Consider the following 71845-nt stretch of genomic DNA (forward strand, 5'->3'; position numbering starts at 1 on the left):
TACAACAAAGGATGGAAAATAGTCACAACTCAGAACATATGTATATTTGGAATAGTTCATTCTTTCTGTTTTTTTTTTTTTGTTTTTCTACTTTGAAAAAATGTGCTTTGATCTTCACTGAACCACATGCAGGTCCTTTGAATGCAGCACCTAATGGAGAAGATAAATAAGCCCCGGCTGCTGTAACCGAAGCTGTGTGTCCTGAAAGCCGCTGGTCTTCCTGGCCGTCTGTCAGCCTGCCTGCCCACGTGTGTGAGGGTCTCCACTGTGAATGCCAGTGTTTTGTGGAAGTGCCTTAGAGGTTTTGTTTTCATATCTAAACACTTGCTTCTCAGTGTGCTTGCCAACTGCTGTAGAATTCTTTCATCACTTAGTGAGGGCAATTTTTTTTTTTGTTCCTTTTTCAGCTTTTCCTGCTAAAGCTCTTAAACAGTTAAGGAAGACCTCCCACAGACCAGAAAGGATGATTTTTGTCTCGTGATTGATTTAGTTAAAAATTCCCCCAATTTCCCGTTGATTTGGGTAAACACTGGAGGTGTAGTGGATGCTACAGCGTGGGGCCCAGGTCCCTATTTGAGGCCGGGCACTGCTGCTCCAGGCTTCCAGGAGTGTTGGCTGATGGGAGCTCAGCTGAGGCCCTCCTGGAGAACTGCCCTCAGCTGCTGAAGCCGCCTGACACAGGCACGCCTTCTCCAGGACCCGCTGTAAGTGGGAATTTGGGGCTGTTCTGATGGGCCATCCCCACTCTGGGACTCCCCGCGGTCCCCCTTCTCCCTCTGCCTCATTCCTTTGGGTACTGCTGCTGTGAGCACTCCCCAGACACCCTCACCCATGTGCTCAAACACCCAGCGGCTTTCCAGGAAATCCAACCTGAGACATAGGAATTTGACGATGAATAAATCCAGGGGAAAGACTGGTGTGTAAGTCAGGGCTCTTCAGAGAAACAGAACCAACAAGATCAATAGGACGGATATGTATGAAATAAGGACTGGCTCCCACAATGATGGAGGCTGAGAAGTTTCATAGTCTGCAGTCGGCAAGCTGGAGACCCTGGGGGGCCGGTGTGTAGTTCCAGGCGGGGTCTGAAGGCCCAAAAACCAGGACAGCCAATGGTGTAAGTTCCAGTCTGATCCCTAGTCCAAGTGCAGGAGAAAATCAGTGTTTGGGTAGAGTCACGCGGAGACAGCAAATTTCCCCTTACTCTGCCTTTTGTTTCAAGCAGGTCTCCAACACACTGGATAAAGCTCACGTAGGGAGGGCAGTTTGCTTTACTCAGTTTATTGATACAAATGTTGTTTCATCCAGAAACAGCCTCACAGATATACCCAGAATAATGTCTAATCAAATATCTGAGCACCTGCTGGAGCAGTCAAATTGACCCGTAATTCCAACCATTACAACTGGTCTTTTCAATAAACAGTACCAGAACACGTGGACATCTGAAGAACTTGGACCTGCTGTTACACCATCCATAAAAATAAAACACAAACGAATCATAATCCTCAACATACGGGCCAGGAGTATAAAACTCATCAAAGAAGACAGGAGTTTTTGACTTTGAGTGAGAAGATATTTTCTTAAAAATGACACCAAAAGCATAAGCAAGAGAAGAAAAAAGAGTTAAACTGGATTTCATTAAAATTAAAACATTTGTTCATCAAAGGGTACCGCCAGTAAAGGGAGAAAGACAACTCACAGAGCGGGAGAAGATATTTGCAAATCATATTTCTGACAAGGGATTTAAATCTAGAATATCTAGAAAACACAACTTGGTAATAAAAAGACAACCTACTGAAAAAGGATTTCAATAAGCATTTCTTCAGAGAAGATAGACAAATGGTCAATAAGCACTTGTAAAGATGCTCAACATTGAGGCTGGGCGCGGTGGCTCACGCCTGTAATCACAGCACTTTGGGAGGCCGAGATGGGCAGATCACGAGGTCAGGAGATCGAGACCATCCTGGCTAACATGGTGAAACCCTGTCTCTACTAAAAATACAAAAAATTAGCTGGGTGTGGTGGCGGGCGCCTGTAGTCCCAGCTACTGGGGAAGCTGAGGCAGGAGAATGGTGTGAACCCGGGAGGCAGAGCTTGCAGTGAGCCGAGATTGCGCCACTGCACTCCAGCCTGGGCGATAGAGTGAGACTCTGTCTCAAAAAAAAAAAAAAAAGATGCCCAGCATTATTAGTCTTTAGGGAAATGCAAATCAAACTTCAGTGAGATTCCACTTCACACCCACTAAGATGGCTGTCATCAAAAGACTGTAATAACAAGTGTTGGTGAGCACGTGGAGAAACAGCAATCCTCACACAGTCATTGCTGGTGGGATCTGAAAGTGGGTGCAGACAATTTGGAAAGCAGCTTCACAGTTATTCAAAATACTAGATATAGAGTTACCCTATGACCAGCAATTTCACTTTTAGGTATAAACCTAAGGGAAATAAAAAACACATGACCACACATGCGCACACACAAAAAACCAAAAAAGTTGTCCCTGAATGCTCACAGCAGCATTGTTCATAATCGCCAAAAAGTGGAAAAACCCCAAATGCCCAAATGCTCATCAGCTGATCAATGGATAAACAAGCTGTGGTATGTCCATGGAATGGAATGTTATTCAGCCATGCAAAGCAATGGAGTCCTGTCACATGTGACAGCATAGATGAGCCTTGAAAACATTTTGCTAACTAAGAGAAGCTAGAAAGCAAAGGCCACATATTGTATAATTCTGTTTACACTCATGTGGTGCATAATGACCAGTCAACGATGGACTGCATATAGATAATGGTCTCATAAGATTATAATGGAACAGCTGGGTGTGGTGGCTCATGCCTATAATCCCAGCACTTTGGGAGGCCAAGGCGAGTGAATAGCTTGAGGTCAGGAGTTTGAGACCAGCATGGACAACATGGTGAAATCCTGTCTCTACTAAAAATACAAAAATTAGCTGGGTGTGGTGGCATGCACCTGTAGTGCCAGCTACTTGGGAGGCTGAGGCAGGAGAATCACTTGAACCTGGGAGGCGGAGGTTGAAGTGAGCTGAGTTCGTGCCACTGCACTCCAGCCTGGGTGACAGAGCCAGATTCAGTTTCAAAAAAAAAAAAAAAAAGATTATAATGGAACGGAAAATTCCTATTGCCCAGTAATGTCGGAGCCGTGATAATGTCATAGCACAACACAGTACTCACAAGTTTGTGGTAAAGCTGGGATAAACAAGCCTAGTGTGCTGGCAGTCATTTAAAAGTCTAGCACAATCAATTATATATAGTATATAATACTTGCTAATAATAAGAAATGACTATGTTACGGTTTATGTATATAATACACTATACTTTTATTGTTACTTTAGAGTATACTCCACTTATTATAAAAATTTAACTGTAAGACAGTCTCAGGCAGGTCCCTTGGAAGAAGGTATTGCTATCACAGGAGATGACAGCTCCGTGTGTGTTATTGCCCTGAAGACCTTCTAGTGGGACAAGGTGTGGTGGTGGAAGATGGTGATATTGAGGATCCTGACCCTGTGTAGGCATAGGCTAATGTCTGTGTTTGTGTCTTATTTTTTAACAAAAATGTTTAAAAAGTAAAAAGAAAAAAATTGAAAACAAAGAAAGGTTTGTATAATAAGGATATAAAGAAAGAATATTTTTGTGTAGCTGTACAATGTGTTTGTGTTTTAAGCTGACTGTTATTATAAAGGAGTCCAAAAGTTGGCAAAAATTGAGACGGTTATAAAGTAAAAAGGTTACAGTAAGTTAAGGTTAATTTATTATTTCAGAAAGAAAAACTTTTTCTATAGAGAGTAGCCTAGGTGTACAGTGTTCATGAAGTCTACAGTGGTGCAGAGTCATGCCTTAGGCCTTCCCATTCACTCTCCACCCACTCACTGCCTCACCCAAAGCAACTTCTAGTCCTGCAAGCTTTATTCATGGTAAGTGTCCTACACAGGTGTACTATTTTTTATCTTTTATACCATTTTCTTATCATACCTTTTCTATATTTGATAAGTTTAGATACACAAATACTTACCACTGTGTTACAGTTTCTTACAGTGTTGAGTAGAGTTGCGTGCTGTACAGGTTTGTAGCCGAGGAGCAATAGGTTCTGTCATACAGCCTAGGTGTGCAGTAGGTTGTCCCATTTAGGTTTGTGTAAGGACACTCTTTGATGTGTACACATGAAGAAAATTGCCTAATGACACATTTCTCCGAATGTGTGTCTGTCATTAAGCAACAGATGACTGATGTGAAATGTCAGAATAGGCCAATCCATAGAGAGATTGTCTGGGGATGGAGTAGGAGACGGGTAAGCAGGAATCAGGAAGACTGCTGTAGCACGGGGTTTCTTCCCCACTTCCCACCACTTTTTTCAATAGAGACAGGGTCTTGCTCTGTTGCCCAGGCTGAAGTGTAGTGGCATGATCATGGCTCACTGCAGCCTCTAACTCCTGGGATCCTCCCACCTCAGCCTCCCAGGTGAGTGCCACCACACCCAGCTAATCAACAAAATTTTTCTAGAGGCAGGATCTCACTATGTTGCCCAGGCCTGCAGAGCGTTTCTTTGGGGAACATTGAAAGTGTTCTAAAATTAGATTGTGGTGATGTAATTCAGTGTATCTTTGAAAGAGTTTAAGTGTCATGTCAAGTACAATTGTCTTATTCAGCTTAGATTTTTGGAATGTTTGAAGACAAACATTGCCTTGGAGATCATCTGGTAGCTTTCTGAGCAGGAGACTGTGGACTGAGGGGAGCCATCCACTCTGCCGAGAGCTTGAGAAGATGAAGACTGAAAACAGAGCACTGGAGATCGTTCACATGCAAAAATGCTTTCCCCTCGGAATTGTCTCCAGCTCCTTCACGTCTTGGTTGTAGGTACAGAGAGCAGAGACAAGAAGAGCCTTGAAGAGGCAGCCACACATCGTGGTGAGCAGCACACAGCCTCTTGCTAGGATAGGAATATGCTATCTATGCTTTGGTTCCCAATATCCTTGCCAATAAAACCTTTGTCTCTGGTCCTCTTAGCTGTAACAGCATGCTGGACTAATAGGTTCAGGGAGTAGTCTGCTGTGACAAATACTTGTTGTGCACCTACTATGTGCCAGGGTGTATTCTAGATGTTGTGGATTTGTGATCTGGTTTGATAATAAATTTTATTTTAATGAATTGTATTTTTAGAATTGTATATATCTGAGGTGTACATGATATTTTGATATACTTATCTTACTACACATAGACATAGTGAAGTGATTACTACAGTTAAGCAAATTACCATCATATCATCTCATAGAGTTACTTTAGATAAATACATTTTAGATTCAACATTGACTCATCCAGAAAAGCATGTTTTGAGCATCCAGTTATTTTCATGAATTGTGCTAGGTTCCAACTGCTGATGAAAACTCATCAATACAATTTCAAACACAGAGGAATCATGTTTTAATAAATTGTGGAGTCAAATAAACGTGGGTGAGTGCACCTTTTACTAGCTGTGTGACTGTGGGAAAAATTATTTAGAAGGCAGTTTTCTCAACTGTAGACAGAGTAGAGGGAGTGGGGGAACTTCCTATGTGTCATTAAATATTGTAAAAATTGATTGCAGTAACCCATCTCATTGAACACCCAGCTCAATGCCATGAATACATACTACAGTTCCCTTCTAATTTCCAGCTCACTCCCATGGATATAGATTATGATTTTTGTAGAAAGCCATCCTAGTAACCTTGTAAACTGACTTCCTCATTTGAAGGTGAGAAAACTTGGGCTCTGGAAATGTTAGTGTCTTCCCCGAGGTTGTATAACTAGGTAATGGTGATGTCAGCCCTGAAAGCTGGGGATCCCCATTCTCAGTTCAATGCTTATCTACCACATCATGGTAACTTATGAGATTAGTTTGTCTTCTGTCTCTGTAATTTGCATTCCCTCAAAGTGTTTAGCATAATCTTTAAACCTGGAACGTTCACTGTAGGCGCTCAGAATATTTTTTAAAATGCCTTCCTGGGCTGGGTGTGGTGGCTCACGCCTGTAATCCCAGTACTTTGGGAGGCTGAGTGGGCGGATTACAAGGTCAAGAGATCGAGACCATCCTGGCCAACATGGTGAAACCCCGTCTCTACTAATAATACAAAAATTAGCTGGGCGTGGTGGCAGGCACCTGTAGTCCCAGCTACTCAGGAGGCTGAGGCAGGAGAATCACTTGAACCCGGGAGGCGGAGGTTGCAGTGAGCTGAGATGGCGCCATTGCACTCCAGCTTGGTGATGACACAGCGAGATTCTGTTTCAAAAAAAAAAAAAAAAAAAGCCTTCCCAACCTTAGGCCACTTTAGTCTCAGGAAATCCCTGCCTTTACCACTTCTCTATCCCAAGAATCATTCATTTATTCTTTGTTTTCTGTCTTAAGTCAGTTCTCCATCCCCGACAGATTATTTATCTAACTTTCAAAGTAACTCAGTTGTTCTAGTGAAGGGCTGGTGGTTAGAATGTTTACTCAAGGGGGCAGGGCCACTTCCCAATGGAAGACCTCCTCAGCCAAACTGGACGGTCACCAGGAGCAGGGGAGGCTGTGCTTGCCTCCTGCAGGGCACCGGGCACCCTGGAGGCTGCGCTCTGCCTGAGCTGCCCTCCGCGGAGCCCCACGCAAGGCTGCTCTTGGCCAAGGGCTCTGGTTCCACAGTTCTCACACTCTGCCCATTCCCTGCCCACTAGCATACCAGGGCAAGCTCCTGGCAATGAGCACTGAAGAGGCTTCCTGCTTGAATGGGGGGTGGGGGGAAGAAAAGGGTAAAATAGAGGATGAAAAATGCACTTAATTTAGTATCTCAAGATATTATACAGCCACTCATACATAACAGTTTTAGGTATGTAATAAAACCCAAGGCCTAGGGCTGGGTAACTACTGCAACACAAGAAGCCCTGTTGAATTTGTGTCTTCCTTTCAAAAAACTAGAAGAGAGTGAGTTTCTCTCACTGCTGCAGAGGTCAGGCCCCAGAGAAGAGTGGCGCAGAGGGATAAAATAGAGCACCATCGTACCCAGCTGTGGACAGAGTGGGGGGTCCTTAGCATAACTGTGGCCAACATTTGGGGAAGGCCCTGAAAGAATGAAAATCTCCTTACAGATGAACATCAAATGGACCCACGGCTCTGCGGAGGACCCAAGACAACTTGCTTGAATTGTTAAGACCTTGTAAGAATGTGAACGACTCCTCATGGCCGAGTTGCAGGCACAGCAGGCTGGGGCCGGGTGGAAACTGAGGGCCAGCAGGGCCGGAGCAGCGCATCTCCGCGGATGGCTCCCCACAGGCCCGGCCAGCGGGGAGCCAGGAGGGTGGCGTCCAGGGGCAGTGGACGCGCACGACAGGAGGAAGCTTGGGCTCTCCTCTCTGACCTCACGCCTGCCATCCCCGCAGATGGGAATGTCCTTGTCCCGCATGAGCGGCGGAGCCGGAGGGGACCCCGGCCTCTGACTCCTGCCCGCAGCCCCCTTTCAGCTGCCAGGGTTTCTCTGCCTTAGCTGCACATTAGAACCCCCTGGGGCCTTTGAAAAACTACGAATGCCCTGGCACCAACCCAACCCCGTTAAACCAGCATCTCTGAGGGAGGGGCCTGAGTACGAACGTACATTGTTTAAAGTTCCCAGGTGACCTAGTGCGCAGCCAGCACTGCAGACTCCGGGGCCGCCCCAGCCGCCGCCCTGCCGCGGGCCCCCCCACCCCGGGCTGCCCTCTGGCTCGGTGCCTCTGCCTGATTCTGAAGGGCTGCATCCTCGCTTCTCCTCACCGCCTATCGCGAGCAGTGACTGTCTCTGGAGGTGTCATTTGGCGGGCTGTAGTGGGTTGAGTGGTGGCTCTCCAAAAGACATGTCCATGTCCCGGAACCTAATTTGTAAAGACGGTTTTTGAGGATTAAATTAAGTAAAGGTTTTTGAGAGGAGATCATCCCGGAGTTAGGCTGAGCCCTAGATCCAATGACAAGTATCTTTATAAGAGGCACGGGGGGTCGAGGGGGCGAAGTAGGGGAAGGCCATGTGGAGAGGCAGGCAGAGATTGGAATCACAAACCAAGTAATGCCCAGAGCTACCCACAGCTGGGAGAGGCAAGGAAAGATTCTCCTCTAGAGCCTTGGTGGGGAGCATGGCCCTGCCCACACCTTAATCTTGGACTTCCAGCCTCTAGAGCTCTGAGAGGGCCCATTTCTGTTGTTTAGTCCACCTGGTCTGTGGTCTTTGGTGATCTGTGGTCATTGGTTGGCAGCCCTGAGAAGCTGGTAGAGGCGCCCTCTCAAGCTGCTGTTTTCTGCTTGGTTGTATCTAAGGCTGAAAGCCATCCAGTTCAACACGCTTCCTTTGGACTCACTTAACCAACTCACCAAAGCTGGCCTTTTCTTATTATATTTAGAGCGTTTGGGGCTGTCCCCAAACAGCAAAGCCTCCCTCTTTTCCACTCCCTTCCAGCCTTCTCTTCTCTATCCGGACTGAATAGCATCCACCAGAAACCACCTCAGAAGGCTCGCATCCTAGAGCTGAAAAATGACTTTGCAGGTTTTAATTTTTTCGTATCATTTTTAAAAGTGAGCAAAATTTATGCCTTGTATGATGACTTGTAGACAATTGAAACAATCTAGAAGAATAAGCTTTGCCTTCACCCCCTGCCCCCTTCTTCCATCACACCACCTATGCCCATGGTAACCAATGATAACCAAGAACACTCTGGTGAAGACCCTTCCAGTCCTTTCTCTAGGAAGACACTTTCCAAGTGACAATGGACTCAAATATATAGGAAATGTAAGCTTTGACACAGGTAGAAACAGAACCAGGCTTGTTGAAGCAGCCGTGGTGGGATGCTTGGAATCCACTGACTATTCCTCCTACAATCTCTCTGAGGAACCCACAGACTACAAGGCACAAAGACAAATTGAAAACCACTGTCTTAGCCCTCCTGGGGATCCGGCCTTGGAAACCAAGATCAATGCTATGGTTTGAATGTTCATGTCGTCTCCAAAATTCATGTTGAAACAATCCCCAAAACAACAGTATTAAGAGGTGAGGCCTTTAGGAGGTGGTCAGGCCATGAGGGCTATCTTCAGGGATGGGATTAGTGCCTTGTAAGAGGGCTGGAGGGAGCTACCTAGGTCTTTTGTGCTTCTGCCTCTTGTTGTATGAGGACCCAGCAAAAAGGCACCATCTTGGAAGCAGGAGCTGCCCTCACCAGACACCTGCTCTGCCAGTGCCTTGATCTTGGACTTCCAGACTCCAGAACCATGAGCAATACATTTCTGTTCTTTATAAATCACGGAGTCTGTGGCATTTTTGTTATAGTAGCCCAAATGGACTAAGGCAGCCAGGACGAGGGCAAGGCATGTGTGTGAAAAGATAGGGAGGTGCTCATTCGCAGAGCTTAGGAGCTCTTCAGGTTGGATGGTGAAGACCCAGACATGGGCAGAGGAGGGGTCATGGCTCTCTCTCTTTGAGGCTTCTGGGTATTTCAGAAGGAGGAAGAAGCTGTAGTGATTATTTCCAGCTACATACACCAGGAACTCTGCTCCAAAGCCTAAAATATCTCCCCATGTCTCCTACAGTGAAAGCCAAAGTCCTTGCTGGCCACACAGGATCTGCTCCTTCACACCACCCCCGAGACTCTTCCTCCCCAATCACATCCCCTGTCACTATTCCCTCTGCCTGCCCTACTCCAGTCCCTGGCCTCCCTCCTGTCCCTCAGACACACCAAGCTCGGCACCTGTGCATTTGCTCTTCCCTTTACCTGGAGTGCTCTTCCCCAGGTATCCGGGCTCCTCCCTTACTTCCTGCAGACCTCTGCTCACATGCTCCTGATCTGAGCTTCCCCAGCCATCCTACGCAAGTGGCACCTGCCCCACCCACCACATGCTCTCCCCTGCTTCCTTCACTTCTCCAGCACTGAGTGTCACCTGACTTTCCAGCCATAGGGAGACAGACCGACTGTACCACAGCTTTTGTGAGAAATAATACAAAAATAAGTCAGCTGCTTTCTCCCACTGACTGCACTGCAGAGATGTCACTGAGTACCTGGTCTGCTCTTCCCCAGGCTTCCTTCTCCTCTCTGGCTTCCAGAAACTTGGGGGCCAAATTTGGGGGTGAACTCTAAGAACTCTGTAGGACTTTAATGTCTTTCTCTTTGGCTGTGATTTTTCAGACTTATTCACATTTCCCCACCCTCATTTCTTGTGCCTGTTGTGTTATGTTATGCTGTGGAGTTTGCTCTTTTCATAACCGAAGGAAGAGGCGGGAGAGAAGTAAGCCACTTGTTGAGGTCCCAGATGAATACACACACTTGAAGAAAGTGACACTCCTTGATTGCCTGTACTTCTGGGGCGAGCTGCTGGGACTTTTGGCCCAGCAGGCACAGTTGGAAATTTAATACTGCCTGGGACAGATTTTAAAAAGATGGCTGGTACAAGTAGTTCAGTCAAATACTGAGATCAAGTTTTTGCTCACGTAGTCTTATGTAAAAGATAGTATGGATAAGAACATGTATCCATAGGTTTACAGAATGTTTGAGCTAGAAGAAATTGTTGGTACATCCAAATACTTCCTTACAGAAATGAGGAAAACTGATGACCAAGCAAATTGCCTAAGGACCAGAACTACTTATTGGCAGAGACAATGGGATGAAAATCTTTTACTCTCTCCTCCTAGCTTTTTCCATGATACCACCCACAACGTTGCAGTTCTTCCCATTTTGTGTATTGAGCTTTTTCGTTTGAGATCCTTGGAAAGTGTGTTAAGAGGTTATGCCTGCATATGTGTAATTCTTTTTCCCCCACAGACTTTCCATATTCAATACGCTGATGGAAGCAAAGTCCCCCTCATCGCTTTCCTCAGAGCTCACCCTGGATTTAATGCTAGGGATTAGGAGCGCGCCTGTGCCAGCCTGCTCCCTGCTCGGCCTGCCTGCGCTGGAGGGCTGCTGGCGGGAGGTGGATGTCAAAACACAGAAGGCGCTTGTTGGAAACAATAGGACTTGGGAAGTGTGGGGCCAGGGATTGGCGCGTGGGGAATACCAGGTGGCAAGGTGGGATCATCAGACTGGGGGTTTTCAGGGAAAGCTGCCTGCTGGGTCCAGGAAAATAAAAACACGGGATTCCAGATGTTCTTGAAACATGTCTGGTTTTAGTCAATATTGTAGGAATCCTTAGCATAGGTTCTCAAAAATCCGTAACATCTTAGGAGGAGCACAGACTGGAACCAAAGGGAAGACCCTGCTGTATGCAAATCTCAGAAGTCTCCAAGGTGTGTTAAACACAACATAGCGCAACACAACACAACCACACAACACATCACACGTGCAGCACAACACAACCACACATCACACAGCGCAACACAACACAACCACACAACACAGCATCATACAGCACAACATAACCACACAACACATCACACAGTGAAACACAACACAACCACACAACACAACATCACACCGTGCAACACAACACAACCACACAGCAAATCACACAGTGCAACACAACACAACCACACATCACACAGCGAAACACAACACAACCACACATCACACAGCGAAACACAACACAACCACACAACACAACAACACACAGCGCGACATAACAAACTACACTACACCACACAGCACAGCACAACACAACATGACACCACACAGCGTAACACAACCCAGACTTCTCTGGTGAGTAGTTAGGGTTAGGGCCTACCTTTAGGAGGAAAGTCATTCTGATGAATGGGTATATTTCTAGTTATGGCTGAGTGGTTTTCAATGGCAACTTCAGCCTGGAGTGCTGTGGAGCTGAGCTGTAGTTCCTGCATTAGTCCCAGTCAGCCAAGCCCAGAGTCCCATGGGGGAAGGGCTCCTCGAAGTTTGGAGTTCAGGAGCTGTCATCCAGAGAGAAAGCTCAGCAAAGTTGACTGACAGAAATGCAAGGAAATGTTGGGTCTGTGCGTCCCGTGCTCTTGCATTTTGCAGGTATATTACCCCGGAAAACCGGAGCCTGTTCAGTAGGAGCTCACTTGTGCCGGACATGAGTGCTCAGGAATTGAATGCCCACATCAGGACTGGGCTTAGTTTTCTATATTGCAAAATGATGGCCTTTGGCACATGACATATCACCAACAATGATTCCAATGATGGGCATGCAACTGCTCTTTCAAAAGCTAAGGAAAGTGATCAAATGGAGTTGAGAAAATGTGCAAAGGTCAATTTTCCCATGAGACACACAGCTCTGACCTTAGAGACACCATAATGCAATTTCCAGCTTCACCCTCACTTTGTTTCAGAGTTGATTTAAACCCTTGCTGGGTTGCGAGATGTTCCTAACATCTTGCTGCTCTTTGTATCTCTGTCTTCTACCAACAAGAGCCTTGCCTGGATCAAAGAGCTTGAGCTGATCAGGCCAAGGCAGTAAATTCAGAATCAGGGTAAACTTTTTGGCTGTCCCTTAAAACTTTTTCCAGCCATGAGGTTGTCAGTCATCATTTCTGCAAGGACCCACCTCCATCTGAAGCTCTCAAGTTCATTGTTAAAGGGTAGCTTCCTGGGCCCATTGTATCCTGAGCACGAGTCCAAGAACTGGTATTTTCAACATGTGATTCTTATGCATATTTAGTTTATTAAAAACAGCTATTTACCAGAAAACGAACATGCATGTAGCTATGACCCTTGTCAAGAAACAGAACTTTATCAATGGCAGAGATCCCTTCGTGTCCAGCCTCCCCAAGGGTAACTATTACCTTGAGTTTACACAGTTGCTTCAATGCCTTTCCTGAGAGGGGATGCATTAAAATTTAGGGATTCATTTAAACACGTATCTCTCAACATCATAGTAGGGTTTTGTCTGTTTTTTTGAGTTCTATATAAATTGAGTTATGCAGCATGTAGCTTGGCATTGGGTTTTTTGTTGTTGTGGTTGCTTCCTTACCATTAGGTTTGTGAAATTCATTCATGTTTCTGCCTGTAGTTGTAGTTGTATTACACTGCATGACTAAGCCACAGTTTATTGATCTATTCCATTGGTGGACATTGGGTTCTTCTTTCCAGTATGGGACTGTACTGAATAATGCTGCTCTGAACACTCTTGCACAACACATTTCTCTTGGTCATACCTAAGAGTGAGATTGCTGGGTGAGCTTCTCTTCAACATTTGTAGAGAATGCAAACTGTTTTACAAACAGTAAAACTGTAAAATTTACAAACTGTAAAATTGTACTATAAGTGCAATTTTAAGAACCTTTGTCTATATCTTTGCAGACTGGTAGGTGGAAACAACCTACCAGCTGTATATGTAATTCATTGTCATCCCTCATTCCCCCAATTTTGGAAGGTACTGGCCAGATTTGTTTTCAATTGGAATGCTGTTGGCCAATTTAATCCCCTTTTTGTTGGTTATTGCTAAATCCTCCTGAATTAATATCCTAAGTGACTTTTTTTTTTGAGACAGGGTCTTGCTCTGTCACCCAGACTGGAGTGCAGTGATCATAGCTCACTGCAGCCTCAAACTCCAAGGCTCAAGTGATCTTCCTGCCTCAGCCTCCTGAGTAGATGGGACTACAGGCGTGTGCCATCATGGCTGGCTAATTTTTAATTTTTTTTGTCAAGATGGGGTCTCCCTATGTTGTCCAGGCTGCTAAGTGGGCAACGCTTTTTCTTGATCTGTCCGGAAAATAAAATGTATATGCACAGGAACCCACTATATGCCAGGCCCAGCGCAAGGTGCTGGGAACACAATAGTTAATGAGACAGGGAAGAGCTTGGCCTGTGTGAAGCTCTCAGTCTGGTGGGAGACAGGCATATAAACAAGACCACGTATATAATTATAAATGGTGAGACGTTCTGTGTAGGAAATGAATAAGGTGCTGGAGAGGATAAGGGGCTGTGGGGAGAGATGGCACTGTTTAGACCCAAAGATGTGGGCAGGAGTGAGAGAATGCCTGGTTTGAAAAGTGACAGGTAAGCTCAGACCTGAGTGCCTCCTGTGAGGAGTAGGGCGAAGGATGTTCTCTTGTTCGGCCTCCGAGGGACAGAGGACCTGGGCACATGGATAAGCTGGGAGGAGCGTGGGGGAGGAGGATGGCATGATGTGAGGCTGGCAAGGCGGGTGGGACCTGGCCTGGAGTCTGGTTGGCCGTGGGGAGGCCACGGAATGGTAGCTGTGGTTTGCTGCACAGGGCTGAAGGATAGTTCTGGTTACTGCAAGCAGGAAGAGTTGTATGAGGCCAAGTGAGGACACGGGAGGCTGGTGAGAAGCCTCTGCAGCCATCCAGGCAGGAGACAATGTTCAGCGGGACTAGAATGCTGCCCATAGACTTGGAAAGACAGGGATGCGTTTGGGGAACATGTTGGAGCTGGAACAGACAAACCTGGCTATTGATCAGATATCAGGCGTGAGGGAGGGACAGGTGTGAAGAGCACTCCTAGGCTTCTGGCTTGAGTAACTGGGTGAAGGGAGTTGTCATTGACAAAGATGGGAAACCTCTTCTATGGACATCAAATCCCTTTTATAGCACTTAAAGCCTACTCTACCTCATTCTCCAGTGGTCCCAAAATCTCCCTACGGTCAACCTCTAAGTAAAAGTCACTTCCTGGTTTTTGTTAACAAACTTTCTTCACCCTCTTCCACTGTTATTACTTATTCACTGAGTGACCATCTGTATGCTTGCTGTGTCCAGAGCAACTGGCTCATCGTTTTAATGTGTAAGTTAGTGAAAGAGTTCTTTTTACTCTATAAACCTATAGACCCAGGTAGAGGATCTAGATGTGGCTCTCAGAACAAATGCAATTGCTTTAAAATGATCTTTCTAGGAGAACAGTCATGAAACATTGAAATATTAAGTTAAAACCTAATAAGAATTCTGAATTCAGAAAGGTAAAAGAAGTGACAGGAAATAAACACCGACTTCAGCCATTTTTTTTCACTAATGAACTGGACTACATAATATTTTCCTTTCGAATTTCTTTTTCTTAAAAGAATTTCAACTATTCTTTTTTTTTTTTTTTTGAGACAGTGTCTCACTCTTTTGCCCAAGCTGGAGTGCAGTGACGTGAACACAGCCTAGCTCACTGCAGCCTCGACTTCCTGGGCTCAGGCGATCCTCCCACCTCAGCCTCTCGAGTCCCTGGGGCTACAGGCATGCACCACCATGCCTGGCTAATTTTTTTATTATTGTTATTTTTTGTTGCCCTGGCTGGTCTTCAACTCCTGGCCTCCAGTGATTCTCCCAAGTCAGCCTCCTAAATTGCTGGGGTTACAGATGTGAACCGCTGTGCCTAGACAATTTAAACTGTTTTGATGCCATTTGGAGTGGACTTACTGTATAAAATCATAAGATGTGATCAGTTTCTTCAAAATATACTCCTTGGAACATAAAGATATGAGAAGTATTTTCAGCATGGAGTTTGTGAGGACATTCCTACCCTTTCAGATTGCTCAATGTAATGCATTAAAACATTAGGTTTAGTTCTCTTAGTTGACCCACTAGAGTCATTTTTCAGGGCCCTGGAGTCTCATCTGGGAGCACTGGAGAAGAAAGCTGTGAGCTGGTGGTGTGGCTGTCCTGATGCCACTCTGTCTCCTGGAAATCATAAAAGGGCAGGCTTTCTTAATTGCAGACGACAGAATCCACCGCTAGTTTAAGCAGTCAGTACAGAATTTTCAGGAGGACCAGGGAATGAAGCTTGGATACTACGTCGTCAGGAATAAGCAACCAGAAGAAACAGCAACCACACAACGAGATATTTCTAACACTCAGATTGTATGCTGCTGGGACCAGAGAGAAGAGCGCTGGCTGTGGCTGCCACAGAACAAACACGTCCTTCTCCATGCTTGCCAGAAGTCCCATTTCCCCCTCTCATGCCACCTTCCATCCTCATGGCTGCATTTGTTTGGTATAATCTAGAACTCCTGCCTACTCCCACAACACAGACGGCAATCAGTTCCAACCTGAGTTCAACAAGTGCTGGCTGTAAGGGAGTCCGGGAGGTGTGGCTTTTACCTTTCTACCGTCTGCAGAGCAGGGGAATAGACTGTGTGAATGCTGGAGATGATGTTTGAAATAATTTGCATGAACTGCCGCAGACAGTGAACAAAACCACCGAAAGACATGATCTTCCCAAATCACCGTTCTCCTGCTCCCAGCACTAATTCCGTTCAGGAGAAACATTTACCTAGATTTTGCCTGCATTTACCAAGTGTTTCCTTTCGAGCACTTCCTCTTTCAGACCAGTGAAACTAAACATCACTGTGAACAGAGCACACAGCAAACACCCAAGTAAAGCGAGTACTTCCATGGCTTCCTCAGGAACGCATCTGATGTCTAGCTTGACGTCTCCCCACTTACCACAACACCGCAGCAGAAACTGCATTTTGCTAAGGTAGGCAGGAAGACGGAAAGGATGTCTAATTAATCACTTCAAGTCTTTGCAGACCAGGAGTATGCTTTAGTTTATATTGGCTCACCTCATCACTCTAGGACTGGACCTGTGGCTGGCAGGGACGTCCTGCGTCTGATTGAGAAGGGTGTGGTCTTGCAGAAAGAACGATGAAGCCCGTCAAGGATCAAGCTTCTAAGACAGAAAGAGGGGTCTCATTTGGTAGTCCCAGTCCCTGCATTTCAGGGACTTTCTCATCATTCTGCCTCTAATAAGACCTGGGCCCTGACACCTCCGCTTCCACCATAAACAGTGCCACTAAAGCTGCAGCCGGCACTGATGCAAAGCCCAGAGTCACTACTGGGTGTCATAGCTGCGGTGCCCATGTAAGAGGGGCTGGGACAGGGTCCCTTGAAAACCACAAGGCACCTTGCAGCCTTGCCCGGGGTGGGGGCCTGGGGGACTCTGGGTAGAGGAGTTGAACCTGTATATATACAGCCTTTTGGACTCCTGGAAATGATCTATTGATAAAAGCTGTTTTCTAATCAAAAACAAGAAAGAGGAGGAGAAGGAAGAAGAGAATCCTTGGAAAATTGCTAATACAGTTGTGGTTATCTAAGAGAGAGATTTTGTTTGTTCTCTTACTAACAAAAAGGGGTAATTTGGCAGGAAGAATTAGGGAAAGCAGACAAATTACATATTATTTATCGTTGGAGAAAGTTAGACTCCAAGAGGGGAAGGCTCAAGAGCTGAGGAGAAGGTTGATTTCACAGTGCCTAATTCACCACGTTTTATGATGTGTTTGATTTTTGAAGTCTGTATTTTAAAGAATGGCTTTCACATTGGGGCAAAGGTAAAGAAAGTCAATTCTCTTAAAAACATTTACTAGAAACTCTGACTTTCCATGCCACTTTTAAAAAAATCAATGAGCTTAATCTGCCATAAATGATTCTTTTTAAACCATTCCTGGCTCTTCAGGTCACGTCCTTTGCTCTGATTTTTCCTTCCTAGAACCTGCACAATATAGAGCCAGAGTTCACAAGGTGGTGGCATCTACCACCTGCTCATCTTTATACAACATGGACAAAATGTTCCCATGTACATGTATTTTGCATCACTCCTGTGATTCACAGTTCCTCAAAAATCCGCAGTGGAGATTTGGTGAAAAAAAACAAATAGCCACTTTCTTCCAGCCCCTGGGGGTACGTTTTTTCACCAGGCATCTCACAGTCTTTCATCTGAATCTTCCAGGAGACTTGGATCCCAAGGAACACAAGCGCTTGCAGGCAGGCTATGGGGAGGCATGTTGTAAGGCCACCCCGTCAGTGGAGAGCAGGACCTGGGGCCTCCCTGGGGCTCCCTCGCGGACGCAGCCCAGTTCCTCGGAGCACCAGCACCTTCCCTGTAGTGTTCCACTCCCAGCCCAGCGTGGCTACTCTCTCAGCCTCTGCCTCTGTGTCTGTGTCTTCTTCTCTTTTTATTATTAGGGAGCTCCTCTCCCTCCTGCACCCATTGGCTCCTTCTTCGGGACATGGCTTCTCAGCTTGACTCTTCCTATATCCCGTCAGCTTGGGTTCCCACAGTGCGATTCTCCCTTTCCCTCCCTCCCTCCCTCCCTTCCTTCCTTCCTCCCTCCCTTCCTTCCTTCCTTCTTTCCTTCTTTCTTTTTTTTTTGACGGAGTCTTGCTGTGTCACCAGGCTGGAGTGCAGTGGCGCAATCTCCACTCACTGCAACCTCTGCCTCCCGGGTTCAAGTGATTCTCCTGCCTCCGCCTCCCGAGTAGCTGGGACTACAGGCGTGTGCCACCACACCCAGCTCATTTTTCTATTTTTAGTAGAGACAGGGTTTTACCCTGTTGGCCAGGATGGTCTCTATCTCTTGACCTCGTGATCCGCCCGCCTCAGACTCCCAAAGTGCTGGCGTGAGCCTGTAATAGACTGTGCCCTGCTGATTCTCCCTTTTCTTGAGTGAAATTCCCAACTGGGAATTCCACCGGCCTAGCTCCTTTTGGCCACACTAGTCTGGTCCCCTGGGCATGGGGGGTTGGGGTCCTGTGATGACACATGGCTCCTGGGTCTTTGAAGACAGCGGGGGCAGTGGTGAGCTGGGCTCTGGGATTCCTCAGGCTATTGTTTCTTTTGAGGTGAATCCATAACAAACCATGGGCAGAAAGGAAAACTAGGACAGCAAGCAATGATTTCCGTGTCACCGAAAAGGAAACAAATGGTCAGGTATAAATCTTGATTGTCTTATTCTTTCTTCCAGGAAAGCTGGGGATGAGTTCTGTCTGGGAACCAGCATCTCTACTTCACTAGGTTTCATTCTAGGACAGGAATTCACCCTCCTGTGCTCACTCAGCCACTCTCGACATTCAGGTCTACTTCCTCCCCGTTGATGGCCTTCCTGGGCCGGGCTGTTCGAGTCCACTGTTGAAAGGAGCTGGGGCCTGTCCCCTCCTCCATGTCACCAGCTTTCCCATTGCAGCACACAGCTAAGGACACTGCATTAGAAGAGCCCGGAGGTCCAGGCTTGGGGAAACCTTGACCTGCCGGTGCCTGCAGAGGGGAAGCACGATGAGAGTTCTGCATCATTGAGGTTTTAGTTGTCTCTGGCTTTTCTGATGTTTGTGCAACAAGGCTGATTCGCCATTGAGGGCATTTTCCAAGGGATTTCTGTGGGCATGGACTTTCCTCCGTATCTCCCAGCCCAGGAGTGCCCTTTGGCTGCTGCTGGAAATGCCCCAGCGTCCGTGCACACTTTTTCCATTGACGGTGCAGCTATCCAGGCCCCACGTTCAGCCCAGCAGGGAGCTCTGCTATTGTAGGGTATGTGGTGTGACAGATAATTTATTAGGTGTGAACCGTCTTTTATTTGTTACTTCGTGGGCCTGTCTGCCCACACTCCTTTCTCCAAGTCCACCTGCAGCGCCTGCATGGCTGAGTGTGTGCCACGGTCCCTCTCACCACTAAGCTTTTGCTCCTGAGTTCTATCTGGGACAGATTCTCATTCCTCTTGCCTTTTCCACTCTTAGATGTTGCTTCCACTGAGAAGCTTGACCTGATTGCCCTCTCCCCAGGACAGGACTGGACGCCCTGCACCCCACATTTATCCACTCCCAGGGCGGCCAGTGCTGGGCCTGAGCAATGCGTCCTTATCTCTTTTTTGGTATTGGCTGCTAACGTCCCTGAGTGAGGGTCCTGGAGAGGCTCCGGCTCCACTCCTTGGCAGAGCCCTTCAAGATGGACACACTGACAGTGCTTAACAAATACTTGCCCAGTGCCGAGTGTGGGGCCTTGAAACCTGACTCTGGCTAGTGGAAACTTCTCTTGCATTCTGGATTTGGGGTGATGTTATGCATTCTGCTAGGAATCCCTAGTGGTGCTTCAATAATAATAGCCAATATTTCTAGAACAACTAGAAATTGTCCCACGAAGTGCTTAAGCACATCCCATGTTTTTAGCTCACTTTTTTTTTTTTCTTTTGAGACAAGGTCTGGCTCTGTCACCCGGGCTGGAGTGCAGTGGTGTGATCTCGGCTCACTGCACACCAATTCCCTGGGCTCCAGTGATCTTCCCATCTCAGCCTCCTGAGCAGCTGAGACTACAGGCGGGTGCCACCATACCAGGCCTTTTTTTTTGTAGATATGAGGTCTCACTATGCTGCCCTGGCTGGTCTCAAACTCCTAGACTCAAGAGATCTGCCCGCCTCCCAAAGTGCTGGGATTACAGGGATGAGCCTCTGCACCTGGCTTCAGTCACTCTTTGATGCTTGAAGTAGGTACTATGTTTAACTCCATTAAAGAGGTGAAGTGAATGGCCCAGACCATACAGCGGGCATGTGGCCGATGCAGGTTGGAAGCTGGATTCTGGTCCCAAACTCACACTGGTGACCTCTCTGCCTGCGGTGATACCTGTTGCCTGCAAGTCCCTGGAGCTCCTCTGCTCTGCAGTGGGTTAGGGGTCTGCAGCACACTGAAGATGCTTTATAAGCCTCTTTGGTGTTTTATAAGCCTCTTTGTATTCTACTAGCAATCTAGCAAGTGTCTTCAGCTTTAAAAAAGCCGCCAAACCCAGGGTGTCCTGCCAATTTAGGCGTGCATTTAAACAAATTATACTTCTTCTTCTTCTTTTTTTTTTTTGAGACAGGTTCTTGCTCTGTTGTCCAGGCTGAAGTGCAGTGGCACAATCTCGGCTCACTGCAACCTCTGCCTCCTGGGTTCAAGCGATTCTCCTGCCTCAGCCTCCTGAGTAGCTGGGATTATAGGTGTGCGCCATCATGCCTGGCTAATTTGTGTATTTTTAGTAGAGACGGAGTTTCACTATGTTGGCCAGGCTGCCCTCGAACTCCTGACTTCAAGTGATCCGCCCGCCTTGGCCTCCAAAGTGCTGAGATTACAGGCATGAGCCACCGCGCCTGGCTGTTTAAACAAATTATACTTCTTATTTATGGGTATGAATCCAACTTCTTCCCCCCACCTTTCTGGGTTTTTTGTTTTTTAAGTATATGTGCTGCCAAAGTGAGCATGTCCCTTTCTGTTTTTCTGTTGCTTTTTAAAGTTATGCAATTGATACCCAAATGTATTGTCCATTCTCAGAGATTCAAGTAGATTGGAAACATATAGAGTGAAATGGGAAAAGCCTCTTTGCTGCTTGCTTCTCTCTGCAGGACAATCCCACTTTCTTCCTGGGAGATAACAATCCTCAGGTTTGGATCCTGCAAGTCTTTTTTCTCTGCATTCACACACGTGTTTATAGCCGTGGAATAAAGTTCTCTTTTCATGTAAATGACATACTCTGTGCATTGTTTCATCACTTAGTCTTTCTCCCCAGTGGACCCTACATCTTAGTGATCATTTCCAGGGCCACATCACAGATCAGACTCATTCTATTTAAGAGCTTTCTAGTATACACCGCCCTTAGTGATGGAAATTTGGGTTGTTCTCAGAAAAATTGTAAATCACAGTTTACTTAAAAAAATTATTACTTGCTTTAAAAAATGCCCCAAACAATAAGAGCGCTCATTTAGTCCTGAGGTTTACGCTCCTTTTCACACTCACACAATCAGCGCCAATCACACTTTCCAGAATATGGAATGCCTCCACTTTGTTTTGGTAAAATTAGTGCCTCACAATGTCTTCCCACCTCCTGGTCCTCCCTTCTCACGGAGGGGAACCGGCCACTGTGCTCTTGGAAGTAGCACAGGATGTTGTTACACTTGGCTACACAGTTGCATAATGGCCTCCAAAATTAGGCCCGGTGCTAGTTTAAGCCCTTGTTTGCCCTTCAGATACTGACCACAGATCAGCACAGTGGGCTCACTGCCTGGGAAGTCAGCACTCACAGGTGTGTTTGTGCATTTGTGTGGTGTGTATGTGTAGCATCTATGATGTGTACAGGGTGTGGGTGTGTAGTGTGTATGTGTGGTGTATGTAGTGTGTGTATGGTATGGGTGTGTGATGTGTGTGTGTAGTGTGTATGTGTGGTGTGTGAGGGGTGTTGGGTGGTGTGTGTGTAATGTGTGTTGTGTGTATGTGTAGTGCATGCAGTGTGTATGCATGGTATGTGGTATGTGTGGTATATGTGGTGTGTATAGGGTACAGGGTGGTGTGTGGTGTGTGTGCTGTGTATGTGTAGTGTATGTGTATGTGTGGCATATGTGGTGTGCATATGGTATGGGATCGTGTGTGGCATATATGAGGTGTGTGGGAGGTGTTGGGTGGTGTCTGTCTAATGTGTATAGTATGTGTGGTCTATGTAGTGTGTGTGTATTGTATATGTAGTGTGTGTGGTGTGTGATGTGTATGTATGCAGTGTGTGTGGTGTGTGTGTCATGTGTGTAGGATGTGTGGTCTGTGGGGCATGTGGGGGGCATGTGGTGGTTGTGGCATCTGTTGTGCAGTGTGTCTGTTGTGTGGTGTATGTGTATATGTAGTGTGTGGAGGGTGTGTGGTGTGTGTGATATGTGTATTATGTGTGGTCTCTGAGGCGTGTGGGGGGCATGTGGTGGTGTGTGTTGTGTGGTGTGTGTCTGTTGTGTGGTGTATGTGTAGTGTGTGTAGTGCGTGTGGTGTGTGTGTGATGTGTGTAGGATGTGTGGTCTATGAGGCGTGTGGGGGGCATGTGGTGGTGTGTGTTGTGTGGTGTGTGTCTGTTGTGTGGTGTATGTGTAATGTGTGCAAGATGTGTGATGTGTGTAGTATGAGTCTATGAGGTGTGGGGGGCATGTACTGGTATGTGGCGTCTGTTGTGTTGGGTATGTGTGGTGGTGTGTGGGGTGTGTATGGACATCATTGCTCCTGGCACTGGCCCTCTCTTGGGAACAGGGAGGTCACCCTGGGAGTGAAGGGGTGAGGGATCTTCCTTCCCAGACTCACTGCATCTCCCCACTCCTAGAACAATTATTCCGAGTGGATAATGCACAGCGAGCTGAGTGAACAGCCTTTCCCTCTCTATGTGGAGTGCTGTGCGAGTGAGAGGTCAGGCCAGCTGGACTTCCTGGGTCGAGTGGGGACTTAGGGAACTTTCCTGACTTACAAGAGGACTGTAAAACGCACCAATCAGTGCTCTGTAAAACACACCAATCAGTGCTCTGTAGAACGCACCAATCAGCACTCTGTAAAATGCACCAATCAGCACTGTAAAATGCACCAATCAGCAGGATTCTAAAAGTAGCCAGTCGCAGGGAGGATTGAAGAAAGGGCACTCTGATAGGACACATACGGAACATGGGCGGGGACAATAAGGGAATAAAAGCTGGCCGGCCCCAGCCAGTGGCGGTAACCCACTCCAGTGTCCTTCCAGGCTGTGGGAGCTTCCTCCTTTCGCTCTTCACAACAAACCGTGCTACTGCTCACTCTTTGGGTCCGTGCAAGAGCTGTAACACGGCTGAGTGCGGTGGCTCACACCTGTAATCCCAGCACTTTGGGAACCGGAGGCGTGTGGATCACGAGGTCAGGAGAGTGAGACCAGCCTGGCCAACACGGTGAAACCCTGTCTCCACTAAAAATACAGAAATTAGCTGGGCGCAGTGGTGCACGCCTCTAATCCCAGCTACTAGGGAGGCTGAGGCAGGAGAATCTCTGGAACCCCAGAGGCGGAGGTTGCAGTGAGCCAAGATCGCGCCACTGCGCTCTAGCCTGGCGACTGAGCGAAACTCCGTCTAAAAAATGAATGAATGAATAAATAAATAAAAGCTGTAACAATCACTGCGAAGGTCCTGGCTTCATTCTTGTAGTCAGGAGACCATGAACCCACTGGCAGGAACCAACTCCGGACACACAAGGACACTGAACATCCAGCGAATCTGCAAAGTAACTCTCCTTGTGGGGGAGAGTGTCTCTAGGTATTGCTGTTTTCCCTTCCTTTAAAGACATTTTTAAATCACATAATAATTCACCCGATTGTTTTAGGAAGAGTGAGAAACCCCCACTATAGAAGGTGAAAATCCCTGATGTTGCTTTTGGAGAGAGCATGTCACGTTCTTGGATCTGACTTTCATTTCTCTCAGATAATAATGTTTTGAAAATAACTCATCAATATAGGTTGCCAATTGATTTTACCTGACCCCCCCCCCCCCACACACACACTAAAATGGACCTGTAGAGGTGAATTCATGTTTAACATATACGTTCATAACACTTCTGGACGTGTGGGTAGGTTCTGAGGTTAATTGCAGTGGCTGAGTCCAAAATCTTACTCTGTTTCCCTTTGAGATTGGTAACAGATCAGACCCAAGAAAATCAGACGAAAATGAAAGAACTGTATGAACTGTATCAGTGCAGTCCTCAAGACAGGGTTCAGGGAGCCCTCTCCTTCCTCTCCAAAATGAAGATGCTGGAGGGAAAGCCCCATCTGCAGGGCCAACCCTGACCACAGTAGCCTGGCCTCCTGCACGGAGGGTCCCCAGCGCTCCGGATCTCTCGCCCGGCCGTGGCAGTGGCCACCCAGGGGTGCGGTATCTTTTCTCAGCGGAGTCAGACACAGTCCGCACGGGAAACCGGGAGCAGATACAATCTCCTGTGGCTGTAGCCCGGCGACGGGGCTGAGCGGGTGGCTCTTTCCTCCCAGAGTGACTGCATTTTTTGCGGATGGAGTGAATGTTTGTGTTTTCGTGAGGCCATGCGAAAGGAATGTGAATATTAGAAAAGAGCCCTGTTTGTTAAAACGATAATTGCTAGAATGCTCTGGAACCGTCCACATTTGCTCTTCCACAGTCTCATAAAAGCCCAAGGAATGGGGGCAATGTCTGACTGAAGACCTGTACTCAAAGCCCTTCCAGATGAGAGAATTTTGCTGTCATTTTGGTTATAATTTTCCCTAATGACTTGGATTTCTCTTTGGCCACCAAATATTTCAAAGCAACTGGTTTTCACCGCATCCAAGAGCTGAAAGCCCCCATGGCAGTTCCCGGGCTAAGGACGATCACGTGAATAACTAATAACCAAGTGGACAAATATGCATCATGTGTTTGAACCAATACTCATGCTCGATTACACCGCAGGCTGTTTCAGATGCTTTCAAGCCAGGCCTGGCTGGCCCCTACAGACACCCCCTGCAGCCACTTCCTCAGGAAGTGAGCTCACCTCCCTCATGGAAGAGCGTTTGTAAGATGCTGGCGCTCCTCTAGTGCCAACGCTGGAGGCTGGGATCACCTGCGGGTTTTCAGTTGCTCCTGGGAGCTGCCAGGAGAGTCCCAGGAACAAGCTGCCTCCTTGCGCCCTTACATTTGTTTGCTACCCTCCAGATAAAGTGTGGTGCGGGAGTTTTCCAATTCATTCACACAGCAGAGAGAGAAAGGAAGGAGTGAAAGAACGCAGCCTGCCGGGCCTTGATCTCCTCTCAGGCTTTGTTTGGGCTAAGTGAAGGGTCCATGCTATGGCTGAGGGTAGAGTTTTAGTAGGTGAAAACATCTGCGTGTCTTGGCTCTAATAAGCTGGGGTACGTGCCTCCACTTACCTAGATCTCCATGCGGAGCGGCATCGTGGCCTGATGGTCGAGCGAGGAAGTTTCTCCAGTTCCAGTCAGACTAACGGCCTGGTTTGAATCTGGCTTCTACAACCTCCCAGGCTGGGAAGCCTTGGGCTACTTACTTAACCTTTCTGTGCCTTAGATTTCCTGCCGGCAAATGAGAAGACAATCAGGCCTTCTGAATCATGTACTGCAAAGGGCTTAGAACAGGGCCTGGTTCATAGAAGAACAAATGGGCAACCGGCCCGGAATTAGTGCGCTCTGCAAGGGTTAAAATGATAATTGCTAGAATGCTCTGGAACTGTCCACATACATTCGCTCTTCCACAGTCTCATAAAAGCCCAAGGAATGGGAGCAATGTCTGACTGACGACCTGGACTCAAAGCCCTTCCAGATGAGAGAATTTTGCTGTCATTTTGGTTATAATTTTCCCTAATGACTTGGATTTCTCTTTGGCCACCAAATATTTCAAAGTAACTGTTTTTTATGGCATCCAACAGCTGAAAGCCCCCATGGCGGTTTCCAGGCTAAGGACACTTTATGCAAACCCATCCCAGGAGGAGGAGGAGAGGGAAGAGAAGGAGGAGGAGGAGAGGGAGGAGGAGGAGAGGGGGGAGGAGGAGGGGGGAGGAGGAGGAGAGGGGGGAGGAGGAGGAGAGGGGGGAGGAGGAGGAGAGGGGGGAGGAGGAGGAGAGGGGGAGGAGGAGCAGAGGGAAGGGAGGGAGGAAGAGGAGGGGAGGGAAGAGAGGGAGGAGGAGAGGGGAGGGAGGAGGAGAGGGAGTGAGGGTGGAGGAGGAGAGGGAGGAGGGGGAAGTGGTGAGGGAGGAGAGGGCGGAGGAGGGAGGAGGAGGAGAGGGCGGAGGAGGGAGGAGGAGGAGAGGGAGGAGAAGGAGGAGGAGAGGGAAGAGAAGGAGGAGGAGAGAAAGGAGGAGAAGGAGGGAGGAGGAGGAGAGAGGGAGGAGGAGAGGGAGAAGGAGGACCAGGAGAGGGAAGGGAGGGAGGGAGGAGGAGAGGGAGAAGAAGGAGGAGGAGAGGGAAGAGAAGGAGGAGGAGAGGGAGGAGGAGAAAGAGGGAGGAGGAGGAGGAGAGGGAGGAAGAGGAGAGGGAGGAGGAGGAGAGGGAGGAGGGGAGGAGGAGGGGGGAGGAGAGGAGGAGGAGGGGGTAGGAGAGGGGGAGGAAGAGGGCAGAGGAGGAGAGGGAGGAGAGGGGGAGGAGGAGAGGGAGGAGGAGGAGAGGGAGGAGAGGGAGGAGGAGGGGAGGAGGAGAGGGGGAGGAGGAGAGGGGGAGGAGGAGAGGGGGAGGAAGAGGGAAGAGGAGGAGAGGGAGGAGAGGGGGAGGAGGAGAGGGAGGAGGAGAGGGAGGAGGAGAGGGAGGAGAAAGGGAGGAGAAGGGAGGAGGAGAGGGAGGAGGGGAGGAGGAGAGGGGGAAGAGGAAAGGAAGGAGGAGGAGAGGGAGGAGGAGGGGGAGGAAGAGAGGGAGGAGGAGGGGAGGAGAAGAGGGGGAGGGGAGGAGGAGAGGGAGAGGAGAAGGGGAGGAGGAGGTGGAGAGGGAGGAGAGGGAGGAAGAGGCTAATTTTGTTTTTTTGTTTTTTTGTATTATCAGTAGAGACGGGGTTTCACCATGTTAGCCAGGATGGTCTCGATCTCCTGACCTCGTGATCCACCCGCCTCAGCCTCCCAAAGTGCTGGGATTACAGGCGTGAGCCACTGCGCCCAGCCCACACCCCACTTCTTTTGGGGGGTGGGAGATGCAGTCTTGCTCTGTGCCCAGGCTGGAGTGCAGTGGCATGATCCAGGCTCACTGCAACCTCCGCCTCCTGGATTCAAGTGATTCTCATGCCACAGCCTCCCGAGTAGCTGGGACTACATGCATGTGCCACCACACCTGGCTAATTTTTGTATTTTCAGTTGAGATGGTTTCACCATGTTGGCCAGGTTGGTCTTGAACTCCTGACCTCAAGTGATCCGCCTGCCTCAGCCTTCCTAAGCGGTGAGATTACAGGCGTGAGCCACCGTGCCTGGTCACACCCCACATTTGACAATGATGCTTTAGGACAATTCCAGCCATTACGATCTCTTGGGTCTAGGATCTTATCTTGAAGCACATTTGAACCTTTTGGTACATGAACACTGCTGTTGGCTGGCAAATCAAAACTTCCTGGTTTTCAGAAAAAAAGGCTCAAGAGAGGCGCCTTGGACTTCAAATGGCGATTACAAAACATTTTGATGAGTTGAGTGTAAATGAATCAGAAGCATCTGGATTTAATTAGCCTCCAAACACAGCCATTTCCAAACGTGGGGAAGGAAAACAGCACACTTGTGTCAAAACACATCTTGAGGGTTTCCTGCTAAATTCAAAATGATGGAAAAACAGATGGAACCATCTGCCAGGCATTCAGGTTGTTCTCCACATGGACCATCTTATCAGGGACACGGAGCTGCGGGACGTTTCTCCCGCAGACACGGACAGCGTCTCTGCATTGCCGTTGCCAGCCCGTTCATGGCCCACATTTAATTAAACCAGGCCTACGCATGGCTGGAGAGAGCGCGGCTTCCATGGTTTTGAAGATGGTCCAGAGCACAGTCCTCACGGGACTATGTGTGTGGTCTTCCCTCACAGCGGAAAACCCCCGTCTCCTTCTTCTCATGTCCTGTAAGTTTTTCCATGTTACCCACAAGCTGGCCACGGAGGCATCCCATTGCTGAATGCAAGCTGCTCCTGCCGCCGGTCTGTTTCGATGACACTGCCTGGTGTCAGGCAGTCGGGGGTATACATGCCTCTTCCCTTAGAGGTTGAGCTGCTCTTCCTCTCCAATGAGAAAGGAGCTGAAAGCTCAAGGGCCTGGGCTGTCATAGGACATGCTTCCAGAAGAAAGAATCTATGCATGCTGAGGCCAGAATGGAAACAGGTGCAATTCTCTTCAGAGCTTTTAAGAACTCCTGTATTGTGTCTAAGCTTTTTATGCTTTGGAGTGTCCAAATTTCCCAGTGAATGGTCAAATAATAATGATACTGTGCATTTGTTGAACAAGAGTCTACAAGGTGCTTTCACACACACGACCTCGTGAATGGGGTGAATCACCCACATTTTACAGAAGAGGGAATTAGTGGATTGAGGTGAGATCTACTCAAGGTCTCTCAGTCAGGAAGGGGTAGGGATGGATTTAATCTGGTTCTTGAAGTTCTGAGCCTAGGGCATTTCCCAGTATTCGACATCTACCAAGGAGGAATGTGACAATTACCAGTGTTGTTTAGGTTCAGATCTCAGACCTCCACTTGCCAGCCAGACGCACCTTCCCGCAGGGGAAGCAGAGCGAGCCCCGGGCTCCTGAACTCCTACATTGCTGCCTGGGACATCCTGGTCAATGTGTAAGCACCGCCCACGCCCCATCTCACTCTCAATAGTGGCCAGCTTGAGATGATGAATTATGTGGATACTCTTCTCTGAACCCAGTCTAAAAGGGACAGATTTTTCTGGTTTTATTTGGATAAATCATTGAACTTTTCCATCCCAGCTGCTTCCCACAAACATTTCCAAATGGGTGTTTTCCTGTTTTGAGGAGTAACGTCTCTGTTTTCAGAGACTTTGAAGATTTCCTGATAGAAATATCTAATGCAGGCTCAAAGCATTGGCTGAGTGTCCACATAATTCTCTACCACTTAGTTCTTACATTGTGCCTTACTCCAAAGTTAACCATGGTTTCTTCATCTCTTTCAAAGAAGGAAGGAGTGGAGAGACCTGCTGTAAGCAGATTCCCATGTAGGCCAAGCTGGTTTTTGGTGCCTTCCTGCTTCTCTTTCTCTGTCCACCTCCTACCCTCAGGTTCCATCTCTTCTCATCCCCACGGACGATGGCACCACCCCCAGGCTGTCGTCCGCATCCCCACAGACGATGGCACCGCCCCCAGGCTGTCCTCTGCGTCCCACAGACGATGGCACCGCCCCCAGGCTGTCCTCTGCATCCCACAGACGAAGGTACTGCCCCCAGGCTGTCCCCTGTGTCCCACAGATGATGGCACCGCCCCCAGGCTGTCCTCTGAGTCCCACAGACCATGGCACCACCCCCAGGCTGTCCTCTGCATTCCCACAGTCTCTTGCATCAGCTCTCACTGAATCTTCCACTTTTTCCTAATTGAGATTGTTTTTCCCACTTTTATTGCCCTCACATGAGCCTTAGGGAAGGACCTAATGCCCTCATTTCCACGAATCCTCCTAGGCCTTATTAAAGGAGCTGTTTTGGGGAATATCCCATGTGCTATGGAGTCATGGAGCTCACAGCGAGGCCAGTCCCTGAGGGGTGGGGAGGGAGTGAGGAGAAGAGGGAGGAAGAAGGTTTCTGTGGACACTGCTGTCTGCCGGGAGGGTTATCTGCATGGCTCTACTGGGCCCTTCACACCTATGAATTGCTTGCTTTCATGAGGGGGTTCAGCCACCTTCTTAGAAAGAGAAGGGATCTTGTGGAACTGTGAGGACCTGGAAGTCCACAGAGACCGCGCACCACACATGGGAATGGGAGCAGGGCCCGCAGCCCGGCCTCTCTGTTGTGGCTTCTGTGTGTGGACACTCCGTTTGCATACTCTTCCTTAGAGCGGCCTCCTCTGCAGACCCGCTACCACGTCCCTCCAACGCTAACTGGCACCCAGACCCCACTGCTCCCCCATCCTCTCTCTAGCCACTTCTTCCTTCTAGCACTTACTAGTCTTTGGTTGTAAGCAAAAGAAACCAACTCCGGCTAACCTACCCAAGAGGGAAGTACTTGGGGAGAATGCGGGGCATGTGTTCAGTAGGATACCTTGGAAGCAGATGTTGAGAAAGGGGTTTGAGTGCAAGCAATTTTTTTTTTGAAAGGTGATCTCAGGAAGCACAGGTGGAGTGGGGAGATGAGTTGAGGAAGGAAGGCCGCAATTTCAGGGCACAAGGGGAGCAGGTTTTTAAGGGGCCTCTGGGAAACTATACAGACTCGCCTCTGAATTAACCCCGCCCCCGAGCTGGGAGAAGCCAGGGCGTTTATCTTCAAACTCCCATCTATCCTTAGTTAAAGATAATCTGGGGGTGTTAACTCTCCTGAATTCTGCCACAGGCAAACAGAATACAGTTCCAGTCAGAGAATGTTCTCTGGCAGAGTCCAGGTTTTTGAAGAAAAGAGCCAATGGCTATGTGGTGGTTTATCTCCAAGATGGTTCCTGTCCATCATCCCCTTCCCTCTCTGTGTGCATAAGCTATTCCTGCATTGAGAGATGGAGTCTATTCCTTGACTGCCCCTGCACCTTGAATCTGAAATCAAATTGAGTGAAAGTGATGTCTCACAGCTTATGCCTGAGTCTCTTGAAACACTCACTTTGAGAGGAATCAGCAGCTTTGGAAGAAGTCCAACTACTTCAAGACCACCATGCTATGAGGAAGCCCAAGCTAGCCATATGAAGCGGCTGCATGGAGAGAGAGAGAGAGATGGAGAGAGAGAGAGAGAGAGAGCGAAGACAGGGGACCTGGTACAGTGACTCACACCTGTAATCCCAGCACTTTGGGAGGCCGAGGCAGTCGGATCACCTGAGGTCAGGAGTTCAAGACCAGCCTGGCCAACATGGTGAACCCCTGTCTGTACAAAAATACAAAAATTAGCTGGGCGTGGTGGCGTGTACCTGTAATCCCAGCTACTCAGGGTTGAGGCGGGAGAATTGCTTGAACCCAGGAGGCAGAGGTTGCAGTGAGCTGAGATAGCACTTCTGCATTCCAGCCTGGGCGACAGAGCGAGACTCTGTCTCAAAACAAAACAAAACAAAACAAAAACAAAAACAAAAGAAAGGAAGAAGGAGGGAGAGAGGAGAAAGAGAGGCTCGATTAACCCCGAGCTGTTCCAGCTGTCCCAGACCAGGCACCAACAGGTGAGTGAAGAAGACTTTAGATGAACTTAGCCTCAGTCATAGACTGACTGCAATTGTATGAGAACAACCAGCCAGTTGTGTTAACCTCCAGAACCATGAGAGGTAACAATAAATTATTGCTGTACTCTGTTAAGTTTCTGGGTGGCTTGTTATGCAGCCCCAGATAACAGGAACCGCATAAGGGGGCAGTGAGCACCAGGGATGTGGGCAGGACGCCTGCGACATTGCTGCAGGCAGCATGTGCAGTGAAAGAGAAAGCCTGTGTCCCGGCCTCACAGACGATGTGCCATAGATCTCTGTAGTGGCACAGAGTGGACAATCACTTTAGAGCACTGATCTCAATGGCTGCTTTCTCTGAGTCATTTTGCTCAGGAGTTAAATTCCCTGGAGGGAGGGAGTCCCAATTGTCCCATCATGAGTCAGTGGAATCTTGGGTCCAACATGGCAGGGGATCTTGACTGACAATGACCTCAAGATTGCATACAATGGGGAAGGTCATTCTTTAAAAAAATGGAGAAGTGAGGAGACCAGAAAAACAGGGACTGAATTACACAGGCAGGTGGCACATGCCTGTAGTCCCAGCTATTTGGGAGGTTGAGACGAGCAGACTGTTTGAGCCCAAGAGTTTGAGGTTACAATGGGCAATGACCACACCACTGCACTCCAGCCTGGGGAACAGAGTGAGTCCCTGTCTCAAGAAAAAGAAAGGAAGGAAGAAAGGAAGGAAAAGAGGGAGGGAGGGAGGGAAGGAAGGGATGGTACTGGGAAAGCCAAACCAAGAAATGCTGCCTTTGTATCTGGCTCCATCCCCACCCCCAGTTCACTTTGCTAACTGCCTAGGTCTCCAGGTACCAATCTAAATCTCACCATAGGAATCTGCTTTATCCAGCTCATCTTTCCAAGTCAGGCCACACAGGGCCCTGGGTAGTCAAATGGTCAGCTTCACACCCCTTGGTCCAAAAAGCTGTGGCTAGGTGGGAGGGCTCAGTCACATGTCACAAAACTTCATTATGCCTCCTGGCAGTGACCACAAGGACAGGCAGTCCCTTCTTGCTGCAGATGCAGAGGTTAAAATCATGGACTCTAGGCTGAAGCCCCAGCCACGCCCACTGTAGGACTCTGCCAAAGGTCCTCAAGCTCTGCTGTAGGACTCTGCCGAAGGTCCTCGAGCTCTGATGGTCAACTTCCTTATCTGTAATCCCGGTACCTACCCAGAGGTTTCCTGGGAGGACCAAATAAGAAGCCCCAAGCACACTGCCTGACCTATGTGTTTAGTGGCGGTAGTCTATTGTTTTTATCTACAAGCCCAGTTCTGCCACCATGTCTGCTACTTAACCCTCAGTGAAGAGGACCAGATTCCTCCATGCAGAGGGTAGAGCGGTTTGCTGTTTGTGCCTCGCCAGCACCCTTACCCTCATCCTCGCAGTGCGTGCTGCTTTCCACCCACCAGACCCTGCAACGCTTTGCCTGAGGGCTTTCTTTGTCTCCTGGGGTAGCTCCACTCAAGCCAGGCCAAAGTGCTAGGGAATTAAAGACCACTCTCCTCTCCTCTGCTGCCCTCCACCAATGGCCATGAAGTGTGGTATACAAGCACCCCAGCACCCTTGCCCCTCAGGTGGAATGCATCCGAGGTTGTGTTCCATAGTGCCTTCCAGAATTCTGCAGACCAAGAGGGTCAAGCTCCAGTTGTCCATGGTGGGAACTTGCTGGATAATGGATCCTTATTTGGCTGGCTGTCCTTCTCCGTCTCCCTTCCCCACTCCCCTGCTGTTGTTCCCCATGCTGGGATCCCCTTCAAAATAAATTACCTGCCCTTGAATTCTTGTCTCAAGGTCTGGGTCAGGAGAACATAGACTAAGCGAGGAAGGGAAACTCTTTGGTTTATGAGAAGGATCAGACTTCCAGTATTTTTATCTTGTCCTAGCTTCTGAACCTCATGAGATGGCTCTTGGAACACCTGGGCTCCAAGATTGGACCCTGTGATCCTCAGAACAGCCTCCTGTGCTTCTAAGCTACTCCTCACCCATATTTCTGCAATGTTGTCATGAATTCAGTTCTTTTGGCCTCTCTATTCAGCCCCCCAACCCCGCCCCCATTGCATTTTGTGTTCTTAGGGGTTGGGCATGGCCCACTAAGACGCTTCTCAAACTTGACTTGCAGAGGAGGGAGATATATGAGCAGAGGGCTATGGGATTTCTGCAGCAGCTCACAAGCTCAAAATTCATTGCATCATCCCGCCACCTAGAAGTGTATGTGAATTTTGCATTTAATGCAAAAATAAATGTGCTCTTTAAAAAAAGAAAGTGCTTGTCTTAATGTACACATTAATGTTTTCAGTGACATGCCATTGGGTAGAATTGATGGCTCAGTAAGATGGTCTTTGCTTACTCTTGGAATTGAGGATTTCCTGGTAGTTCCTCAGGTTTCTTACTGTGACCTGTTGGAGAAGCACGGGTCACCAGATGTGATGGTTAATTTCAGGTGTCGGTGTGACTGGATTTAGGATGCCCAGACAGCTGATGAAACTTGATTTCTGGGTGTGTCTGTGAAGGTGTCTCCAGCAGATGTGAGCACTGGGATCAGTGGGCTGAGTGAAGGAGCTCTGCCCTCACCAATGAGGGTGGGTGTCACCAATTCCATAGAGGCCGAAGATAAAACAAAAGGTGGAGGAAAGGTGAATTCTCTCTGTCCTTGAGCTGGGACATCCATCTTCTATCCCTGGATGTCGGAGCTCCCGGCTTTGGGGCTGCTGAACTCCCAGACTCACACCAGTGGCCTCCCTGGTTCTCGGGCCTTCAGACTTGGACTAAATTACAATGCCAGCTTTCCCGGGTCTCCAGCTTGCAGATGGCAGATCCTCTGGTGTTATGACCACTTTCTATAATACATCTTCTTATTTCTCTCTCTCTCTCTGTCTTATTGGTTCTGTTTTTCTGGAGAACCTTGACTAACACACCAGGTAACTTGGAACTAGGTCTTTCTCAATCTATTTACTGACCAAGGTGAAGGCTAGAAAAGATCCAATCTTGGGATTTCTCAAGTTCCAGAAATGAAGCTTCTCAGGTGTGATGTGGCCCTGCCTGGGGAGAGCTGAGCCAGAGGACTTGCTCCATGGTCACTGGCGTGGGGGCACAACTGAGCGCTCCCCAAATCTCAAACTCGGTTCTTTGCTCCAGGACAGATGCTTAAACAGAAGTAACAATGGTCTTAATAGTTCCTCTTGCCAATACATCCTGTCTCTTGGAACTGTTCTCTTCTTTTGAAGACTGTTGGGAGAAGAAAGAAATAAAAAGAAGAATTTGAAGATTTCCTTGATGGCCCAAGGGATACTCTCAGCACATCTGCCTTCCTTGAAGACCTTATTAGCATCCCTGAAATGTGCTGTGACAGATTTAACCCATTTGGTGCTATTCTTCAGAGATATCCTTTTAAAAATATATATATATGTATCTCTCTCTATATATAGATATATTTTAGAGATGGGGTCTCCTTATGTTGCCCAGTCTGGTCTTGAACTCCTACCTCAGCCTCTGAAAGTGCTGGGATTATAAACATAAGCCACATCACCAGGCCTAAAGATCTTCTCTAAGGATGTATAGACCTCCCAGCTCCTTTCGCTTTCTGAACACGGAACACCATGAAAATTTAGTACTTGTTGAAAAAGGCATTAATACATTCACGATTGGGAGGAAAAGGTGAATGAGAAGTTGTCATGGGGGAGTGTTAAATCAGATCTGGGGTCCTGAGAAGGTGTCCCATTACTGAAAAAAATGCATATAGACCACACATTGAACTAAAACCATGAAGTCCTTTTACCTTTTGAAATTGATTCAAAAAGCGAATGGGATTTAATTTCATGTTATTCTGGCAAAACCAGTGAGGAGTTCCCCTTTTCCACTTTCCACCCACAATTTCATTCAAACATAAGGTACCAAGTAGGGACCTAGGAGAAAGAGGAGAGCAGGTGGGGTGGATGAGCAAATTTAATTGCCTTTATCCCATAGCAAGCGGGCCCATTTACCCATTTACAGTGTAAACTTCACAACAGGCACATTGTGGTAACAACATCTGCACTTTATAACATGTCCTGTGACAGCAGTTCTGCCATTATCTGCTGTGTGTTTTATAATGTGTGCTGTACCCAGCACCCAAGGCACTGTTGGGGAAGGCCTTCTTTCTACAGTGATTAGATTTATGGCCCAGGCCTCCATCTGAGGAGAGATTAGCAAGACTAAGGCTGTTTAGTTTGGCAAAGATGAGCGAAGCCGGGGATGTGATAGGTACATTATAGAAGATGATAAATGAAGAAAGGGAAGGCTTTGGGGCCCCCTTATTTGCCATTGCAAAGACACTTAACATGCTCCCTTCTCCACCCTAGTATGTCATTAACTCGGGTGGTTGGAGGCTGTCGGTGGGGGCAGAGACCTCCGAAAGCCAGGCCTCGAGGGAAAGAGGTTGTGCTGATGGGAAATGTCTGGGTAGATGTATTTATGTGAAATAGCACCTAGGCTACATTAGTGAGGATCGGTTTACCGGGGCCATCCATCCTACTTTAGGGCATGGTGACAAGGCTGGCTGTGCCTCCTGCTTCCCCGGGGAAAGGGCCCCAGACGACTTGGCACCAGTCCCCTCCATGGGGCGTCTGGGTTTCCAGCAGCCTTTCTTCCTAGGAGACGGACAGGGGAATCCAAGCACGGCATGGAAGCAGATATCCTGAAGGCTGCAGGGAGGGCGTGGCCTGCTGCTGCCAGTCCTTAGGACTGGTAAGGGCCAGCAGGAAAGCAGGTCACCGAGACTGCCCACCTTGAAGGGAAGGCACCTGGGGACTGCTGGATTTCATCATTCACCTGGGACTTTCTGTATCTCGGTCTCAAAGAGAACCCTTTCATCTTTCAACACCGCAGCATGCAGGCCGCTGGCTTACGAGGAAGGGGTCCTGCCTTTGGTGGCCAATGTTAGCACTGGGTTAACAGCACAGTCTTGGGGGCATTCCTAGTCTCTTCACTTCCCTTTTCCCAGCTCCCCTTTTCATTCCTCAGTTTCCCCACTGGAGATGGTCCTCCTAACCCCCACTGTGTTTGGGGGTAGAAACGGTGAAGGGGTCAGTATGTTAATATCTGACTACACTTTGAAGTCAGCAGCACAAAAGCCAAGCTCCTTCAGGGCTGTAAACAATTCCCAACTGACCAACTGGGTGGCATGAATTCCTCGGCTTCCACCCTTCCCCTCCCTACAGCTCCTGGAGCAACTAAAACCTAATCCCCCCCTGCAAAGGGGACTTTCCACAACTTCCCCTGCAGGCTCCCTCTCCCTCCCTCCCTTCCTCTTGCTATCCCTCTCTCCTTTTTTCCCTTCCTTCTTCTTTCTTTTCTGTCATTGTTTTTTCTTTTTGTGTTAGTAAACTTGTTGTGGGAATCATAATGCAGAACATCCTGGTGTCTGTGTATAGTTTAGGAGTGTGGCAAGCAAATCGGTTGATGGCTGTCTCTTGCTTTCTCTGAAATGGAAACACAACAGTATCTATATCTGAACAGCGCTTCTCAGACTCGCATGTTCTGGGGCAAGAAGAAATCTTACGAGGTTGGAAGAACAACAGAAAGAACAGAAGAAAGAACTCATTTCATTGCTTTGTTGTGTGGCTTTGGGCAAGGAATCTAATCCTCTGGGCCATTCTCAGTAGAAGGCAAAGACCTGTCCCCTCAATTCAAGTTATAATATGAAGATTGGGATTGCTAAGGATTTTGAATGAGAGAGAGAGAGAGAGGGGGGCAAGTGGGTGAGGGGGGATGGGGGAAGAGCACAGGGCCTCCCAGAGCCAGTGGTACCTTTTGTGGAGATGCTGAACAGAACACATATGGGGAATTAGGATGATGGTGGAGGAGCTGGTGGAGTAGATAAAACGGGACATCCGGACCACAGGCCATTGATAGATGCTAAATGGGTTGGGGAATATTATTTTAAGGTATGATCCAGATTTATACTAATATTTAGTATTAAATATACTAAATTTATACACATTTAAATTAATTATTTCAATTATTTAACTGTGTGTTTTTTTCTTTTACTAAGTGTCAAATCCCGCTGAGCTTTTGTAAATAGTAGAATTAATAAAGAAAGTAGCACATAGTAAGGCAGATTTTTTTTTTTTTTTTGAGACGGAGTCTCACTCTGTCGCCCAGGCTGGAGTGCAATGGTGCGATCTCGGCTCACTCAAGCAATTCTCCTGCCTCAGCCTCCCGAGTAGCTGGGATTACAGGCACATACCATCATGCCCAGCTAATTTTTGTATTTTTAGTAGAGACGGGGTTTCACCATGCTGGCCAGAATGGTCTCAATCTCCTGACTTCATAATCTGCCTGCCTCGGCCTCCCAAAGTATTGGGATTACAGGTGTGAGCCACCACGCCCAGCCAGTAAGGCAGATTTTATAGGTATCCACACCTACATTGAAAAGTGGAATGAAGTGCGTTCTGCAAAGGCAAAATCACGGAATCCACCTGCAATGCACAGAACTCTGAGCACTTTATTATCATAGGCTCTTGGCATTGGAGATGCTTTAACATCTCCTAATCCTGGTTGTATCTTAATGAAGTTATATGTGGTGTTTAAGGTCTCAGATCACAGGGAGAAATAACAAAAAGAGCCTCCATGTAGAGTACTTGCAGATAGAAAATGGAGAATGTTCTTAGTGATGGCTTCATCTTTGTAAAGGTATCAGTAAGGGTTGAGCCAAGCATATCTCATTTCAAAACAGCCTGGACCTGAGCAACATTTGCTATTTGATTCAAAACACCTTGACATTCCCCAGAGCTCCAGAACAGGTGTATGTTACACAGGGCCATCTGACACTCATTCTAAAGGTATGATCAAGATTATGGTTAACTCTCAAGTCAAATTGTGATCGCCATTTCTTTCTTTCTTTCTTTCTGTTTTTTTTTTTTTTTTTTTTTTTTTTAGATAGGGTCTCTGTCGCTCAGGCTGGAGCACAGTGGCACAGTCTCAGCTTACTGTAACCTCCACCTCCCAGGCTAGAGCAAATCTCCTGCCTCAGCCTTCTGAGTAGCTGGGACCACAGGCTGGCACCACTACATCCGGCTAAATTTTTGATATTTTTAGTAGAGATGGAGTTTCACCATGTTGCCCAGGCTGATCTTGAACTCCTGGGTTCAAGCAATCCACCTGCCTTGGCCTCCCACAGTGCTGGGGTTATAGGCGTGAGCCACCGCACCTGGCCCACGATCTCCATTTCTATAAAATGACAGCCACACTACCCTAGAAGTCCTCTGTGGGTGTTCTGTTCCTCAACAGAAGAGAACAGCATTTCAAGAGGCAGAATCTCCTTTTCAGTGCATTCCTATCCCCCCATCTCAGTCCTGTCTCCTTCTTCCTGTCCATCTCTGGGGCCCTAACCAGAAGGAGTCCACGCTGGGTGGGAGGATGGGCGGTAGAGCAGGCTCTGTCTCGGCCAGCTGCCTCCGTCCCACTCACAGGGGGTGCAGGGTGTCCTAGGCCACCCTGGCTTTATTTACCTCCCAGCCACAGTGAGGTCTGGGAGCCACTCCCAGGCGGGGCCTTCTCCCTGGCCAGCGAGTCATCTTGGGGGGCGGGAAGCACCCCAGGGCAGCGCCTTTGAGAGATGTGGCTGACTCTGTCTCAGTTCTCCCGGGTGGTCAGCCTGTAATTTCAAGATTTACTGGCCTCACGGAGATAGCCGGCCGCAAATGGTGCAACACGGGTAATTACAAGAGGCTGCTCCGCTAATCCTGGGTTACAAATGTTAGTTAGAAGGTAAATAAGCGCCGTACAAGCAATTCCTGGGGCTGCATGGGCCTGTGTTCTCTTCGCTTTATTTTCTTTTCCTTAAAGAGGGGAGAAAAATGAGAGTTGGTGGGAGGAAGGGAGAGAGAGAGAGTGAAGAGGAGAGAGAGAAAGAGAGAGACTAACAAGAGAGGCTGATTCTTAGTAATTTTATTATGGCCACTAAGAATGAGAAAGTCTTTGAAGCCCAAATTATTTTAATACTTTTTTGGTTTGTTTTATATTTGGAATTGGAAAAAATTAGGAAGCTGTATTTCTAAAGTTCAAGAGAAGTAGTATTGCAGATTCTGCCAGTTGGTGGCTGAACTTGGGCTGACAGAATGATTTTTGGGAAAATGTCTCCAAACTGAGCAAAAGAAAGAAAACTTATGGGACACCTGCCCTCCTGCAAGAAGCCTGGAAGCTGGTGGGTCCTGGCTGTTGCTCTTCTCCTCCAGGCATCGTTAGGAGCGGGGGGTGGGTGAAGGGGTCTTTTTTTTTTTTTTTTTTTTTTTTGAGATAGAGCCTCACTCTGTCGCCCAGGCTGGAGTGCGGTGGCGCGATCTCGGCTCACTGCAAGCTCCGCCTCCTGGGTTAATGCCATTCTCCTGCCTCAGCCTCCCGAGTAGCTGGGACTACAGGCACCCACCACTACGCCTAGCTAATTTTTTGTATTTTTAGTAGAGATGGGGTTTCACCGTGTTAGCCAGGATGGTCTCCATCTCCTGACCTCGTGATCCGCCTGCTTCGATCCTTTGGGATTTGGCCTCCCAAAGGGGTCTGTTTCATACTGTGCTCATTATCCTCAGAGAAGCCTCCCCGGGAAATAGGAGTGTTAACCTGTGTGCTGTGTGAAAGTGACAAGAGGCAGCCCAGGCCTTCTGGAGATGGTTGGCGGCCTCTGCCAGACACTTGCCCTTCTGGTCTTGGCCTCCCTGGAGATGTTTAGAGGTCACTCACTGGACCCAGGAGGGTTCTGAAAATAGAACTGATGCCAGAGGAAGAGAACAGCATTGGGCTGTTGGCCTCTGATGCTTCTCTCAGTTTCCAAATATTGAAACCCACCCTGGGCTCTTTGGATGTGCTCCTGAGAGCTACATGGACCCTTGCTGAGACTGAGACCATCACACCCAGAGACCACCTCACACCAAAGCAGTCCATGGGAGGCTGCTCTCATGGGGTGTGAAGTTTTCACTGCCTTCACATGAAAGGTCCATCTCCTCAAATGGCCCTGTGGCTTTAAGACCCCCTCAAAAGACCCACTGCACCTGCCCTCTGCCCTGGAGCAAGCTATTTCCACCCCTGTAGGAGTGGAGGTCCTCTGCAGAGCGGCCTCTGGCTCCTGCCCTGGGCTTCGTCTTCTGAACAGAGTGCCTATGGGGGCCTGGCGTCGTATGACGTAACAGCACTGTGACATCAGACCTCTCCAGCATGTCCGTCCCAGCCTGGAGCAGAGCAAGTTCACTGAAATCACTGACGCCCTTCCTCTTTGCTCCCATGAACAGGCTCCAAAGTGGCTATTTCCGAAACTTCACCCCAAGCATATTTATTTTGTCTTGATCAAATTGAGTTCATGGGCCGCCTCTTAGGATAAGGCAATTTAGGCCCTGACTGGGGGTGCCGTTGCCCAAGCCTTGGAGACCAGACAGACATCTGGGGCACAGAAGTAATGGCAGTTGTTTTAGGGAAAGTGGATCTGAGTTCTCATATGGACTCCATCACCTATCAGCTGTGAGATCCTGAATGAGCCACAGTAAGCTCTCTGTGCCCCAGATTCACTGTTGGCCACAAGAGGACGATGGCAACTCTTGCACAGGTATGGTGAGGATTGCAGGAGGTGACAGAGGACGATGACCCTGCACGTTCCCTGACAGGCACCAAGCATGGAATCGATGCCAGCTGAAACTGGATTTGAGTGGATGCATGAGCCTTCTGTCAGGGCCTTCAACTACTTGACACAGTTCTGTGTTCCCTGCATAGATTGGTCTGGTTCAAGCTGCATATTTAACAGCAAATGAGTCAGGTGGAAAGTTTCCTTTGTGAGCAATGCCAAGCCCTGAGCCCCTAAACTCCTTTGTTAGCAACTGAAACTGAATCACTTAACTCTTCTCAATATCTTTTCTTTTGCCTTTTAGCTAACACTGATGACTGTTTGCTAGGCTCTGCTTTTTTTTTTTTTTTCACTTTTACTTACATAAAGTGTCTCATGTAATTCTTAAATAACCCTTGTGAAGTTAGGACTTCAATGGGTGTGTGTTACCGATTCAAATCCTGCCTGTACCACTTTTGAGCTCTTTGAAAAAGGGTAAGTTTCTTACCTCCCTGTGCCTCAGTTTTGTCACTGGTAAAATACCTACAATGATAGTACCTGCCTCTTGGGTTATTGTGTCATTAAATAATACATGCAAATGCTAAGAAAGGGGCTTGGTAGACAGGAAGCATTCCGTACATGTTAGTTATAACACCAAGAAGCTCAGAGAAGTTAACTGTCTGAACCCATTCCTGATAGAGCTGTGCTGCCTGACTCAAGGCCCTTCCGCAGTGTTGAACCAACTTCATTTGCAAATTCTCCTCTCACCATGAAGTGACCCCACCTCATGGAGTGGCCTGACTGGCAGGCAGCATCATCTGATTCTCCATCATCGGGCTGCACAACCTCGTGGGTGGCCTTGGCATGGAGCAGTTGTTACCCACTGCTCCTGCTGCTCTCTGTAAGATTGAATGCATCCAAATAGATTGCGATTGCCCTTCTAGTCGCATGCTTTTTTCTCTTCCTTCACCTCTGGCCCTCCCTGTAGCCTTCCACTCACCTTGCTGGTCACCACCTGGCTAGGTGTCTGCAGTTATTTCAGCTGTCCATTCTGGGGCAGTGTCTGGGGCTGTATGGCACGCATGTCAGGTGAAACAGAATGGAGTACACAGCACACTGGTGGGTCCTGGGGACATGTAAAAGGAGGATACACAACCCAACTCTCCAGGTGCCATAACCAAATGGGAGAAATAGGACATGCCAAGAAAAGGCCTGAGAATGGAGCCTCCCAGCCTGGGGCACATAAGCATGGAGCACAGCACATTCTGCTTCCCCACATCAATGACAGTCAAAGTTTCATTCTAGGCACTGAACCCAGAAGGCTCCCTGGAGGAGGTGACCTGAGGACTGTTTGAAGAATTCATGTGATTTAACAGAGTCAATGAGAATACACACACACAGATTCCTTCAGGAATTCTAGTGTGCACTATAAAATTCACTGTAGTAGTGGTAACTCCCATTTATTGAACATATAGTATGAGCCAGACACTTTGTACAGTTACTTTCATGGATTAGTTCTTTGAATCGTCACATTCCACACGAATTCCTTCAGTTGCTATGTTTATTTTTGTTATTTTTATTTATTTATGTATTTATTTATTTTTGAGACCAAGTCTTGCTCTGTCGCCAGGCTGGAGTGCAATGGCATGATCTCGGCTCACTGCAACCTCCGAGTCCCGGGTTCAAGTGATTCTTCTGCCTCAGTCTCCCGAATAGCTGGGACTACAGGTGCGTGCCACCACGCCCAGCTAATTTTTGTATTTTCAGTAGAGACGAGGTTTCACCATGTTCGCCAGGATGGTCTCCATCTCTTGACCTCTTGCACCGCCTTGGCGTTCCAAAGTGCTGAGATTCCAGGCCTGAGCCACCATGCCCGGCCACTATGTTTATTTTTATAAAAATAGCAGTAATAATGATTACCCCCACTGAGCACGGAAGACGGGCCAGATGCCTGAAGACTGTGCTCAGGATCCCATCTAAGCAACACAACCATCTGAGGGGTGGGCATGAATATTTGCATTTTATATGTGTGACAGTGGACACACAGAGAGGCTGAGTGACCTGCCCCAAACCACACAGCTTATAAGTGGTGAGCCCACATTTGACCTTATAAAACCTGAATCACAGGGATGATACAACGTAACTCTTCCATAATGTGTCCTCTACTTTTTTAAAAGAATCATTACATTGAAAATTTGTCATTCACATATTTCTCAGCAAGGCAATGTGCTGGCACTGAATATTGTAGATTTAGTCTTTGCACTCCAGGTTTTCTATTTAGTTGTGGTGCTTAGAACTAACATCAAGGCTCTAAGTTAAATAAAACAATTGCAAAATAGAGCTGATTTTCTGATAAGGTGGGTTTTTTGCATACTAAGGCCAAGATTTACACTTTCTTTTTTACTTTTATTTAATTTTTTTTAGAGACAGAGTCTTGCTCTGCCTCCCAGGCTGGAGTGCAGTGGTGCAATCATAGCTCACTGTAGCCTCGGCCTCCTGAAGTGCTGGGATTACAGGCATGAGCCACTGCACCCGGCTCCAGGATTTACATTTTAAAAGTTTTGTCAAAAATCTCATCAATGAGTTCATTTCCTGAGTAGGTTTTCTAACTTGTTTTTCATGATTAATGATTAATGTAGACTGGTGAAATGCCTCCGCTTTTCAACCCGTTTATCGCACTGGACCTGCTGGGCAGGGAGGCGGCTTCTGTCCTGGCTCCCAGTGACCCTGCCTCTTGGTGTTCAGGCCCCTATGTGATTCCTCCCCGTGGATATGGGCTGGACCTGGTGACCTAATGCTAATAGAATATGGCAAAAATGCTGGCGTATCACTTCTGTGACTAAATAACAAAACACTCGTGACTTTGGTTGTCCATTCCTAGCAGGATATGTCTGGCATTCCTGTTTGCTCATTCTGAAGAAGCAGGCCATGCTTTGAGCTGCACAATGGAGAGGCCCATGTGGCAAAAGACTAAGGGGGCCTCTGGCCAGCAGCCAGTGGGGAGCGGAGTCCTGCCAGCAACCATGTGCATGAGCTGGGCACAGACCCCTCCTGGGGCGAGTCTGGAGGAAAGAGTGCCGTCTCTGACACCTTGATCACAGCCTGGAGAGACTGGAAAGCAGCGGACCTAGCTGAGCCCCTCCCAGGCCTGTGATCCGTAGGAACCGTGAGACCGTAACTGTTGCTTCCAGCCACTGAGTTTTGGGGTATTAGTTATGCAGCAGTAGATACTAAATGCCTGCTAGAGAGTCAGACACCATCTCTGGCAGCACCCTTCTGGATGGCCCTCATTTTCCACCCCCAGCCCTGCCCACCTGAGCTTCTCCCCACCAAAAAGAAATGTAGGAAAAAAAGGCCTCTTTACATTGTGGTATCTGAAATGACAAACTCACGCCTTGGTTTGTTCACCAGTGGAGAATCGTCAGTCCTCCTCTTCCTTTGCCACAGCACATCATCCCTGCCTCCCTGACACAGCTCTTGGCTTGTCTCAGGTCATGGCACGCTCGTGGGGTTTCCTGCTACCTCCTTGGTGGCTGTGTTTCAGCCTCTTTCCTGGTTTGTTCTCTTCCTCCACCTGTCAACATGGGAAGGACCCACACCTCAGGCCTCGGTCCTTGTCTCTTCTCTGCGTACACCACCCCCCTGGCGACCACACTCCATTGCTCAACCTCTAGTGCCACCTGGATGGCAGTCTCCATTTCCATTTCTAGTCCAGGCTTCTCTCTTGAGTCTAGATTCACATATCAAATTCCCTACCTGAGATCCCCACTTGGGCTTCTAATAGACATTTCAAATAAAACATGTCCCAAAGTGAGTGCCTAGTCTTTGTCTCAAAACCTGCAGCTTGAGATAGATGATGGCAACAACAGCCTCTCAATTGCTCAGGCCAAAAATCTTGAACTCATCTTAACTCCTCGTTTTCGCACTCTTCATCTTACCTGTCAACAGATTCTGTCAACTCTGTCTTCAAAATATGGCTAGAATTCAGTCTGCTCTCACCACCTCCGTGGATCCCATCCTGCTCCAAGCCGTGATCATGTGGCCCTGCGATGGCCACAGCAGCCCCCAGCTGGTGTCCTGGCTGCTCCCTTCATGCCTTCAGTCTGTTCTCTGCACAGCAGCCACAGTGATGCTTTCAAAACCTAAGTCGGGTCACACGTTTGCTCCGAACCCTCCAGTCCCAAGACCCTCTGTGGGATATCCTTGTTTACGCTGCTCCAGCCACAGTGACCCCTGGCTGTTCCTGGACAACCTGCCTGTCACAGTTTTACCATGGCTCTTTGCCCTGGCTACTCTAACCACCTGGATGTTCAACACATTCAACTCCTTCACCTCCTTTAGGTCTTTCTTCAAATGTCACCTCCTCATTGAGGAGAAATTAAAACTACAACTCTAACCCTCGGTATTCCGAACCCTCCTTACCAGGATACACCTTTTCTTTTCTTCACTGAACTTATCATCTTCTACCATACTATAAAATTTACTTTTTAAAAATTATGTTTGCCAGGGCAGTTAAGTGAACAAAAAGAAATAAAAGGCATCCAGATTGGAAAGAAAGACAAAAAACTAACTCTAGTTGTAGATGACATGATATATAGGAAATCCTAAGAAATCCCCTAAAGAACTATTAAAACTAGCAAACGAGTTTAGCAAGGTTCAGGATATACAAGATCTATATACAAAAATTATTGTATTGAACAATCCAAAAATGAAATTAAGAAAACAATTTCATTTATAATTGCACAAAAAGATAAAGTATTTAAGAATAAATTTAACAAAAGAAGTCCAAGACTTGTGCATTGAAAACTAGAAAGCATTGTTGAAAGAAATGAACTGGAAGGATATCCCATGTTCCTGTGTTGGAAGGCTTAATATTGTTAAGATGGCAATGTCCCCCAAAATGATCTCCAGGTTCAAATACAACTCTTATCAGAATCCCAGCTGCCTTTTTTTTTTTTTGCAGAAATAGACAAGCTTATTGTAAAATTCATATAGAAATTCAAAGGACCCAGATTGGCCAAAACAAGTCTGAAAAAGAACAAAGTTGGAGGACTCACGCTTTCAAATTTCAAAGCTTACAAAACTGCAGTAATCAAGAGAATGTGTTGGTGATATTAGGCTAGTCCGATTAATCAATAAAACAGAACTGAAAGTCCAGAAATAAATCCTTACATTTATGTTCAATTGATTTTCCACAAGGGTGCCAAAACAATTCAATGATGAAAATTAAGCTTTGGTGTTGGGAAAACTGGATATCCACATGCAAAAGAATGAAATTAGATCCCTACCTGGCATCATATATGAAAATGAACTTAAAATGCATCATAGGCTTTAATGTAAGAGCTAAAACTGTAAAGCTCTTAGGAAAAAACATAGCAGTAACTCTTCGTGAACTTGATTTAGGCAAAGCTTTCTTATATATAACACCAAAAGCACAAATGGCAAAAGAAAATATAGATGAATTCACCAAAATTGAAAAACTTTTGTGCTGCAAATGTTACCATTGAGAAAGCAAACAAAACAAAACAAAACAAAACAAAAAAAACAAAAACAACCCACAGGATGAGAGGAAACATTTTCAAATCATGTTTGGTGAGGATTTAGTATCCAGAATATGTAAAGAACTGTTACAATGCAACAACAAAAAGGCAAACAATACAATTTAAAAATGGGTGAAGGACTTGAATAGCCATTTTTCCAAAGAAGGCATATAAATACTCAACAAGCACATGAAAAAATGCTTAACATCATTAGTCATCAGCGAAATGCAAATTTAAAATCCCAAAGAGATATCATTTCATACCCACCAGCATGGCTCTAATACATTTTTGTTGTTTGTTTGTTTTTCTTTGAGACAGGGTCTCTCTCTGTCATCCAGGCTGGAGTGCAGTGGTGAGATCTTGGCTCACTGCAACCTTTGCCTCTAAGGCTCAAGTGATCTTCCCACCTCAGCCTCCAAGAGTAGCTGGGACTACAGGCACATGCTATCACACCCAGCTAATTTTTGTGTTTTTCTAGAGGTGAAGTCTTGCCATGTTGCTGAGGCTGGTCTCCAACTCCTGGACCCATGTTATCCTTCCATCTTGGCCTCCTAAAGTGCTGAGATTATAGGAGTGAGCCACTGTGCCTGGCTGGCTCAATAACAAGTGTTGCTGAGAATGTGGAGAAATGGGAAGCCTCGTATATTGCTGATGAGAATGTAAAATGGCACAGTCACTGTGGAAATCTGTTTGGTGGTTCCTTAAAAAGTTAAGCATAGGATCACAATATGACCCAGTAATTCCACACCTAGGTATACACCCAGAAAAGACTGAAAACAAATACTTGTTCATGAATGTTCATGGCAGCACTCTTCACAACAGCAAAAAGGTGTAGACAACCTAAATGCTCATCCGTTGAGAAATAAATAGATAAAATGTGGTATATTCACACCATGGGGTATTATTTGGCAATAAAAAAGAGTGAAGGATCAGTGCCACATGTTGATGAACCTTGACGGCATGATGCTAAGTGAAAGAAGCCAGACACAAAAGACCACATATTTATTGTGTGATTTCACTTATAGGAAATGTTCGGCCTAGGCAAATTCATAGAGACAGAAAGTAGATTAGTGTCTGGCAGAGGTGAGATGAGAGGGGTTGGGATGGGGAGTGACTGCCGATGCATGTGTGGTTTCTTCTTGGGGTGATGAAAATGACGATTGCACAACTCTGTATATCATAGAAGCCAGGTAAATGTATACTTTTAATGGATGAATTTCCTGGTACATGAATTATATCTCAGTGAAGCTGCTTAAAATAAATTATGTCTGTTGCTCATTGGCTGTCTCTCCTACCTGGAGTGTGAGTGCAGGGACCAGGGGTCCTTATGTGTTTTGTTTGCTTGTGTCTTCCCCAGCAGGAAGAGCAGTGGCTGGGACTGAACACATATTTGATGTATGAATGAATACAGGGATATTTTTGTTGAGTTTTTTATTTCAGAAAAACATAAATATCCTTCAGCTGGACATTACTTTTAGCTATGGTCTATCCTATAAAACTAAGTATAAAAAACTGATGTGCTACTTTCCTCAGATGAAATTTTGATAGGAGATAGTGGACAAAATAAGAGAACTCTGGAAGGTGCCTGGCCTCGGGGAGGCAGAAGGCAGGACGGGCTGTGGTGACATAAGCTGGGCCTGGTGGGAGTGAGTGGACTCTGCTGTCCCCTAAGTCGGAAGGTGTGGGCTGGTGACCGGGGCCACCTCCCCATGAGCAGACTCTGCTGTCCCCTATGTCAGAAGCTGCTGGCTGGTGCCTGGGGCCACCTCCCCATGAGTGGACTCTGCTGTCCCCTAAGTCAGAAGGTGCAAGCTGGTGACTGGGGCCACCTCCCCGTGAGTGGACTCTGCTGTCCCCTAAGTTGGAAGGTGCAGGCTGGTGACTGGGGCCACCTCCCCTTGAGTGGACTCTGCTGTCCCCTATGTCAGAAGCTGCGAGCTGGTGACTGGGGCCACCTCCAGCTTCAGGTTGTTTTTAAGGCTCTGGCAGCCCACCTAGCATCTCTGTGTGAATTCCAGAAGGGTGCCTGTCTTCTGGCCCATTTCCTGCTCTCTGAGCCCACCGCTGAGGGGCAGGATTTGTGGGGAGAACAGACACTCAGCTGAATTTTAGCCTCCACGTAACCTCTCCCAAGTGCCCTTAAAAAGTATACAACAGGCCAGGCGCGGTGGTTCATGACTGTAATCCCAGCACTATGGGAGGCCGAGGCAGGTGGATCACGAGGTCAGGAGATCGAGACCATCCTGGCTAACACGGTGAAACCCTGTCTCCACTAAAAATACAAAAAATTCTCCGGGTGTGGTGGCGGGTGCCTGTAGTCCCAGCTACTCCGGAGGCTGAGGCAGGAGAATGGCGTGAGCCCGGGAGGCAGAGCATGCAGCGAGCCGAGATTGAGCCACTGCACTCCAGCCTGGGGGACAGAGCGAGACTCCGTCTCAAAAAAAGAAAAAAAAGTATGCAGCATGGACATCCCTATACCATGGTTCTATGCATTTAAACATTTTAGAATTGGTGTGTGAGATAGGGAGTCCAGGGCACACAGCTTCTATGGGGCTAGTCTCAGGGAATGCTGGTGGGGAGTGGGGCTGTGAGAGAGGGAAGGGACAGTCAGTAGTTAAGGACTGATGATGAAACTTGTTAGCAACGGTGCTTCCTCCTTGTGGAAAGGCTGAGGAGCACTGCAGGACACAAGGCTCCCAGGGTTCTCCCAGCCTGGGGCGAGGGAGCTGGAGCGTGTATACACCAAGCCCTATCAGTCCCAGAGGGGTGCTCCTGGGAGGAGTTAATGCTCTGACAATTCCAGCCTCTGTGTTCAGGCCCAGAGGCCTTCCAATGCTTTCAAGAAGCCCCCAGGTCCAGAGATGCAATGACTGGCAGCTGAAAGTCAGCTTGTACACACCGCAGTTGTAAGGCCCTGGGGTTGTGGGTGTGGCACCCATCATTTCTCCTTGGTTGCCAATATTTTAAAAAATAGGACAAAATATACATTTCTTGTTTCTCGGGGGAAAAAAGTGAAGACCTGGCAAAACTGGCTGACATTCCTACTAGCCTGCAAACAGCTGGCCATGCCGTTTTGAGCAGGGCCTGGGCTCCGATTCATTAGCACCCCTTCCAGCCTGCTGCAGACATCCACATCTCTGACAATGCCCCGGTGGGCACTTGCTTTGTGATTTGTGTGATTTGTGCCTGAGACCACAAAACTCCTAGCCTGAATTGCATGGGTGATGGTTGAACTGATGTGCCCTATGAAAAGAGGCATTAAAAAAAAAAAACAAGATATAAATTAAAAAAAAAATTTTCCCCAAAGGGCTATGACCAATACATGCTTGATTTGTGAGTGTTGAAAGCTCTGCCAGTATTTTCATATATGTAGTTCCTGCTGAGCCTCCCTTAAGTCTAGGGTGGGCCAGGGTTTTGATCCAGGGCCCCTTCGTGCATGATTGGCCCTCACACTCGCATGACCAAGCCGCAGATGATCCAGGACTCAGCAGGTCAGCCCTTGTGCGAGGCCCCTGACCTGGGCCTGGCCTGGGGCCAAGGTGTGACAGTATTCGCTTGCTGGAGAGATCCACTGAGGCTGCGTGACCTGGGAGTCCACTCAGACCAGCGTGGGGGCCAAGCGGGGCCTTTGGGCCTGATTCATGGAGAGCGCTGCCTGTTACTAGGCAATTGGCCATCAGGATGATCAGTAGCCACAGGCAGCAGCAAGAACAGATCCTTCCCATAGACTCTGCCTCACACTCTCGCACGTGGAGTGCTTCCACCGAGGAGCTTTGGAACAATCATTTCAGAGCCAATCTTTTAAATTAGTCTCTGTAAATATAGAAATTGACTTTGGGTTGTTTCGTTTTGGTGCTGGCCTCCACCTTGGCGGCCCTATCTTGGGTCGTGCAGCAATTCTGTAAGGACAGGTTTTTGCCGCCGACATCCCTATATCTACATGGTCCCTCTAGCCATGTTAATTTCAGAGCAGTGGGACTTCCTACTCAGTGGCTTAGGGCTCCCAAGAGGCATATCCCAGGAGGATTGAGCCAATGCTGTTGCCGTGTATGATCTAGTGGAAGCCACGTGGCATTTTCCACCTAGGCCACCAGCCAGGGAAGTCACACAATTCTGCTCAGGTTCAAGCAGAGGGGGTATGGACTCCACCTCTTGATAGGGGAGGGGCAAGGTTCTGGAAGAGTGTATGGCAAGGGTAATTGTGCGAGGCCAGTTCTGGAAAATAAACCTGCCACCATCTCCTGATGGGGCCCAGGTCTGTAGGGCGAAGCACAGGCCCAGGGATTCTGGAACTCTGGGGCCATCTTGGGCCCTTCGACATCAGCAGTCACCGTGAGCCAAAGGAAGACAGTACTGGCGGCTGCTCCCAGGGTCCCTGGGAATCGCAGAGGTGTTTGGGGTTTGGATGAGCTAGCCATGGCCTCTGTAGCCAGAGACTGAATTGAATAAACGGAATCAGTGTCAGAGTCCCATCAATATATGCTGTTTCTGGGGTTTACTAGGTGAAAGACTCGCCCCTAACTTTTGCAGGCTCAAAGCAAGAATACATATGGAGCTCTACTTACTATATGTCTAAATATTTACAGTTTATAAATAAAGCAAACTAATTGTTAAATGACTACCTTATCCTGTCATCTTGGCAGATATCCTTCTTAATGACCTGAAAAGCTAGATTTGAATTTGGATTTCCTGAATTCCTGGGAGTTTCCTAAGTGAGGAGAACCATCCCTCAGCCCTCAAAGCAAACCCTGTCTGGCTTCACACCCCAGCTTTGCTCCACACTGTAAAGGGCTTCAAATGTATGCATGTGCACACCGCAGCCTGCACCTCTGAGCTCCTTCTGCGTACCTTGCAAACATCTACTGTTGGCCACTTCTTGGCCTTGAAAGTTTATGCCCTAGAAGCACAGTCCATCATGGGAGGGAGGACCAGGGAAAGAGGCCCCACAAGTCCTGGAAGCAGGCTTGGGGCCCTATGGGCAGGGAAACCTGAGGCCCCAGGTCCCTAGAGCGTGGCCTCCAAAAGAGGGTCTGGGCTCCTGGTGGGCCCATCCTAAACTAGCAGATTTCTTACTTCATGGTGGGGGATCACAGTGGCCAGGGAAGGGCCATAGGCATTCTTTGAAGTGTGTGGGAGCTCCAGCGCAGGGGCCCTCTTGATCAGGTCCACTGATGTCCGGCTTGACGCTGGGGCTCCTGGCCTACCTGGCTGTAGGTGGGCTACTTCTGCCAGTCTCCAGTCTGCTTTTTTTATCTTTCTTTTAAAAGATGGGGTCTTGCTATGTTGCCCAGGCTGGGCTCTAACTCCTGGGTTCAAGCGATCCTCCTGCCTTGGCCTCCTAAAATGCTGAGATTACAGGTGTGAGCCACCATGCTCAGCCAGGGCTATTTTCTTTGGATGGATTTTGTTAGGTTTGCAGGGAGGTTGGATGGATCACTAGCATGTCTTTGGCACTCATGAAGATGAAAGATATTTTGTTATTTTTAGTTCCACTAAGCAAGGGGGATTGGAATCAGAGGAACTGTTGGACAGTAGAACCTGTAGCTACACAAAGCTTCCTTAGCACCCCTAGTAATAATAACTTCCACTTCCTGAGCCCTTAGGAAGGGCCAGGCAAGTGTCATTGTTTTCTACATTGTATAGATGAGAAAACTGGGGCTCAGAGAAGTTAAGTAATGTGCCCAAGGTCCTGCAGTTAGTTAGTAGCAATTACAACATTTGAACCAGATTTCGCCAAAGCACATGCTCTTGTTACACTGGACAGGAGACCTTGATGTGAAGGATGTTTTCCTCTGAGTCCTTGGCTGGTGGGTTCCTAGGAGACTTATCAGAAGGCTGAAGGACACCCTTGGGTACAGGAAGCCACCAAATAATTTCCCTGTATAGCTCTGTTGGGAACTTGCATTTTGCAGTGGGCTTTCCTTTAGTCTGGGCCTTTTATGAGAAGAAGCTGCAGAGCTAGGCCAGACCCCACAAGGCTTTTGTGATTTGAAAATAGGCAGCTAACAGGCAATGAGATTTTCTTCTAGTTGGTTCCTTGCCAAACCGATTCAAGACATATATAAAATTTAAGTCTTTGGTTCCCCTGATTTTTGTTTCTCCTGCATTTGGCTTTCCTATGAGCAGCCTCTCATTCCATTTACTATTGTCTTGGATTGAATTATAAAACCGGAAGAATTTGCAGAACTAGCCAGGGTAAATGGGTCTTGCTAATCCTGTGGTTAGAGGGTCAAATCAGCAAAACACTTGGGTGTGAATTGTCCGGAGCCAATTTCATTACTCCCTCTATTTGTAAAACCTGGGTGAGAAAAATTGTATTAATAACAAGAAAAGAATCCCTTGAGTGGTTTTCCTACTTCACATGTCCCAGCCCACTCCACAGCACACTGCAGAAATCCATCTCTTCCCTTTGAAAGTCATCTGCCTCTCTGACCAAGCTTGCCCCTCTGGAAACATTATTCTCTATTCAATCCCACAAACATTTTCATTGCTTTAGCAAGTCAGGTTCATGGCAAAAGCTCTGCCCCCAAAGAACAGAGTTCCAGGCTGTATTCTGTCTTGTTACAACTGACTTAAAAAATATATGGATGCATGCATAGGTTTGACTGGGAAATGTCTGCTGCTATGTGGCATGGGTACACAGAGTAGAGGCAAAGAAAAGTCTACATGGTGGATGGCAGAACTGTTCCTGATTCTTTTCTTCTCTCCCTGTCTTTATATCCTTTCCCTTCTGACCAGAGGTGGAGAATGTTTTCCTGCCTCCACCATGTTGGGTTTGGCCATGTGATTTGCTTTGGCCAATGGTGATGCTAGTGAATGTGATGCAAGCAACAATCAGAAATGTTCTTGTGTGATTGGATCTGCCTCTTTGGCTCCTATCACCAACATGAAAACATGTCCCGGGTAGCCTGTTCATCCCAGAAGAAAATGAAATATGAGAAGTAGACCCAAACCAAACCTGCAGTCTAGAGTCAAGCCCAGCACAAAACCCCACCAAGAGGAGCCAAACCCCAGCCAACTACACCTGTAAGAGTTGGAAATACATGTTTATTGTTGCAGACACTGATTGTGAGGTGTTTTGTTTTGCAGTAGTATTGTTGCAAGTGCTAACTGATACAGTCCATTAGAGACCAGTTAAATTTGTATCTTTAATTTTGTTAGCACAACTCAAGAAAGCAACCAATGCTCCATACTGCAGCTCTGTGGCAACTCTGTGGAGTCTCCAGTTGACCCAGTGGTGTCAACAACAGAGTTGTTCTTGCAGAACCTTAAATGCTGAAATGTGATCATATAGAATTGATGAATACCTTCTAAGGCTGAACAGTGGCCACCCAGGAATGTCTGCTTGGCCCAGAGGGGAGGAAGTGAAATGTAACAGTCATGAACAGGACTGTGAAGTTCATGGCTGAGGTAAAATCATGAAATAAATGGTGACAGAAAAAAGGAATATTGTACGTGTGTTCTTCAGGATGAAACTTCTCAAGATTCTGCTTTCTGGGAGGTGAGTGTGTGTGTGGGGAGCGGGGCTGCCTCCTTGAGTGGTCCTTCCGGCTCTTTGGCTGTGGGTTTGTCAGGAAGGATCACTTCTTTTGTAAACCTGTAGTTGAATGATCGCCTGAAGCCACCCTGTGACAGTGGGCTTGGCCTCTGTTCTTGGACCTTTAGTTTTCTTTCTGCATTTACTCTCCAGGGATTCCATTCAGTCCCATGGCTGTAGACCCCATCTTAATCCTAATGAGTTGAAAAATATTAATACATCAGTCTCCAGCCAAGGATTCCCTTGAATTCCAATCTCTTATATCTAATGGTCAACTGGAGGATTTCAGTTGTAGTGTATAACTGAGATGTTACACATGTATAATATATGTTGTATATATAATATTTTTATAATTATGTATATAAGATACGTAATCTTATATTACTCTATATATTGATATGTATAACACAACTGAATATGTATAATATCTTGAGATGTATAATGGGTACCACCTGCTAAACATCTGAAATTGAACTGATACTCACCCTCCCTAATAATTTATTCCCCTTTCCATCTAAATGAATAGAAACTCCATCCTTTCAATTGCTCAGGCCAAAAGCCATGGAGTCATGTTGACTTCTTCTATTCTTTTTTCTTTTTTAAGACAGAGTCCCTGCTCTGTCGCCCAGGTTGGGCAGGGCTGGACTCAAGCCCCAGCCAGGCTGCCATTCTCCAGCTGAACCAAATAGATTCAGAGCAGCAGGGGGTAGGGCTTGAACCAGGATACTTCTTACCTCTCTGACCTCCCCTCATTCCCTGGTCTCCTCCTTGTTGTCGGGGAGCTGTCAGAGCCTGCCAAGCTTGCTCTCGCCTGGGTCTCTCGACTTGCTGCTCCTGCTGTCTGGAGTGCCCTTCCTTCCCCAAAAGGGAGGTCCACTCTCTTCTTCTTTCAGGTCTTCTATGAAAAATCATGTTCTCAGTGAGGAAGGTGCTCCAGGAACACGTGTGAAATGAACAAAAGGGCAGGATTGCCCAGGGCAGGAGTACCCTTGTTCACGTCTACCCCCCTGCTGCTGTGAACCTATTTGCTTCAGCTGGAGAACGGCAGCCTGGCCGGGGCTTGAGTCCAGCCCTGCCCACCACTGCCAGCAGCACCAAGGCTGGCATCCTCTCGGCACTCACCTCAGGCCGGGCCCTGAGCTCAGCCCTTCCTGTGCACCACCCACTTCACTCTCCAAGCACCGCAGGAGGCAAAGGCTACTACCGCCAGCTGGGTGCAGAGCCAGTCCTCCAAGGCCACAAGAACAGCCTAGAACCATTTCACTGGAGGTGGGGAGATATGCAGTGTGTTTAAAAAACAGCACATTTTGGCTGGGCGCAGTGGCTCACGCCTGTAATCCCAGTACTTTGGGAGGCTGAGGCGGGTGGATCACGAGGTCAGAAGATCGAGATCATCCTGGCTAACATGGTGAAACCCGTCTCTACTAAAAATACAAAAAATTAGCCGGGCGAGGTGGCTGGCACCTGTAGTCCCAGCTACGCGGGAGGCTGAGGCAGGAGAATGGCGTGAACCCCCGGGGACGGAGCCTACAGTGAGCCGAGATCGAGTCACTGCACTCCAGCCTGGGCGACAGAGCGAGACTCCACCTCAAAAAAAAAAAAAAAAAAAAAAAAAAAACCAGCACATTTTCTGGAGGCCAAGAGATCACCCAAAGTCTACCTCGAAAGTGTAGATGGAGTTTATGTTTTGAATTCCCCTTGTGTGGATCAGGGTCGTGTTGGTTCCTTGTCAGGGGTTTAGAATCAGGTTTGGAATAAGAAAAGGAGACAGTGGCAAAAGAATGTCCCCTTCATCAGGGTGCATGTGGGAGTCAGTGCTGAAGGGGATTTTTTTCTTTTTCCCAACTTGTTCCAGAAAACAAATGACTTGAAATGACAACTCATGGGTCAAATTCAGTCACAGACGTGTTTTGTTTGGCCCATGCAGGGCTTTTTGAAAAATCTGAGCCAACGCTTAAACATCAGGAATTTCACATAAATACCTGAAACTTTGGAATGTCCTAGATGTCCAGGAGACCTGGTGATTGCAGTCCACACTCCTGTGTGGCAGCGGCCAATGACGCCCCTTTCAGATGAGGCCATTGCTTCCCACTCACCTCGGTCCCCACCAGGCTGGCCTTATATACTGGTATTAACTGCCTTTGCCTCAGGAGAATTTGAATTTGCCACTCCTGAAATAAAGTCATCTTTTATTTCAAGAAGCATGGGAAGGTGAAAATTAAAGCAGTTGCTTCACAGCACAAATAAATTGTACAGCAGACCAAGGGCCACAGACCCGAGAATAATCCCCCAATGGAGTCTAAAGATTTTGAAAAAAATACCCCAGCCTAGGTTGGGTTTCCTAGAAGCAGAGCCCAAACCAAGGATTCTGGTGCAAGGGATTTGTTGCAGGATCGGGCAGGGGAAGGAGCAAGCAAGGGTGTGGCCACTTAGGTTGGATTGCACACAGCGCTGGTCCCACCTTGAGGCAGGGGGCCCCCTTCCTCCTTCCAGGGGAGGTAGGGGCTGGAGGAAATGTCAGGGCAGAGGGGCTCCCACTCAGGGTGCAGAGAGCAGGCTCTGAGCTCTCAGCAGCGGGAGGGGGACTGGGAGCTGGAGGACATGTCCTGGTAAATGGGATCGAGTGGGCATCTATAGTAGTTACCATACCTCCTACCACCAGTTACAAAGGCAACGAGTGCTTACTACGAAGGAATTCGTAAACATAAGAAAGGTTAAGGAAAGATCATTACTTGCCTTACAGCCTGCAGATAATAATCCTTCATACACTGCATTATCCTTTCTTCTTTAACTCTGAATTAAAATAACTTGAGCCCTTACCCTCCACAACTTGTGGGAAATCCAGTGCCCTTCCAATATTTCTGAGCATTCTCTAGTGGGGAGAGGGGTGAGTGTGATTGACCAATGACGTCCTCTGCTGGGATCTGAAATGGATCAATGGATGGCAGTGTGTGTGCCAAGGTCACGCGTCCTGAAGGCCGCTCCCAGCTACCACCTGACAGATACGAGTTGCTCTGAGAACTGCCTTTGGCTCCAGGAGTCCCCAGAGCCTTGTAGCGCCTCCCTCTGCTTCATGGCAGTCTAGGACGATTCCATCCCACCCTCCTTCTTTCTTTCCTTCTCTGTGGGTCAGCCCTGCATTGCCGACTCTCCCAGCTTCCTCCAGTTCTCCACCTAGTCTCCATCCAGGCATTTCCCCTGATACAACCCTTGAATGTTTCATCCTGTCTTGGCACGTGATCCTCAGACCTGGACTAACATAGGCACTTACCTTCTCCCAGGTTGCCTGTTGCTTCCTACACAATTTGTGGTTCCCTTGGATCATCCTGGCCCCTGCCTCAGCTGGAGGTGACTGAGCACAGGGGTCACAACTCAGAGTTTCCAAAGGGAGAAAAGCAAGCATCAAGAGAGGCCCTGAAGACACCTTTGATGCCTGACAATGTTGCCTTAGTCTTGCATTTTGTAGGACTCTTCTCTCAGATGCTGAGTCCTAGGCCCACTTGGAAGCCCCACCTAGGAGGCCAGAGAAGGGCAGTGGCAGAAATCAGTGGCGGAGCTCCTGGCATCTGTGGCCACGGGAGGTGTTGTATCATGCCCCCGCTCCCTGCTCTTCTCTCTTCAGCTGTGTGGTGTCTCCCAGTTCCCCATCATGTGCTGTCTATGACTCGCTGTGCAGTCTTCTTGCTCCCTGTGCCCCGCAGTGAGCTGCTTACCTAGCATCCTGGCTTTGGCACTAGTGTTTCGGTTCCTGTGCGTAGCAGGTGCTGCCTGTGCCCTGCCCACACCTCCTTGACATTCACGTGTGCCCCAGAGGCTGCTTACTGCAAACTCCCCTGAGAGCCTTTGCTTTTTAAACATGTTTAATTTTAGATTCAGGGTGTACCTGTGCTTGTTTCATGGGTGTATTTTGTCATGGTGGGGACTGGGCTTCTGGTGTACCCATCACTCAAGTAGTGAAGATGGTACCCAGTAGTAGTTTTCCAATTCTTTTCCCCTCCCCACCCTCCCTTCTTTGGGGGTCCCCAGTGTCTATTATTTCCATCTTTCTGTCCAAGCGCCCCCACTGGTTAGCCCCCACTTCTAAGTGAGAACAGGCAGTGGTTGATTTTCTGCTTCTGAGTTATTTCCCTTAGGATAATGGCTTCCAGTTCCATCCATGTTGCTGAAAAGGACATGATTTCATTCTTTTTCACGGCCGCATAGTATCCCATGGTGTATATGTACCACATTTTCTTTTTTTTTTTGAGATGGAGTCTCGCTCTGTAGCCCAGGCTGGAGTGCAGTGGCGTGATCTCGGCTCGCTGCGAGCTCTGCCTCCCGGGTTCATGCCATTCTCCTGCCTCAGCCTTCTGAGTAGCTGGGACTACAGGCACCCGCCAACATGCCTGGCTAATTTTTTGTATTTTTAGTAGAGACAGGGTTTCACCGTGTTAGCCAGGATGGTCTCGATCTCCCGACCTCGTGATCCGTCTGTCTCGGCCTCCCAAAGTGTTGGGATTACAGGCGGGAGCCACCACGCCCAGCCCACATTTTCTTTATCTAATCCAGCATTGGTGAACACTTAGGTTGGTTCCGTGACTTTGCTATTGGGAATGGTGCCGCAATAAACATATGCGTGCAGGTGTATTTTTAATATAATGATCTCTTTTCCTTTGGTTTCCAATACCTGTAGGGGGATTGCTGGGTTGAATGGTAGTTCTATTTTTAGTTCTTTAAGATATGTGAGAACTTTTTCTCATCTTGGAAGGTGCTTGGCCTGAGCTCCGGGCCAGCCAAAAGTGCCATAAAGTTAATGTCCCAGAAGCATCTCTCACCAATGACAGACAAGGTGTTGGATGAGAACCTAGTGTCTTGCCTTGTGGCTGGGGTGACTCTGAGGAGTATTTTGTACAGCCTCCAGAGTTCCCATCACACTGCAGTTGTCCTGTGGAAACTGGCTTGGGAACATCCTTTATTGTCTTCCCTGTGGATGTTTGGGTTTGTGACTCTGTGCAGGAATTACTGGGCACTATGTCTGGGGCAGAGGCGACTGAATGTGTGCAAAATGCCTGGAATAAATGGCTGGCATGTGGCTGTGGTGGCCGGGGCTTGAGATTTGGTGGCAGGCCATACTCAGGAAAGAACAGAAGTATCTTTCCAATGCAGATCTGACGGTCTTCACTTAATTCCGGAGCCTAGTATTTTCTCACCAGGACAAAACCCAAAAGGCCAACAGACCCCTGAACGTGAAGCTTTGAGCCCAGCAATTCTCAACCCTTGGCTCTCCTCTTTAAAAAATACCAAGATTTGGGCCCCGCCCCCAGGAATTCAGGTTTGACGGATCTGGGGCTGGCCAGGGTAGCACTAAGAGTGCTGGTTAGTGTGTGTTGAAGGTGGTGTGTTGGAGCTGACTTGTGCAGCTCAGGAGGGCCAATATTCTCTTGCTGATAGCTTGAAATTGGCCAGGGAGAAATATTTGCATCACAGAAACCAGAACTCATCCCCTCGCTCCAGAGAGCTGATTGTTAAACACTCCTGGCACACCACTGAAGAGGCCCTGTGTCATTATTACAGGAGCCACAACGTGAGCTGTTCCCTCTGCAGGAGTCAATGTCCCAACGTGGGATTTGTTGCTCACTTTGAGGCAGAGGTTTTTACCCGCAGAAGGCCTGAGGTCCAACTCGGTGGGGGCCACGTTGAGTCTGTGATTCAGCTTTGAAGGTGGAATCTCCCTTTTCCTGCTAGTTAACTCTGTGACCTTAGATAAGACGTCATCATCCTCAGGCCTCCAGCTTTCTGTCTGTTTGATGGGAATGGTAGCCTGGAGTTCCTGGAACTGTTGCGAGAATGAAATGAGGTACCACAAATGGGTCATCTGCCACAGTCTGCCATAGAGACGGGCTCCATGAATGTCCTTTTTCTTTCCCTTTGTCTGAAAGGGGGAATAAAATACAAAATGTTGTTCCCAAGGGTCTCCTTCTTGGAGCGGTTTTCTGAATGACCATCCCCTGGCTCTGGGTGGGCCCTGGCCAAAGTCCAGTTGGGAAGTGCAGGGAAGAACCACAAGGAACTGTTCCTTCCATGGCGGGCCTGGGCCTGGGGGGTACTGGAGGTAAGTTTTTAGCTGGAAATGACTCTTCCAACGATGACTGCTTTCCTTGATACAAGAAAATTGGGGGCTGTTGGCCATTGAAAGAATAAAAGCACGACATTAATTACAGTCTCACCCATGACAATTTACTCTGACTAAGATCTTGCCACTCACCGTTTCATATGATCTCTTTCAACCTGAAAAGCAGCTCTTTTGCTCCCTTTCTAACCCAGACCTAGTATTTAGCAGGGTAATGGGATTTATGATTTTGTTTACATCAGTCTCCGTGGCGATTCACCATAAAAGATCCGTTGCTTGGCAACTTGGCATTGTGGGGCTGCAGTGGAGGGTGGAATTTTTTGTCTCTCTGAATCAAGGGCTTAAGGAATAATGAAAACTTCTGCTCATACTTCTCATGAATGCTTTTATTTTCAAGGTCAACCAAATGTTTTTTCAGGAAAGACTAATGCACTTTTCTTCAAGTGATACACCGTAAAATGTTTCCCAAGATTATCCTGTCTCTGAGCGGGGGACGACCAGCTCTAGACGTTTTTATTCTCTCCTTGCTGCTGCAAAATTAGGTTTGCACAACTCTGAGACTGTCATAATGGAGCAGGTCTGTCTCATTTACAGGCATTTGCTGCACTCATTAGCAAATGCCTTTTTTTTTTTTTTTTTTTTTTAATGAGCTGCTATACACTCTGAATCACTTCTCATCTCAGAAACCAGTTTCATTTGGTTTGCAGTTGGTTTACCACAATCCCTTTGATGAAGGGGTCAATGTTAGAAGAGGCCTGGAGGGCACAAAACAGGACCCCAATTTCCCTCTGAGGTTCCCTATTGACTATAAGCGTTTCTTCAAGTGATCAAAGGGCCTGTTTTAAAACATGCAAATGCCCTTTCCTGACCTCTTTCTCAACATGGGCACACATGAAGGGTAAAAGAGTTGACTCATACTGATATGCATGGACACGGCCCAAGCTGGAGGTGTGGAGGCCACGGTGAGAATAATGATGATGATGACAGTAGCTAATTGAATACTTACCACGTGCTTTATATATATTATCTCGCTTAATTCTTGCAACAACACTTAGCCACGTGTCATCAGCTGGGGGGCCAGAGGCAGCTGCCAGTGCAGTCGAGACCCCACTGATGGATACCTCCACCCGCAGGCGCCTCACTAATTCCTCCCCACTGCTGTTCCAAGACAAACCCAGCTCAGCTTCTCACCTCGAGGGAGCCCCAGCTGCCCTGGTTGTAGGCCTATTGACATTTCACCCTCACTCTGGGTCAAGTTTGCCTCTGTATTAGATCAATCTACTTGATAACATTGGGTTTAATGCAGTGGTTGTGACTAACCAAAGTGTGCTAGGCTGTGATGCCTGGGAACGATGAGGATCACCTGGAGGCCTTGTTAGCGTGCAGATTCCAGAGCCTCACCCCTAGAGAATCTAATATAGCAGGTCTGGAGCGAGGCCCATGCATTTTTCTTTCTTGCAGGCACTACGATGGTGCTGCTGGCCCCCGGACCTGCTGTGAGCAGCACTGCTGTCAATGTCTCTGCCTGGGCCCTTCTCTGAAGCCTGGAAGCATCACAGTTTCCAGCCTGGGATTTTATGAGGGTTCAGTAAATGTTTGATGAGAAACTTCATGATACCCAATTTTCCTGTTTCACTCCCTGCCAAGGACTTGGCGACCTTACATTTGTGGAGTGTTTTCAATTTCCATGCGTTATGTTACATTCGTGGAGTGGTTTCTCATATACATGCATCATGTTATTTGGCTCAGTGGGGTATGGTTTTGTCCATTTCATAAATTAAGACATGGAGACTAAGATGATGATTTACCTACGTCCAAAGGGCGGCCTATAGACCATGAGCCAGGCTTTTGGATGCTAAGTCCTGTGGTCTGTTCGCTCCACCCTAGCTGCCTACCTCTGTTTTCCATCATAGAGAAGTGGTCTCAATGCAGCACAATAGAATACAGGCTCTTTGGGGGAGGCGGAGGTGGAACCAGGTGAAGAAAGGAATCCTAAAATAGAGGCTGAGAGCTGGAGTCCTGAACATTGAGTCAGCACCCAGTTCTCCACCCATTAAATGAGGATAAGGGTCTTTCTGTCATAGTCTGTGCAGAGGGTTGAATGTGTGTCCAGGGTTGTCCCAGAGTGAGCTGCTGCTGGACTTCCTAGTGAGTAAGGGGAGACACTTGAGGGCCGAGGACAGCGAGGCTGCTGCTCCTGTCCATTGTGGATTTCCCATAGACCAAGACAAATGTTAGTGATTTTTGTTTAACTCTGAAATGGCAGAACTTTTTTTTTTTTTTTTTTTTTTTTTTTTTAAGAGACGGCTTCGCTCTGTCACCCAGGCTGGTATGCAGTGGTGTGATCATGGCTCACTGTAGCTTCAACTGCCTGGGCTTAAGGGATCTTGAGTCCGAGTAGCTGGGCTACTCAGCCTCCCAAGTAGCTGGGACTACAGATGTGTGCCATCAAGACCAGTTAATTTAAAGAGTCTTTTTTTTTCTTTTCTTTTTTTTTTTTTTTTTAGTGGAGATGGGGTCTTGCTATATTGCCAGGCTAGGAAAACATCATTTTTGATGAAACTAAATCTTGGTTATTTTCATTTTGAAACATGAAAGCTTGTGATTCATAGATCATTTCGCTTCTTTTCTTCTTTTAACGCAAATTAAGGCATTTGAAAGGAGATTTAAGAAATTGTTCAGTTAACTTGCATGTAAGCATGTTAGGGAAGAACAGGGATCACTAGAGGAGAATGTTAATAGTGCCTATTTATCAAGCACCTACTACGTGTGCCAATCACAGCTTTTATGAGGGGAGGCGTGATGTGGGGAAACCAAGGCTCCCAAGGTCACCTGTGCAAGCTTGCATTTGACCTTGTGCAGCTCAGCCTCCAAAGCCAGCTCTCCTAACCATTCTGATGTAATCTCCCCTGTATGAAAAAACAAAATCTACCACTGATTTTACAAAATCTCAATTTGGAAAGAGAATCTTCTCCCTCTTTTCTTCTCTCAGCTTCAGCTGTTTTCTAAACAGGTGAGTCCAGATGCTTATGTCATTTCCTGTTGAGTTTCCTATCCTCCAAAGCCCAGTGGTGTGACATACTTCAAGAATGGGAGGAGAGAAAAGGGGAGAGCAAGGGGATCCCAGAAGCAGAAAGAGGAAGAAGGCAGGGTCTGAGCCACTGATGCTCCAAAAACGGTGCCCAACCTGGCGATCCCCAAACTGAGTAACTCAAGCCTCCCTGCTGCCACATCAGCCCAGCCATCATCATCAGAGCAGCTATTCCTTCTAGCTCCTCGTCTAAGGAGACACTGAATTCTCTACGTTTTCCAGATGTGGACACTGAGATGTAAAGAGGTTACATAATGTGTCCAAGAACACAGCATGTAAGTAGATGGTTGGGCTGATGCACCCAAACCTAAGCTGGCCAGCTCTAAACATGCGTCGCTTTCCCCATTCTGTGCTGTTGCTCGCGGAAAGAGACTGGGCCCAGACATTAGTAATGGTCTCTCGAGGGGCAACTCGTGGGGAGCGGCTGTGGTCTCCCTGAGCTCACAAGAGGCTGGAGGATTTTCACAGGTGCTGGAGGACGCTCCTGGGCCACAAGTCTCATGGGCTACGAGTCTCAGCCTGACTAGGACTCAATCTGACATCTCCTTGAGGCCAAGAAGTGTTCGATGAAGGAATGTTGATTCAGCTCCAGGGAGGAAGGGCAGAAGCAAGGGTGGGCAGAGGGCATGTTCAATGCAGCTCAATTTCATTGTACTTGGCTTTGCCTCAAAAAGTCTGCGTGGAAGGTGCAAGTGGCTCTCAACATGGACGAATCCCCAGGACAGGTTTTTTTTGTTTTTTGTTTTTTGGTTTTTTTTTGAGACAGAGTTTTACTCTTGTTGCCCAGGCTGGAGTGCAGTGGCACAATCCTGGCTCACTGCAACCTCCATCTCCCAGGTTCAAGCAATTCCCCTGCCTCAGCCTCTTGAGTAGATGGGATTACAGGCATCCGACACCATGCCCGGCTAATTTTTTGTATTTTTAGTAGAGGGGGGTTTCACCATGTTGGCCAGGCTGGTCTGAACTTCTGACCTCAAGTGATCCACCCACTTCAGCTTCCCAAAGTGCTAGGATTACAGGTGTGAGCCACCGCGCCCGGCCCTGCAAGACAACTTTTTTGAGTGAAAAAGACAAATCATAGGTAGATAGCACACTATTTATGTGAAGATGCATATACACACAAAATACCATTAAGTTTCTGTGGGCGTATATGCGCCCACACTTGCATTCGTGCAAACACATGTGTGTCTAAAAGGAGTTATTTCTCACCGGGGCTACCCCAGAGGGTGAGATTGGAGTAGTGGTCAAGAAGGACTTTAGCCTTATCCAAATATTTTAATTTTAAAGAGTAGAGCAGATCTGTGTATTATTTTGGCAATGGAAACCTACACTTAACATGGCAGTTAAATAAAAAGCTGCCGTTTCTCTGACTGCCCCCCGAGGGCTGCCATTTGACAAACTCTGCATTGACCACCCCCTGAGTAACTGAGGCTTGGCGGTGTCTCTGTGAAGTCCTGTGACTTCAGTCTTGGAGTCAAGAGCAAAATGGGTGGAGGCTGTGTGAGTTCCCACTGCTCTTGGGTCTGGGTCGGAGGCCACTGTCATGACACTGGGAAGTCCTGCCCCGGCCCGGTGGGCCCTCCTTTTTTTTTTTTTTTTTTTTTTTGAGACAAGGTCTGGCTCTGTCACCCAGGCTGGAGTGCAGTGGCTTGAGCTCGGCTCACTGCAACCTCCACCTCCTGGGCTCAAGTGATTCTCTTGCCTTAGCCTCCCAAGTGGCTGGGATTACAGGTGCATGCCGCCAAGCCTGGCTAATTCTTTTTGTATTTTAGTAGAGACGGGGTTTCACCGTGTTGCTCAAGCTGGTCTTGAACTCCTGAGCTCAGGCAATCCACCTGCCTCGGCCTCCCAAAGTGCTAGGATTACAGGCGTGAGCCACCGCGCCCAGCCTGGCCCTCCCTTTCTCACAGACCTCTTACTTCTTCCACTTCCTGTCTTTTAAGTCTCTCTGACCCATTGTTTTTGATGCTGCAAGGGAGCTCAGTAAAGGCTTAAAGGGTCTTTCTTTCCACACCCACCTGAACCTTACCAGAGAGTCCAGACAAGACGTTCTGGAAGGAGGGGCAAGTAGCCTATGTCTGGGCTGCCAGGGTGTGTGTGTGGGGGGTGATTATGCTGGTGCCTCCACTGCACACACTGAGGCTGGCCCAGCCTCGGCCACAGGGCACCAGTCGACTTGTCTATAAGTTACATTCAATCCTGCAAAGCAGGCAGATCTTTCTTACAGGGAATTCCTTCTCAACTCATTAGACACGGGATTAAACAGATACTGTGTTTCCCCTTTACCTTAATCTCCAGTAATCCCAAATAATCTCCCTACTAAAGATGACAAAGTCCTCCGTGGGGTTGACTCACACGCCTGTGGCTTGGGCAGCCAGGTGCCTGTGGCAGCATGAACTGCCTCCCTCCAGGGACGTGTCCAGTGTCTGGAGGGGACCCAGGAGCTGGCAAGTTGCCAGGTTGACCTGATTCAGAGTAAAATCCCCACCTCTTTCCTAACTGTGTGACAGAGTCTCAGTGCTCGTATTCCATGAGTGCCAAACCACACAGCCCAATGTTGTGGGGGATCAGAGTCCAGCTCTTGGGGGCTTTCCTTCTGGGCCCCCCACTGGAGTGGCAAGGAAGCCCAGACTTTCTTGTTAGGTAGCAATGTCATACAGTGCAGCAAAGGACTCATTCGGTGAGAAAAAGACATGACTGGTGGGTTCGAGGAGGATGTGGAAGCTCAAAGAGATGGTTCAATAGAAAATAATTACATTTGGATGTAATGGATGAGCGGCTAGTCATGCCTGCAAAGAATCTTTATTCCCTGGTGCAATATGTAGCTGATGTGCTGTGCTTGGTGAGGCAGCCTGGTGCAGAGACAGGAATTTGGATTCTGGAGGCAGGAGAACTGAGTTCGAGTCCCATTTCTGCTACTCACTAAGAGTGTGATCTTGGACAAACCAATCACCTCTCTGAGCCACAATTTCCTCACCAGGAAAAGCAGCTGTAATAACTGCCCTTCCGTGAATGTGAAGCTTAAAAATAATATATATATAACAATAACTCTTATCATAGTACCATTTATGTTACATTAGTCAGGACTCATAGTCACAAGTGACATAAACCCAATCCCAGCAATATATTTTTTAAAAAGCAATTTATTGGCTTATTTCACTTAAAAGTCTAGGAGCTTCAGGCATGGCTTAATCTAGGTGCTCAAACTGAACCGTGAAGAATCAGGCTTTCTCTTTCCTTTGAGCTGGCTTCAAATTCCAAGATGATACTTGCATGTGTTGGATAGATCATCTGTCCATCCTCAAGCCCATTACCATGTCCTGAAGATCAGAATATGTTGGTCATGCCTTCATCCTGTGTCGGATCTTGCAGCCAGGCACAGGGGTGTACCCCACATGAACCAGGGGGAGGTTAAGGGGATAATCCTAGGGAAAACTAGGTATGTGTGCCCTGGATATGGGTCCCCTGATCTCCCAAGAAAGGATCATGGAGGCTAGGCAGGTAAAAACAACAGACTCCCACGACTGACCAGGGGATGCATTTAGTGGACTCTAATTGCAAGATGGACTCACCGTGGAGGATTATTGTTCTATAGAGGGTTGCTGTTGATTTCCTTGGCTGTTTGTAAGTTTTCTGATTTCATAGCTTCTCAGAAATGCAAATGAGTAGCTGAATTAACAAGTTCTTCTTAATGTATATGCAAGAATATCATTTAAAATTCCCTATTGTCCTAAATTTCCATGGGAGTAATCAAACCGAGTTTTAAAAGTAATTGGAATGGACAAGGCACAGTGGCTCGTGCCTCTAATTCCAGCACTTTAGGAAGCTGAGGCAGGTGGATCTCTTGAGGTCAGGAGTTCGAGACCAGCCTGGCCAACATGGTGAAACCCCGTCTCTACTAAAAATACAAAAATTAGCCAGGCGTGGTGGTGCGTGCCTGTAGTCCCAGCTACTCAGGAGGCTGAGGCAGGAGAATCGCTTGAACTTGGGAGGCAGAAGTTGAGGTGACTGCCCCACAGCCTGGGCAGCAGAGACTCTGTCTAGAAAAAAAAAAAGTAATTGGAATGGACTTCAAGGACGTGTTTTTAGCTCTTACTATCAATGCGGAGGGAAGTTAGTAGACACACCCAACCCTCCAGCCTGCTTTGGGTATATTTCACCAGGACATTTGCTACAAATTATTTATTAGTTGGGTATCTTTGGGAGTGGAGGTTCCTAAAATACTAGAAGGCTCTCTTGTCATCAGAGAACACTGGGTTTGATTTGCTCCAATTCAGCAATGATTGACCTTGCAGCAAAGCTTGACAATACAAAGGAGAAAAACCCTTACCCAAAGGGCACAATAAGTGCACAAATAATTAATACAAGACAGAATGTGAATGCGATGGAAAATGGATGAAGGGCTATGGGGATTCAGAAAAGGTTAATAATCATTTTGCGAGTGCAAAAGTCCTTTCATAGAAGGGAGAACATTGAGATGGACTTTGAAGGGCGAGGTTGTGTTGGTGGAATCGCTTCCTGGCTGAATGAACCTGGGCAGATGTCTTGTAGGATTCAAGCCAACAAAAGATTTCTCCTTTCACAGCTCAAAAATAAACAGTGCCTCTCCCAATAGTAGACAACCTCTCCTGAGGGTTTGCTCTGATTTGAGCTTCTGATTTGAGCTCTGATTTGAGGTCAGAGGTGTGACCTGCCTTGTAATGCATGCACCTCTCTCCCTGCAGCCTTCCTTGCATTGTGTGTGGTAGGCTTTGTGGGTGGATCTGGGAGCTGGATCAAATGCATTGCAAGTTTTGGAGTCTCACCACACCTTATAATTTTAACGTTACATATAAATGGGTTATAATTCATTAACTAAGTGCATAAAGATAAGAAAGACTGTCCCCTTCTCTGAGCTGATGGGAACACTGTGTCCAGCAGGGCTCTGCCTGAGCGATGGCTCCCTTGGAATCATGAAGGCTGAAATTCTCAACAGTCACTTGGATCGCTTCCTCCACTCCATACACTTTTATCATGGCCTATTAATTTGTGCCCTGAAAAGTCTTTTTTTAGATTTAAAGAAATTTTAAAAAAATTGCTTGAACCTTTCTCTGTTATAACCTGATTAAAAGGGAACCCAGAGGGCAGCATGTTGTCAAGGCCAGGTTTAAGGCTTCTGGGCTTGAATTTCCACCATGACGTACCACCCTCTCGTGGCTTTAGTTGGGGTTCTTCTGCTTTCTTGGCTGCCACCTGTCCATTTCTGGAAAAGAGACTATTCTGGGAACAAGCTCGCTCACAGAACAGGAGACAATTTTCTACCTTCACGGGTCTCTGTCAGAGGCCCTGCTTTGGGTGCTTGAGAGAATTCAGAAGAGGAAAAAGAAGTCCCCACCAGGTCAGTGGGTGATTCAGGGCCCCTGGAGTCTTCCTTGTGGGTCATGTCCTGACATCTGCCTTTTGTAAAAAAAAAACTTTTAATTAATGTTTAATTAACAAAATTATACCTATTAATGACGTATAGCATGATGTTTTGAAATATGTGTATATTGTGCAATGGCTAAATTCCACAATGTATATATATTTAACATGTGTATTACTTCATATACTTAACATATGTATTATTTCACACACTTATCATTTTTGTAGCAATTTTCAAGAATACATTGCTATTAACTATAATCTCCAAGTTGTAGAATTGTGTGTCCTTTGACCAATATCCCCCCGTTACCCTCCCCACCCCACATCAATCTTTGAGTCTCTCCTTTGATCTTTGAGTCTTCTTTGTTAGCCAGGCCTGGGCTCTGAGAGACGCCCCAGCCCCTGCTCGGCCTGTGGGTGCTTATGCAGGGAGGCGGGAGGTGTCCATTTTTCCCCACCTAGATTTAAAGAGAAGGGAGTGGGAGAAGCTGCCTGGCACCGGAAGGTAGTACCTCTGAATTCAGGGACTTTGTTCTCACCTAGAAGGGGAGAACTGGTTTTAGAATCAAAATTGTTGACATGCCATTTGTGACTGTGCCAACCAAGATAAATTTCCTCTAGTAACCCAAAACATTCTACCTGTGAAAGCCACCAACCTACGTGAGGACGGCAGACCCCCTGATATTTGGGTATGTTTAAAAGAGAGGACGATGAGAGCAGGATGCTTGATGGACGGGGGTGCCTGAAAGCTGCAGCCGCAGTGAGGTGCCAGGGTGAGAGGATGGCGGCAGGAAGGGGAGGAGATTTGGGCCCATAGCTTGCCATGGAAACTGGTGGAGGAAGGAGGAAGTGAGTGATTTTGGAGGGGTCCAGTTTAGCGGAGTGGGGAGTCTGAGATAAATACCCCTGCTTGGCTTCTCTGTAGTTCTCCTTTTGGCAGATTTTGAGAGTAAAGTGAGTGGGCAGGCCTGCGAGGGGCTCCCAAGGAAGGGAATACCTGCAGATGACTGCTCCACCAAGGGCCACCTGGTCATCACTAGGAAGTTTCTGCCTGGGTTGCTGGAAGGACAGGGCATTAGGAGGGGGTGGCCAGGTGCAGTGGCTCACACCTGTAATCCTAGCACTTTCAGAGGCTAAGGTGGGAGCATTGCTTAAGGCCAGGAGTTGGAGACCAGCCTGGGCAACATAGTGAGACTTCATCTCTACCAGGAAAAAAACACAAAAAACCGAGTATGGTGGAGTGCACCTGTAGTTCCAGCTACTCAAGAGGCCGAGGCTAGAGGGTCCCTTGAGCTCAGGAGTTCGAGGCTGCAGTGAGCCATGATTGCACCACTGCACTCCAGCATGGACAATGGAGCGAGATCATATCTCTAATAAAAAGAAAAAAAAAAAATCAGGAAGAAATCAAGGGTGTTTAGGTGCCAATTTTATCTAGATTTTTCTGTGTGTGAGAGAGGGAGATAGCGAGAGTGATGCATGGATTCCTCCTGAGCTAATGAATGGGGCTGTGATGGTTTCTCTCTGCCTTCCTCATAGGGACGCACTCTGGGGTAGTGGGGAGACACAGCAGGGCACTGAGGTCCCTGCGGGGAGTGGCTGAGGAGCACTGGATTCTGGACTGGAGAGGGCAGGCACCGTGGGCCCTGGGAGCAGAGCACAGTTATGACCAAGCCAGCAGTGGGGCTCAGTGCTGAGCACTTTCATGGCCTGACTCCACTGGATCTCATATGCCTCCTGGGGTAGACAGGCAGGCATGTTCCAGGTTTGGTTTTCTCATCTGATAGAGGTGCAGAGAGTTTGGGTCTCTAGCTCAAGATGTGCCCCAGCCTTTGTCAGCATGCAGTTCTCACCTCCTCTGTAGCTCACAGACCCATGAAACAGCTTTGCTGGGGAATCATGGCCCCTCAGAGGATAGCATCTCATCGTGAGTACCATCTGTGATTCTAACAGGCCCATCTGAAGGCAAGGAGCTGACTCAAGCAGCTCTCAGGGAAGGGGAAACCAACAGACACAAAGCTTCCACTCGAGGAGTGCTGGCTTTAGGGGAATATACTCCAAACTATGGACCACAGGGCACAACTTTTTCCCTGTAATGAGGCAGCCCCTCTCACCTCTCCTACAACTTTATTACTTATTTCAGCCTCGGTGTTCTGAGCATATACTGTGTGGCAGGCACTTGGAGAAATAACAATGCCTGAACAGACAGGAACTCTGCATCCTCCTGGAGTTTACATCCCAACGGCACAGGACACAGGATGGTTATGTGAAAGGAAAATAAATCTCGGGACCCCACAATCACTAAGCCAAAGGGAAAAGTCAAGCTGGGAACTGCACTGACTGAGCAAACCTGCCTCCCATTCTATTCCTAAATAAGAGAGCTACAAAGATAAAAAAGCTACATACTTCTCTCATAATTTGCCCACAAGGTAATTTTTTGTGGGCAAAGGACAGACAGAACTGAAAGTCATCCCTCTGCTCACGTGAGTCCAATGCATATCCCATTCCCTCTTTTGTCCTATTGTTTTGCTAAGCCAGACAAGGCATAAGTGGCTGTAAATTGTGTATTCCATGAAAGGCTACTCAGAAACTTAAAAGGATGCAACCTTTGTCTCTTATCTACCTATGACCCAGAAGGCTCCTCTCCACTTCAAGTTGTCCCACCTTTTGGACCCAACCAATGTACGTCTTACACACATGGATTGATGTCTCATGCCTTCCTAAAATGTATAATACTGAGCTGTGCCCCAACCACCTTGGGCACATGTCGTCAGGATCTCCTGAGGCTGAGTCACAAGTGCATCTTTAACCTTGGTGAAATAAACTTTTTTTTTTTTTTGAGATGGAGTCTTGCTCTGTCACCCAGGCTGGAGTGCAATGGTGCGATCTCGGCTCACTGCAACCTCCACCTCCCGGGTTCAAGCCATTCTCCTACCTCAGCCTCCTGAGTAGCTGGGATTACAGGCATGCGCCACCACGCCTGGCTAATTTTGTATTTTCAGTAGAGACAGGGTTTCTCCACATTGGTCAGGCTGGTCTCAAACTCCTAACCTCAGATGATCCACCTGCCTCGGCCTCCCAAAGTGCTGGGATTACAGGCATGAGCCACTAAGTTGACTGAGAACTGTCTCAGACACTTTTTGGTTTAAAGTTATGAACATGTGGGTTGTTAGATGGAGGTCAGTGCTGTGAGAAAAACAGAGCAAGGGAGAGCGACCTATAGGAGTTGCCATTTTAGACAGAGTGGCTGGAAAGGGTGTCACCAAGTGTGCCTTGGGGAAAGATGGAAGAGGGTGGAGGGTGAGCCTGGTGGATCCCTGGGGGAGGCTGGTCCAGGCAGCGAGAATAGCAGGTGC

General features: G+C 47.7%; 1 long non-coding RNA gene across 1 annotated transcript; it reads right to left on the reverse strand.

The window, feature by feature from the left end:
* Positions 1-16445: 16445 nt before the first annotated feature.
* Positions 16446-32174, reverse strand: LOC129047933 (uncharacterized). The gene is made up of 3 exons (XR_008509832.2): positions 32077-32174; positions 25317-25475; positions 16446-16556 (listed from the first exon to the last, which is right to left on the reverse strand). It is a non-coding gene; the product is annotated as an uncharacterized LOC129047933 (long non-coding RNA).
* Positions 32175-71845: the final 39671 nt, after the last annotated feature.

This window comes from Pongo abelii, chromosome 13, assembly GCF_028885655.2.
Source record: "Pongo abelii isolate AG06213 chromosome 13, NHGRI_mPonAbe1-v2.0_pri, whole genome shotgun sequence".
Classification (NCBI taxonomy): domain Eukaryota; kingdom Metazoa; phylum Chordata; class Mammalia; order Primates; family Hominidae; genus Pongo; species Pongo abelii.